Source organism: Tenrec ecaudatus (genome assembly GCF_050624435.1).
Source record: "Tenrec ecaudatus isolate mTenEca1 chromosome 1 unlocalized genomic scaffold, mTenEca1.hap1 SUPER_1_unloc_15, whole genome shotgun sequence".
Lineage (NCBI taxonomy): Eukaryota > Metazoa > Chordata > Mammalia > Afrosoricida > Tenrecidae > Tenrec > Tenrec ecaudatus.
Genome location: NW_027457555.1, coordinates 1,456,715 through 1,528,252, shown reverse-complemented (window position 1 = coordinate 1,528,252; position 71,538 = coordinate 1,456,715). Strand labels below are relative to the sequence as shown.

Genomic DNA, 71,538 nt, shown 5'->3' with positions numbered 1-71,538 from the left:
CCCAGGAACCTGCATCAGGGCCCTTGCCAACCCTGGGTCCAGTCCAGGCCGGGCACACACCTGGGATCCCTGTTTCAGGTCCCTGCCCACCTGGGTCTGGGCCTGCCACAAAGACCCTGCCCGAGGCCCTCTGCCTACCCAGGAGACACCCCCTGCCCAGCTAGCCCCTGGCTCATCTGGGCACTGCCCCAGGCCCCCTGCCTGCCCAAGACCTTATGTTAGCCTGACTGGCCATGGAGGATGGAGAGGAAGAGGGACCCTGCCCAGGCCCTTGCACCCCATCCCACTTGGGTTGCCCTGGGTTGGCCCAGCCCCAAAGGTGGCTCCCTTCCCCCAGGCCCACATGCCCAGAACTCCATTGGGCCCACTGCTTACCTTAGGCCTCCCCATCAAGGGCTTGGGATATGTAACCCCAGCCTGGGATGGGCTCCTAGCTTGCTAGAGCCCCATGCCATTCTCCTTAAGCCCCAACTACTTAAGATCCCTAGAAAGTGCCTGTGGGGGCCTTGTTGAGTCACACTCTGGCTGTAAGGGGCTAGGCTGTAGCTCTTGAAACTTGTCTTCTCCATTCTGAACTTTTAGGACATTGGTCCTTCCACAGGGCAGTTCTACAGAAGTGGCAGGGAACTCTATTCCTGAGTGCAGTTGGCCAGGTTTGAGTGGGGGGTGCCCTGGCAGGGACCCCAACTTGGGAGAACAGCCCATCTCCTCTTTCTCATTCCCAACTGCAAAAAAAGAAAAAAAGAAAGAGATCTCAAAGAGCAGATTTACCCAATACAATACATCCCTTGAGTTCTTGACCGGGGCTCACATGATAATTTATTGTGGACTCCAGAAAGAAGATAGCCCTGATCACTTCAGTCTTTTCTCCATTTATCATGATCATGTTGTAGATGACAGGGTCATAATTACATATAAATATGTCCCTGGAACCCAGCTCCTGGGGAGTCCCAAACTTCTTGATGTAAAGAAAATAAGAGAGAGAAAACAAGCACTCTGGGCTCTTGGTTGGAAGGACAGTCCTTTGTGAATAGAGAGCTGCAAGGATATTGGAGTTCCTGAAGGGGGGCAAACAGTTCCAAACATAACTATTTAACAAATCATTTGCCGTTGGAACCCACCCAGGGACACCATGGAGGAAAGGCCTGGCAACCTCCTTAAAGCCTATAGTCTTGAAAGTCCTATGCAATGTACACATGGGGGCACCATGAGTCAGAATCAACTCTCTCATGCCTGTTTTGGTTTGGGGCGAGGAGCTATTAGAAGCAGTGGGGTTTAATGTTGAATCCCAAAAAAGGAAGGATTTGGTCACCATTAAAGTGACTTCTGACCAAATTACTAACAATCATAGGGACTTTTTGTGGGAGAAAGATGAGGATTTCTACCGCTGTAAATATTTCGTGTCAAAAACCCACAGACAGTTCTCCCCTGTCCTATACAGTCGCTGACTTGCTGTCAACTGGATGGCATTAAGATAGCACCTATCTGCTGAAAGGTTGCCATGCGGCAGGACTTGTGCCAAGTCCATTATGGTAATGCCTATGATCTTTGTGGGAGACAAAGCCTTGCTTATGTTTAATGTCTCTGTTGTCAGATCGCTCCATTGTCCAGTCCTGGCTCTATGTCCTTCTAGCTCCATGACCTGGGACAAATCATTGAACCCCCTTTGCGCTGCTGTGTGTAGAAGGGAAGTGAAAAATAGTGCTTAGGTTGTGTGTTCGAGGTTGAGATTGAATGCATCAATAGATAGAAAGACCTTGTTGTTGTTGTTAGTCTCCAGTAAGTCAAATTTGATTCCTTTTGACTGTAGGTCTGATAAGACAAATCACTGCCAGATCCTATGCCATCTTCCTGCCCATCTGCAGGTTTGAGGTCATTGTTGCGGTTATGGAGCCAGTCCGTGTCATGAAGAGTTTCCCCAGACCCACATGATGTCCTCTTCTTGCAACTGGTCTTTCCTAACGACATGACCAAAATCAGCATGACAAAAATTTGCCATTCTCTCTTCTGGGAACATTCTGTGAAGAGTGTCCTGGCTCAATTTCCTCCAGGACAGATTTGCTCATTCTCCTGGCCACACACAGTATACCCCAAACACGGTCTTTGCCATCACTGCCATTCAAATGCCTCAATCCTTCTGAGAATCCTGGTCCTCACTGTTGTCCCCAGGAGAAACTCCATTTCTCGCAGCTTGCTTCAGCACTGCTGAAGTGGAATCTGAGTTTCTGTTAGGCCCCAAGGGCATTTTATTTGTGTGCCTACTAGAAGCACGGCTGGGGAACAACGTTTGGCCCATAGTAAGTGCTTTATAATTATTGGTTGTGATCAGTGTCATTATTTATTACTCCATCTAATCTTTCCAGCACACTCACAGATCAGGAAACCAAGATTCTCAGCCTGTCAGTGCCTTTGCTGAGGCTACCCCTCAGGAGATGGCAGGGGCTCCATGCAAACCGAATATAGGATCAGGCCAACATTTGGATCACTCTGAATGGAGACACAGTCAATGCTCATTAACCAGTCACTCCCCATTGCCTTCGTCACCCAACCCTTATCAACCGTGAGTCTGCTTGCTGTCTATGGATTTCCCTATGGATTCTGCATATTTTATATCAATCTCATTATGGTCTGACTTGTTTCACTCAGCAGAAGGTGTTCAAGGTCCCTGCATGGTGTAGAGTTTTCCCAAACATCAATTCCTTTTTAAAGGCTGAATAATATTCCATTGTATGACTTAGTTATTGTTTGGTTTATCCATTCTTCGGGCCCCGGGCACTTTGGTAATAGTCACCTTTCAGCTATTGTGGGTAGTGCTGCAGTGAACTTGTATACCACTATCTCTTTGAGTCTCTGTTTGTTATTCTTTGAGGTATATGCTTAGATGTAGAATTGTGAGGTGGTCAAGGATTTCCTCTTCCTTGGATCCATGATCAACGCTCATGCAAGCAGCACTCAAGAGATTAAAAAATGCATTGCATTGTATTGGCTAAATATTCACAAGACCTCTTTAAAGCATTGAAAAGCAGGGATGTTATTATGAGAACTAAGGTGCATCTGACACAAGCCATAGTATGTTCAAACATTTCCTATGCATGTAAAATGTGTAGATTAAATAAGGCAGGCCAAAGAAGAATCGATGCATTTGAATTAAGGTGCTAGGAAAAAAGAACCATAGAAAGTACTATGGACTACCAGAAGCACCAATAAACTTGTCTTGGAAGAAGCACAGGCCAAATGCTCCTTAGAAGTAAGGATGGCCAGATTTTGTCACCCTTTGGTCATGTACTTTCAACATGTTGTCAAGAGAGACCAGGCCCAGGAATAGGACATCATGCTTGGTAAAGTGGAAGTGCAATGGAAAAGAGGGAGGCTCTCATAAGATGGATGGACATGGGGGCTGCAGTAATGGGCTCAAACATAAGAACAATTGTGATGAGGGTACCGGGTGGCGTTGTCTTCTGTTTGACATAGGGTTGTTATGAGTGGGAACCAACAGGACCGACCCTAACAACAATAGTAAATCTCTGACTTGTTAAGAAGAAACAAGCATTTTTCATTTCCTCTATGAGCCAGGCACTGCGAAGTCCCTGAAGGTCCAGATAGAAACAGCACTTGGCCCCTACCCATGATGGGTTCCCAGGCTAGGGGTGAGGCAGCAGATCTCCACTTTTGGATGAGACCTATGCAGCCCCCTTGGGGTTCCAGTGTGTGCTGGAGAGACTCCAGTTAACGTTGCCTTTCTCTATATCCGCCTTAGGAAAGTGGAAGAACTTTAGAATAAACATCCTCCGAGATTTCTGTTGCACAGTTAGACAAAAGGAAACCAATGGTGGCTAAAGAGAGCGAACAGAGAATCCAGAGCTGTGTCTGGGTCCTTGGCCATGCAGCTATCAATCAACACAGTTGAGCTCAGGAATCAGGAAGCGAAGATCCTCAATATCTGGATCCAGTAGATATAGAAGGCATAGCTTCAAAGATAAAGAAGGATAAGCCCTCTTTCGCTTTCGGGAGGAACTCACCCAGGGAGAACTCATTCAGGTGGGACTGCACTAAAGCCTTAGAACTGGGAGGGTCCATAGGAGCATGTTTACTGCCAGAATGGTGCCTTCCCATTCAAGAGCTTCTATAATATTCCAGCTCATGAATGGTCTTTGCTAAGTGCCTTGGTTCTTTTGCTGTGACTTCTGTGGCATCACTTGAACTCTCCATCCCCTCCAGCCAGGAGCAGTGGCAGGAAAAATCTATTAGAGAGAAGTGAGAGAGTAAGCAAGGAGATATTCCATACACAGCTTGCCATCTCCTTCAGCAAAGGCCCTGTGGGGTGGGGACTTAACTTTTCTGATTATCTCCTATTAGAAGTCAACACGGAGCTAAAGAAGCATGAATGGAAGAAAGCAGGATAATGAGCTGACAGCTTTTCCATAAGGAAATAATAGCCAGAAGGGCTCCAAGTTGGGATGAGGCATGGTGGGGAGGGGAACACACGTGCTGCTACCAAGAGGAGAGTGAGGAGCAAGAGACCAGCAGAGGCTAGTCTCAAAGCCATCTCCAATAACATTTCCCCAACAGGCTGTTTTCCTCTCTCCACTCTAAACATGTCAGCCTTCACCTCCACCAAGCACCGAAAACCCCCATTCCTCCCACCAAATGATCCAGGTTGCTATGGGAACTATGGGAGTAGTAAGTGGTTCCCGCTATTACTACCTACCTCCCTGATTTCAGCAGCAAAAAGTTTTATGACTGGGGGTCCACCACTACATTGGGAACTGTATGAAAGGGTCATGAAATTAGGAAGGTTGAGAACCACTGTCTGAGAGGAACACACAAATGTTGGTATAGTAGAGGAGCAGCAAAGGAGAGGCAGCCCCCACAAGTTGGAATAGCACAGTGGCTGCAACACAAAGCACAAGCAAGGAAGCACGGTGAGGATGGCACAGGGCAGTGTTTCATTATATTTGCATAGAGTTACTGTGAGCTGAATCCCACTCTATGGCACCTAAATACAATAACAAAAGACTTGTGCTTCTAACAATGTGTTTAAATATATCTAAAGAAAAATTCTTCATAGTTTAGAGCAGCGGTTCTCAACCTGTGGGCCTGGACACAATTTAGGTGATAAATGACCCTTTCACAGGGGTGTCCCAGTACATAACGGTAGCAAAATTACAGTTATGAAGTAGTAATGAAAATAAATTTATGATTGGGGGGTATGCACTACATCAGGAATGGTATGAAAGGGTTGTGGAATTAGGGAGGTTGAGAACCACTGGCCTAATGGAAGACAAAAATCTTGGTAGAGTAGAAAGCCAGCAAATGAGAGCAGACCCCCAAATGATGGAAGAGCACAGTGACTACAACAATGAGCGCAAGCAAAGAGCCACTGTGAGGATTGCATAAGTGGCGGCAGCATTTCATTATATTGTGCGTAGAGTTGCTGTGAGACGAAACTACTGGACAGCACCTAACAACAATAACTACAGGACTTGTGCTTCTCACAATATGGTGACGTAGATCCTAAGAGAAACTACTGTTAGTTTAGAGCAGCGATTCTCAACCTGTGGGTCGCGACCCCTTGGGGGGGGGTTCAAATGACCCTTTCACAGTGGAGGCCCAATTCATAACTACAGCAAAATTAAAGTTGCGAAGTAGCAATGAAAATAATTTTACGATTGGGGGTTCATCACTACATGAGGAAATGTATGCAAGGGTCATGACATTAGCATATTTGAGAAGCACTGCCCTAGAGGAAGACACAAATCTTGGTATATTAGAGGGGCAGCAAAAGAGAGGCAGCACTCCAAAAGTTGGATTAGTACAATGGCTGAAACAATGAGCACAAGCAAAATCACCACTGTGAAGATCGCACAAGATGGGGCCGGGTATCATTATATTGTGCATACAGTTGCTATGAGCCAACACACACTAAAAGGCACCTAACAATAAAAAACAGGACTTGTGGTTCGAAGAATATTCTGAAGTGGACCTTTAGAGAAACTCCTATTAATTTAGAACATTGGTTCTCAAACTGTGTGTCCTGACACCTTTGAGGAGACTAATGAACCTTTCCCATGTGTGGCCTGATTCATAACAGAAGCAAAATTACAGTTATGATGTAGCAATGAATATATTTTATGGTTGGGATGTCACCACAACATGAGGAACGGTGTGAAATGGTAGAGGCATTCAGAAAATTAAGAACTACTGCTCTAGAGGAAGACACAAATCTGTGTATAGAAGGGCAGGAAAAGAGGCAGTGACCAACAAGATGGATTGGCACAGTGGCTGCAACAATGAGCATGAGCAAAAGAACCACTGTGAGGAAGGCACAGGACGGGAAAGCATTTCATTACACGGTGCATAGAGTTGGTATGAGCCAAAACCCACTCGAAGGCAGCCAAAAACAAAAGGACTTGTGCCTCTAATAATATGCTGAAGTAGACCTTAAAAGAAACTCCTCTTAGTGTAGAGTAGCAGCTCTCAAACTGTGGATCACAACGTTTTAAGGGGGAGGAATGACCATTTCACATGTGTGGCCTGATTCATAACAGTAGTAAAATTATAGTTATGAAATAACAAGGAAAATAATTTGATGATTGGGGGGTGTCACCAGTACAAGAGAAATGGTGTGAAAGAGTCGTGGCATTAGGAAAGTAGAGAACCACTGCCCTAGAGAAAGACATAAATCTGGGTAAAGTAGAAGGGGAGCAAAAAAGAGGCAACCCACAGCAAGATGGAATACGACTGTGGCTGTAACAATCCGAGCAAGCAAAAGAACCACTGTGAGTATGGCACAGGACAGGACACCTTTCCACCATATTGTTCTTAGAGTAGCTGTACGTCGAAAGCTATGCGACAGAATCTAACAACAATAACTACGGGATTTGTGCTTCTAACAATAGGGTGAAATAGATATTAAGAGAAACTCCTCTTAGTTTAGACCAGCAGTTTTCAATCTGTGGGTCGCGACCGCTTTTGGCGGCCAAATGACCCTTTCAAAAGTATGACCCGATTCATAACTGTAGGAAAATTACAGTTACAATGTAACAATGAAATTAATTTTATGATGTGAGTCACCACTACATGAGGAACTATATGAAAGGGTCATGGCATTAGGAAATTTGACAACCACTGCCCTAGAGGAAGACACAATTCTTGGTACAGTAGAAAGGCCACAAAAAAGAGGCAGCTACCCAAAAGTTGGTTTAGCACAGTGGCTGCTACAATGAGCGCAAGTGTAAGAACCACTGTGGCATAGGACGGGAAAGTGTTTCTTTGCATTGTGCATAGAGTTGTTATGAGCCAAAACCCACTCAATGGTACCTAACAACAGAACTTCTGCATCTACAAATATGCTGAATTCTATCTTAAGAGAATCTCCTCTTAGTTAAGAGCAGAGGATTTTCACCTGCGTGTCACAACCCCTTTGTAGTGTGGAATGAAAATTACACAAGGGTGTCATGATTCATAACAGTAACAAAATTACAGTTATGAATGTGCAATGAAAATAATTTTATGGTTGGGGGTCACCACTAAATGAGAATCAGTATGAAAAGAAAATGGCATTAGGAAAGTTGAGAGCCACTGCTCTAAAGGAAGACCCAAATCTTGGTACAGAAGGGCAGGAAAAGAGAGGCAGTCCCCAACAAGATACATTAGCACAGTGGCTGAACATAATCAAAGAACCACTATGAGGAGGGCACAGGACAGGGCGGCGTTCCATTATAATGTGCATAGAGTTGCTATGAGACACACCCACTCTACGGCACCTAACAACAACAACAAATGGACTTGAGCTTCTAACAGTATGGTGAAGCAGACCTTAAGAGAAACTCCTCTGAATTTAGAGCAGCAGTTCTCAACATGTGGGTCGTGACCAATTTGGGGCTTAGACGAACATTTTACAGGGTGGCACTATTCATAACAGTGCCAAAACTAGAGCTATGAAGTAGCAAAGAATATAATTTTATGATTGAAGGTCTACCACTACATTGGAAAGTGTTGTGGAATTAGGAAGGTTGAAATCACTGTCCTAGAGGATGACACAAATATTGATACAGTAGAAGGGCAGCAAAAGAGAGGCAGCCCCTACAATTTGGAATAGCTCAGTGGCTGCAACATAGAACCCAAGCAAAGAACCACTGTGAGGAATGCACAGGATGGGTCAGCATTTCAGTACATTGTACATAGAGTTGCTGTGAGCCAAAACCCACTCGATTGCACCTAACAACAGCAACAACAGGACTTGGGCGTCTAACAATATACTGAACTACATCTTAAAGAAACACTTCTTAGTTTAGAGCAGCAGTTTACAACCTGTGGATCAGGACCTCTTTGGGGCTTGAGCTTCCCATTCACAGGGGTTGGCCTCTTCTTATTCGTAGCAAAATTACAGGTATAAAGTAGCAACAAAAATAATTTTATGAATGGATGTTCACCACAACATCAGGGACTTCACTATAGTGCCAAGGAATTACGAAGTTTGAGAACCACTGGTTTAGAGCATAGTAAATCTGATTAAATACTACATATTTTAACACGAATGAAGTTGGAAAGTAATGGAAATTGGGAGAGGACAGTAGTATAAAATTCCTATGAGGCAGAATTGCTCTACATCATAGAGTAGCTAAGACAATGAGATGATATGAAGTCAAAGAGCTGTAGAGGAAATTCCATAGGACACGTGGCAACAGCTTTATGCTCTTGTTAACCCCTTGGGGCCACCCTATCTTTTGTTGGTTCCCTTAACCCCATCCGCACCACTGTGAACATGTCTTCATTAAACTCTCTTTAATTAAAACTTCTGAATGGTTTGTTTTCTGCTGGACCCCTAACAGATATCATTTAATTTTCTTGATTGCAATTCATCTCTAGCATACAGAAATCTTTCAAGAGTTTGTTTTATGTTTTGTTTTCATCCACAAAAGCATTTACTTCCAGATTTGTTTGTCCTTGAAACAAGATCAATAGTTCTTTCCTCTCCAGTGAAACCCAAGTGCTACACTGCCTGAATGCCTATGAAGTTCATGTTTTCCTACATTGAGATCCCAACCATTCCCTACACCAGTGTTTCTCAGCCTTCCTAATGCCGTGACTTTTTCATATATTTCCTCAGTTTGTGGTGACACCTGACCACAAAATTATTTCATTTCTAATTCATCACTGTAATTTTGTTACTGTGATGAATCAGGCCACCCCCGTGAAAGTCTCATTCGACCCCCAAAGGAGTCATGACCCACCAGTTGAGATCCACTACCCTAGACCAACGTTTGGCCCGAGGGCTGTATATGGCCCCCCAAATCATCAATACCTGCCAGCATCACACATCTCACCAAAGAGAAACATTTGTAGCCATCACCTTAGGGTTGAGTTCATTAAATATTTGACCTGTATGGCCCCATGAATGACATTATAAATCACATGATCCTTGGCAGAAAAACAAGTATCCAGCGCCTGCTCTAGACCAAAAGTTCCGAAACTTATTCTGCCTACTGCCCTCTTTTCAGAAAAAGAAATTACTCAGGGACCCCTGTTAATGAAAGAATTTTGTACTATAGCACACCATCCAGGATAAAATGTAGATATCTGCTTTGTACATCCCTGGATTTTTCCATGCCAAGCAGATGGTGGTGTTGCCCACTGTGGGAAATGAGACTCTAGGTAAATCAGGTTTGTTTTCACTCTCTGTGCAAGAATTTCAGTTGAGGAGCAAGATCTGTCTTGAAAGAAGTGTATACAGAATGCTCCTTAGAGGCAAGAATGGCTAGAATTCGTCTCACATACTTGAACATCAGGAGCTATGAGGAGCAACATCATAGAGAAGGCCATCATGCTTGGTATAGGGGCACCAAAAAGAGGAAGGCCCTCACCAAGATGGATGGACAGTTTCTGCAGCAATAGTCTAAAACATAACAATTGTTGAGAATGGCACAGGAACAGGAAGTGTTTCTTTCGGTTGTACAAAGAGTCGCTGTGAGTTGAAACCAACTTGACAGCATCCAACAAAACTAGATGTGGAGAAAGCATGGACTGGTCTGTGTACAGTGACCCCAGCGAGGTTCCTCGTCCATTTTTGTGTTTAAATGGGCCAGGTGCTGTCACAAACCACCTCTTCAATAGACAACTTAGATTTTTTCTTTCATCCCAGGAACCATTCTGAAATTTAAAATGACCATTTGACACTGAGTTGATTGTGATTCATGGCAATTCATAGGATTTCCAATGGGCATATCCTTTCAGAAACAGATGGCCAGACTTTCTTCCAAGGTATTCTGGGTGCGCTTGAGCCTCCTACGTTTCTGTTAATGGCCAAGTGTTTTCACCATTTGTACTATCCAGGATTGACTTCCAGCTCTATATATCCTTAAAATTGACATCTCTCCTCTCTTTGTAAAGTCATGACCATTGCTGTGTTTCAGTCGATTTACCGTATTCAAATATAGAAATGACAAATAATTCTACCACCTCACAGAAAATGTCAGAAACTCGTTGCTCTCATTTAATAGTGGCGTGGGTGATTACATATTGGACTGCTAATCCCAAAGTCAACAGTTCAAAACGACCAGCCACTCTCAGGGAAAAAGATGAGGCTTTCCACTCCTACCAATTACAGTCTCAAATAACCACAGGAGCAGTTGGACCCTGTCCTATAGGGTAGAACTCAGGTCATGGTGAGTCTGAGTGGACTGGATGGCAGTGAGTTGGTTTGGTTTTTGGACTCCCCTCCTACCACAATATCACACAATTACTAAGTTCATGTTATGTACCAGTGTTCTAAGCATTGCATGTACATTCACTCATTTCATCCCACTGGTGGTGGTGTGGGTGAAGCATTAGAACTGCTAACCAGAAGGCCGGTGGTTCAAATACACCAGCTGTTCTTCGGGATCAAGATTGGGCTGTCAGCTTTCATAAAGGTGTTCAGGGTTGGACATCTGCCGGGACAGTTATTACTTTATCCTGCCGAGTTGCTATGGGTCTGAATGAACTCAAGAGCAGTGGGGTTTTGGTGGCTTTTGCAACCCTTTTAAGAGGAGCGCTGGTGGGGCAATAGAGAAGCCCTTGACTATTTACCACAAGCTCAGAAAAACCCTCAGCAGCTTCCCCTGAGAATGATGCATCAATTTTCTCCAGGACAAGTCACAGCTTATAGGAACACCTCTAGAATGGTTCCACTCTGTCCTGCAGGCTCACTATGAATTGGAATTGACTGACCCATTGGTAGTGAGTGCATCAGCTACCGTCTATTGGTGAGAACATGAATGCACAGAAAAGTGAAACAATCTAGCCCAGAGGTGACCAGGTTATCAAAGGGGGAGCTAGATTTCATATCCCAGCAGACCAACCTCAGAGACTACAGGCTTAGCTCCACACTCTGCTGATGTCTTGACTACAAGTGGTTGGATTTTGCATCCCTTCCCCTACACATCATCTCCACTGTCCAATATCGATCAATGTTAGCATGAGAACTGAAGAGTCACACTCTAGCCCTGCCCCATCCCACACGTACAGGTGAGAAAAAAATGGTGAGACCACTGGGCAGTTTTAGCTGCCACCTCTACTTCCACCGCCTCAATGCACACAAAAAGAAGTCAGAGAAAGCATTTTTGGCCTTGCCACCACTCCTTAGCCCTGACACCTTGGGGCCTGTCCCCTGGACACCCACAAGACGGCTACCTGGGAACTTCCCCTGGGGCACTTGGGGACAAAGGAAAGGGCACACGCCTGCAATGAAATTCACACTGTAACAACTTGTTTCCCCCTTGGAAAATGACACCATTAGCTGCTTCAATTGTGCATGAAATATAAATTACATGACTCAGAGGTATCATGTCGGAGCAGCCATGATGCTAAGTGATGAGGCTCTCCATCGAGCAGCCCCTCTCCAACCAGCAGGTCCAAAGAAACCCAAGACCCGAGGCTGACAGCTGAGAACGAGGTTCTGTGGTCTTTGAGTGTGCCTGCTTTATAGAGCCCACAAGGGAGAATCTTTCCGGGTGACCCAGGATGCCAGGCTGGAATGTTCCAGCCATCTGCTGTCATCACCCTGGACCTCCCATTTTCTTTAAAGGGAGTCGAATACTGAACAGTACTCTTTCCTTCCATAACCCCCAGAAAAGTAGGGAAAAGTGGTGGTGATTGTGGTAATATCCTTCTTGCTAAGGAGATTTGGTGATGCTGTGGGTTAAGCATCTCACTACTAATCACAAGGCCAGCAGTTCAAACCCACTAGCTGTTCTGAGAGGGAGAAAGATGAGGCCGTCTGACAATGGACAAATTTATGGTGTCAGAAACCCACACAGGAAGTTCTACTATTTCCTCTAGGATTGCTATGCATCTGAATTGGCTGGATTCACCAGAAGTAGGTTTTGCTTCTTCGGAGTGTATTTGTACATGTGTGTGTACATGTGCGTGTGCGTGCCTGTGAGTGCGTGTGTCTGCATTGTCGCTTCTGTGGTTTGGAAGCCCAGAGCAGGCAGACCGAGGCTGCATAGGAAGCAGTTGAGAAGAGAGAAGGGTGAGATCCTTCAAGAGGTAGATAGATCCAAACTCATTTCCCAGATCCCTTCTATATTCATTCTGCCTCCCATTCATAACTCTTTCTGGCTCAAATTATTCCGTATTCTCTCCCTGGCTAGCGCCCCACAGCTTTCTACCCCATTTCACCACTAGATCTCTGGACACTACTCTAAATCAGCTTGAGATACTCAATGATTGATGAGCTGCTGAAGGATTGGATCAGCCACCCTTCTTTGTGTCCATGAAAGAACTTTCCAAAACCTCATGTCACAAGCAAGTACCCTTGCTTTTAGAGAAGAGGCATAGGCTAATTTGTATGTTTCCACCTTGAGAGGGCCAAGCACCACCATGTACAATTAGTAGATAACCATAAGTGTGTCACTTTTGTGGTCACTACACATCTCCTTTGGAGGACCCATTTGCCCCTCTCCTAGCACCGTGATCCCTGGTGCCATGGCTAGACTGGGATGGGACATCCATGTGCTCAACCAGGAACTGCCAGGTGGAATCAGAGCCAGTGTCCCCTCTGCAGAGCCTCTGTGAGGACAGGGAGTTTGGAAACACAGCCTAAAGCTGCGGGAGGAGAAATTTAGGAAATTATCACGCATTTATGCTAATGACAACTGTACAAAACCCACAACCACCCTTCAAATGCCCTGCCACTGAGCAGAGCCAAAAGAAGGAAAAGCCAAAATCCACATATGGGTACAGGAAGACCTCTGGATGGTGTCTTTGTGGGGGGCTGGGAAGCGGGAGTGTGGACTTGAGGAGGCTCAAGGGCTCAGGCTGGGAAAGAGCCAAGATGCCTGTCGACAAAACCCTTCAGACCAGACACAACCAGAGGAAGTTCAACTCTCTCTCTTTGTCTATCTGCCTAACCACCAACCTCTTACCCAGTGCAGGAGCTTCTTTGAACAGGGTCCACAAGGCCAGATGTGAGAGCTAGCAGCTCCTGTTACTACCCTGGCTTGGGAAACCTCCCACTTTCTGGAAATGCAAATATTTTCTTGGACTTTGATCAAGACCAAGATCAACCCTACCCTCCTCCTTTTCTCACAGAGGCACTTGGTCAGAATGGCAAATAGCGCTCAACTGCCATGTGCTCCGCCTCTTTATTCCTTGTTCCATTTGAACCAACTGCTGCAAAAAATCACAAAACTGCCAGATGGAGGGCAGGGCAGTGCTTTCTTTTCAGGCTTCCCTCTCATTCTTTCTCTGGTCGCATCATCATTCCAGGTACAGCAAACTCATTGCAGTCCAGTCAATTCCTTATGTAAGTTTTCCAAGGTTGTACAGCATTACTGGAACAGACAGCCCCATCATTTTACCATGAAGCAGCTGGTGGGTTTCAACTGTCAACCTTTCAGCTAGCCATTCAACATTTACATGACAGTGCCTTCAGAGTGGTGAGTCATAGTCTGCAGACACCGTGGGAAAGAATCATTCTTCTGCCTTATTTTCATAAGGTGGGTTACTAGGTAGGCAGGTGTGAGGCAGGTGTAAGTAGAAATCAACTTGATGGCAACAAACAACAACACCGATGTTATTGTTTTGGGGCTGGGGAAATGAGACCTATGAGGCATGGAGCTAAGTAACAGCTACTTCAGGTTTGTTAGGCACTTCGTCGTTGAGCTCTGTTCTAGATACTGGTTATACAGCTAGAAGGAAGGTAGCATCTCTGTTCCTGGGATTGAGAGATGCGAGGGGTTGGGAAACTTCCTGTCCCGTTAGTAGTGTGTGTAGATTTTGTTTCTGTTGTTAGATGCCATTGAGTCAATTCCAACTCCTAGCCACCCTATGGACAATAGAACGAAACACCACCCAGTCCTGCACCATCCTCTCAATAGTTGTTATGGTTCAGCCCCTTGTTGCAGCCACTGTGTCAATCCATTTACTGAAGGTCTTCCTCATTTTCGCTTATCTCTCTTCACCTGGCAGAATGTCCTTACTCCTCCAGGGACTGATCTCTCACTAACAGTATGTCTAAGGTACATGAGGGGAAGTCTCACCATTCTTGCTTCTAAGGAGTATTCTGGCTGCACATCTAACCCACATTTGTTTGTTCTTTTCGCAGTTCATAGTACTTCCAATATTATTCACCAGCATCCCAATATAAATGCATTGATTCTTCTTTGATCTTCCTTTTCAATGTCCAACTTTCACGTGCATACAAGGCCATTGAATATAATACTCAGATGGCTTTATTCAGGTACACCTTCAGCTTCAAGGTAACATCCTTGCTCTTAAACACTTTGGAGAACACTTTTGAAAGAGGTCTCTGGCTGCAACGCGTGGCGCCTTTAAGGATGAAGAGGCGGGGGGCACAGGTGGAAGCCCATGGCCCCTTAAGCCTTGGCCTTTTTGGCAGCAGCTGGAGCCACTATTGAGGACAAGGCAAGAGGCCAGCCAGCACTTCCTGTGGAGGCCAAGGGCTCAGGACCTGAGCAGGTTAAGCTCTGAGTGCTGAGTGAGCCAGCCTCAGAGCCGCACCACCTCCATGGGCCAAAATGACCTGATGGGCAAGGCCTAGGGTTTCACAGACCAGGTGTGGTTCCTGCGGCCTCCCCGCCCTATCCCAGACTCCTGCCCACCCGGGCCTTGCCACCATAACCCCTGATGTGGGTCTGCAGCCCACCTGGTGCCTCCCTAGGCCCCAGAACTCCTGCCCTGCCTGGTCCACGCACCTGAGACCTCACTCCAGGCCCCGTGTCCCAACCCTGGTCCTGCTCCAGGCCCCCTCCCTGCCCAAGACTTTGTTAGTCTGGTTGGTCATGAGGGATGGAAAGGAGGAGGGATCCTGCCCAGGCCCCTGCACCCCATCCAACTTGGGATGCTATGGGTTGGTCCAGCCCCCAAGGTGGCTTCCCTCCCACAGGCCCATATACCCAGAACTCCATTGGACCCACTGGGTACGTGAGGCCTCCCCATCAAGGGCTCGGGATATGTGCCCACATCCTGGAATGGGATCCTAGCTTGCTAGAGCCCCACTCCCCTCCCCTTAAGCCCCAACAACTTAAGATCCCTAGAAAGTGTCTGTTTGTGGGGGCCCTTGTGGGGTCACACTCTGGCTGTGAAGGGCTAGGCTATGGATTTTGGCACTTGTCTTCTCCATTCTGAATCTTTAGACCATTGGTCCTTCCACGGGGCAGTTCTACAGGAGTATCAGGGAACTCTATTCGGGAGTGAAGTTGGCCAGATTTGAGTAGGGGTGCCCTGGCAGGGATGCCAACTTGGGAGAAGAGCCCATCTCCCCTTTCTCTTTCCCAGCTGCAAAAAAAAATTAAAAAAGGAAGAGGTCTCATAGAGCAGATTTACCCAATGCAATACATCCTTTGTGTTCTTGACTGGGGCTCGCGTGATAATTTATTGTGGATCGCAGCAAGGAGATAGCACTGATCACTTCAGTATTTTATCCATTTATAATGATCATGTTGTAGATGACAGGGACATAATTACATATAAATATGTCCCTGGGACCCAACTCCTGGGGAGTCCCAAACAACTTGATGAAAAGGAAAATGGGAGAGAGAAGACAAGCACTCTGAGCCTAGGTTGGAAGGACAGTCCTTTGTGAATAGAGAGCTTCAAGGGTATTGGAGTTCCTGGAGGAGGGCAAAGAGTTCCACACTCAACTATTCAGCAAATCATTGGCAGTTGGAACACACACAGGGGCACCATGGAGGAAAGGCCTGGAAACCTGCTTAAAGCCTATAGTCTTGAAAGTCCTATGGAATCCACACATAAGGCACCATGAGTCAGAATCAACTCTCTCATGCCTGTTTTGGTTTGGGTAGAGGAGCTATTAGAAGCAGTGGGGTATAATGTTGAATCCAAGAAGAGGAAGGATTTGGTCACCATTAAAGTGACTTCTGACCCAATTAATAACAATCATACAGACTTTTGTGGGAGAAAGATGAGGATTTCTATGGCTGTAAATATTTAGTGTCAAAAACCCACATAGACAGTTCTACCCTGCCCTATACAGTCGCTGATTTGGTGTCAACTGGATGGCACTAAGATATCAACTATTTGCTGAAAGGTTGCCATGTGGAAGAGCTTGTGCCAAGTCCGTTATGGATATGCCTATGATCTTTGTGGGAGACAAAGGTCCTGCTTAAGATTAATGTCTCTGGTGTCAAATCGCTCCATTGTCCAGTCTTGACTCTATGTCCTTCTAGCTCTATAACCTCGGAAAAATCATTGAACCCCCTTTGTTCTGCTGTGTGTACAAGGGAAGTGAAAAATAGTTCTTAGGTTGTGTGTTCGAGGTTGAGATTGAATGATAGAAAGACCTTGTTGTTGTTAGTCGCCAGCAAAGCAAATTTGATTCCTTGTGACCTTATGCCGGATAGGACTAATTACTGCTAGATCCTATGCAATCTTCCTGCCAATTGGCAGGTTTGAGGTCATTGTTGCGGTTATTGTGCCAGTCCGTGTCATGAAGAGTTTCCCCAGATCCACTATTTTACCAAACATGATGTTCTCGTCTCGCAATTGGTCTTTCCTAACGACATGTCCAAAATCAGCATGACAAAATTTTGCCATTCTATCTTCTAGGAACATTCTTCGAAGAATGTCCTGGTTCGATTTCCTCCAGGACTGATTTGCTCATTCTTTTGGCCACCCACAGTATACTCAATACATGGTCTTTTCCATCACGGTCATTTGAATGCCTCAATCCTTCTTAGAATCCTGGTCCTCACTGTTGTAGAAACTCCATTTCTCACAGCTTGCTTCAGATCTGCTGAAGTGGAATCTGAGTTCTTGTAGGCCCCAAGGACATGGCATTTGTGTGCCTGCTAGAAGCACTGAGGAACAACGTCTGGCCCATAGTAAGTTCTTATAATTGTTCATTGCGATCCGTGTTATTATTTATCATCCCATGTAAACTTTCCAGCACACGCACAAGTCAGGAAACCAAGATTCTGAGCCTGTCAGTGCCTTCACTGAGTCTACCCCTCAGGAGAGGGGAGGGGCTGCATGCAAATCGAATACATGATCAAACCAGTTGGCCTGGGTGGAGGGACTTTCAATGCTAAAATAGGGGGACGGGTTGTTGGGTATGTGGGAGGAAAGACATCTAAAGAAAATCAGCAGAGTGCTCCGAGGCTCTGGAGTTCTGACTACAAAGACACATAACCCAGGCCTATATATCTTTGGGGGATGTGCAAGACCAGTAATTACAGGTAAAGACATACATCACAGGAAGGGGTTGCACTATAGGGTATACAGCAATGAGAGAGGGACAATATAGGGATATACACAATAGGAAGAGGAGGGATTGGGGGCACAAATGTGACAAGGGCAGATCCTAGATTCAGGATGGCAGCCTAACTTGGAATGTCACTGAGCTGGTTTGACCTGTTTTCTGGGTCTCCATAGAAACAATTATCAGTAGGGTGTAAACTCTTCCTATGGGAACCAAGCTAATGGTCACAAGCATTTAGGGAGAACTAGCCCATTGTCCTTAACAGCAGGGAGGCGGGGACCTCTACCTGCCCTGGGAGCAGACAGTTGTCTGGCCAATGACTGCCTTCAGGGAGGATGTCTCCAAGCATCTGGCCTCCCACGATATGCTAGCAAATAGGCTCTAGTGTTTGACATGTCTTTTGGGAGACAAATCTGGGGAGAAGTCTCTTTATAATTCCACATACATGATGTAAGGTATCGGTCCATGTGCCTTCATTCCTTTGCATGTGGCGACTCAGTGGTCATAGCACTGTGTATTGAATAAGTGGGTCTTCCCCCATTCACATAATTGTCAAATCACAAGTTACCATAGGTGTACGGGTGTATTTCTTGATTCTCATTTCTACTCCTTGGACTGCCCTCTTAGGAGTACCACACTCTTTTGATGATTGTGGCTTTGTTAGATCTCTCGGGAGATCGAGTTGTACCTCGTTAGAAAGAATTCACGCCGGAGCCTGGTTCGTGATCCAAGTGAGTTTGATGAGAGGTAGAAGAAGTTTCAGGTTTTACACAGCACCCATAGGACTCCTCCAGACCATGTAGCTTGGCTGAAGCTGCTCAGCGTCACGCAAAGATCTCCCCTTCCCTGCGACTCTCTGCTCTCTGTTAGATCTCTCTCTCTCTCTCTCTCTCTCTCTCTCTCTCTCTCTCTCTCTCTCTCTCTCTCTCTCTATCTCCCTTCTCCCCCTCCCCCTCCCCCACCCCTCCCTTTTCATGGATTCCAGGGGGAGGCATGGTGGACGACCCCAGATGGACCCCATTGGCTGAACGGAATTCACCTGGCTCAGGTGGGCTGATCCAGGTTTAGCACCCACCCAATCCCACTGGTGGGAAACCTGAGCCTCTGAGCATGTGCAGTGTGCCGCTCTTTGTTCCCTTGCCTGGCTCTCTGGGCATGGCTTAAGGGACATCCCATCCCTGCGCTAGTCTGCCTAACAATGTTACAGTACATTTTTAAATTGGAAAGGATGAAACTTCCTATTTTTAAAAATTTATTTTTTATTTTATTTTGAAACCTCCTATTTTGTTCTTCTTTTTTTCAAGATCATTTTTACGATTTGAGGCCCTTTGCAATCATGTGAATTTGAGAATTGACTTTCCGTTCCCCTAAAAGGAACATAAAAGCTGTTGGAATTTTTATAGGGATTGCAGATCACTTTGGTCATATTGTCATCTTAACAATATTAAGCCTTCTAATTTATTTATGTCTTCTTTAAATTCCCTCAGAAGTATTTTTAGTATTTGTCTCCCTCATTAAATTATTCCCCAGTCCCATCTACATTTAACCTCCTTTCTGGGAAATGGGCAATGCGACGGTGGGTGAGGGGAGACGCGGGGCAGTGTAAGATAAGATAAAATAATAATTTATAAACTATTAAGGGTTCATGGGGGAGGGGGAGGGGGAGCGGAGAGGGAGGGGAGGGGAAAAAAGGAAAAAGCTGATTCCAGGAACCCAAGTGGAAGACGAATTTTGAGAATGATGAGGACAACGAATGTATAAGGGTGCTTTACTCAATTGATGTATGTATGGATTCTGATAAGAGTTGTATGAGCCCCAATAAAACGATTTATTAAAAAAAATATTCCTCAGTCCTTTAGTTGTTTAGATGGTATTAGAAATGGAATTGTTCTCTTTCTTTCCTTTTCCGATTGTTTGCTGCTGGTGTATGGAAGCACAACATATTTTTAAAGAATCTTTTTATTAGGGACTCATACAACTCCCATCACAATCCATATACACATCAATTATGTAAAGCACATCCGTACATTCATTGCCCTCATCGTTCTCAAAACATTTGCTCTCCACCTAAGCCCCTAGCATCAGGTCCTCATTTTTTCCCTCCCTCCCTGTTCCCCCCTCCCTCATGAACCCTTGATAATTTATAAATTATTATTTTGCCATATCTTTTCCTGTCCGATATCTCCCTTCACCCACCCCTCTGTTGTCTGTCCCCCAGAGAGGAGGTCACATGTAGATCCTTGTAATTGGTTCCCCGTTTCCAACCCATCCTCCCTCTACCCTCCCAGCATCACCACTCACACCACTGGTCCTGAAGGGATCATCTGCCCTTGATTCCCTGTGTTTCCAGTTCCCATCTGTACCAGTGTACATCCTCTGGTCTAGGCAGACTTGCAAGGTAGAATTGGGATCATGATAGTGGGGGAGGAGGAAGCATTTAGGAACTTAAGGAAAGTTGTATTTTTCATCATTGCTACATCGCACCCTGACTGGCTTGTCTCCTCCCCGAGACGCTTCTGTAAGGGGGTGTTGTCCAGTGGCCCACAAATGGACTTTGGGTCTCCACTCTGCACTCCACCCCTCATTCACTATGATATAATTTTTTGTTCTGATGATGCCTGATACTTGATCCCTTCAACACCTCGTGATCGCACAGGCTGGTGTGCTTTGTCCATGTGGGCTTTTTTTGCTTCTGAGCTAGATGGCTGCTTGTTTACCTTCAAACCTTTAAGACCCCGACTCTATAGCCGGGCACCATCAGCTTTCTTCACCACATTTGCTTATGCACCCATTTGTCTTCAGCGATCAAATCAGGGAGGTGAGCACACAATGATATGAATTTTTGTTCTTTGATGCCTGATAAGTGATGGCTTCGGCACCTCTTGATCACACAGGCTGGTGTGCTTCTTCCATGTGGGCTTTGTTGCTTCTGAGTTAGATGGCCGCTCGTTTACCTTCAAGCCTTTAAGACCTCAGATGCTATTATCTTTTGATAGCCGGGCACCATCAGCTTTCTTCACCACATTTGCTTATTCACCCGCTTTGTCTTCAGCAGTTGTATCAGGAAGGTGAGCCTCATAGAGTGTCAATTTAAAAGAAGAAAGTATTCTTGCATTGAGGGAGTACTTGAGTGGAGGCCCAAAGTCCTTCTGCTACCTTAATACTAAACCTATAAATATATGCACATAGATCTGTAAGGTCTCTCTCTCCGGGACTAGATTTCAGCCTTGGTCCTTGGCTCCGCGCGAGAAAGATTTTATGCTGAAGCCGGGCTCGTGATCCAAGTTAATTTAATGAAAGTTCAAAGAAGCATCAGGTTTTATGCGGCACCCATAGGATTCCTTTGACCATGCGGCCTGGCAGAGACTGCTCCGGGACACGCAAGGATCTCTCCCCTCCCACGGAGATGACCAGACCCTCTCCCTCTCGGTTCCTGCCTTCTTAAGGGTTCCTGGGGGAGGCGTGGTGAACGACCCCAGGTCGATCCCATTGGCTGAATTGTAGTAAACTGGCCCAGGTGGGCTGCTCCAGGTGTAACGCCCATCTCCACCCACTGGCGGGAAAATCCAGCTTTGTCCTTTGCTGGTTCTCCTGGGCATGCGTAAATGGACTTCCCAATTACCTAGGCTAAGCTACCTAACAGATCTATTTCCCCATCCTCATATATAAACATATTTGCCTATGTACATATCTTTATCTAGAACTCTATAAATGCCCTTTGCCTCCCAGCTCTTTCCTCTATTTCCTTTTTTGACTTTCCTCCTTTCCCTCTATCATGCTCAGTCCCCACCAGGGTTTCAGCAATTCCTCTTGGTTACATTACCCTTGATCATGCCCTACCAAGCCTCCCACACCCTCCTCACCACCGATTTGGGTCACTTGTTCCTTTGTCCCTGGGTTTGTTAACACCACTACCTTTCCCCCCACTTCCCCCTCTCCCATGTCCCCTCAGAATTGTTGGTTCCATTGTTTTCTCCTCCAGATTGTTCATCCACCCTATCTTATTTAGACAGACCTGAGGAGGTAATAACATGCACAAAAACAAGACAGAGCAAAACCAAGAAACAATATACAGCAAAACAACAACAAACCAATGACAAAAACCAAAACAAAACACAATAAGAAAAAAAAGCTTGTAGTTAGTTCAAGGATTGTTTGTTGGCCTTTAGGAGTGTTTTCCAGTCCAGTCTGTTGGGGCACCATGCTGGCTCCAAAGTCCACCTTCAGCATTCCCTGGGGACCTCGCCACTCCAATCCCTTGCTGTTGCACCCCTTTAGTGTTTTGCCTCAGTGTGGCAGGATCATATTGGGTGCAATTCCCACACTGTGTCTCCATTGTTGTCCCCTGTAGGGCTATGAGTCAGTGAGGGGCGCCATGTCTCCTAGTTTGGCTGGCCATGTGGTCCTCTCTGTGAACTGGCTGTTCTAATTGGAAATATCGTCCCCATGGCCTGGTGGTCCAGGATGTGCTCCACTCTCCTCGTTCCCCTTCCTCTGCTCCCGTGTGCTCTAATCAGATATGTCCCTCTCCTGGAGCTTCAGATTCAATGCCGCCCTTTGAAATAAATTCTTCTGGGGGGAGGGGCAGGTGTCCATTTAGTAGTTGGGATTGGGACCGGCCCCTCAAACCTCTCCACTGGTTCCCTACTGCATGCTGGCATGCTGCATTCACATCTTGGAGCATTGGGTTGAAGTCTGGTCTCTCTTTCCCTGTGGAGATAAAAACAATACCCGCTCCCCTTGGGTGGGTTAGTGAGGCTGAAATTCTTTAAGTGAGCAGACAGCGTCTATTTTCTCCTGAGGAGTGGCCAATGGGTTTGAACCACTGACCTTGCTGTTAGCAGCTACTGGGGTTCCTTACAGTTAGCCGTAGGCACACTAAATGAAGAGACAGTAGGTTAGAAGATAAATGTGGGGAAATCAGTTAAGTGGAATGAGGGGCTCCGGGATGGAGGTTCAATAGGGTGAGTAGAGCGGGCCTCAATGAGGAGGTGGCTCTTGGGCACAGACTCAAGGGCGGGGAGGGAGGGAGTGTGCAGACACATGCGGGGGCAGTTCACGGAAGGCAAACACCCTGAGTCGGAGAGAGGTTGGTGCGCTCGGGAGAGGGAAGCGTTTTTCCCATGTGTTTTTGGTTGGTTAAATTCCTAGCAGAGGAATTATGGGGTCAAAGGAATTGTCTAGATCTCCTTTGAAATTCTCTCGTTTCAAAGCCCTGGGATAGAAGAGTGACCGTACTCCAAAAGAAATCTATACAAATGCAAGAAAATCAAAATGGAAGAAGAGTAGAAAACATAAAGGGGCTAAAAATAGCAGTTAGCACCTCTGTTAAGAATTTCTGTGAGAATCTCAGGGGTTTACTGAGTCATCTTCTGCGGTGCCTGTTACAGTGGGCTGGCACAGCTTGGCCACGTGTCACCCCTCCGCGTTCCTGTATCTACTAGGTAGGATCCTTCTTGCCTCTTTGCCAGTGACTTTCAAGTACCAATCAGCTCTTCCCTTTCCACCTTCCCAGGTCCCCTGGGACCTTCCTATTCAGCTCCAATTTCTGATCTAGCTAAAGACATCCCCACTTTCCCACTGACCGTGAGACTAATCGGGTGACTTCACTGGAGGCACGCGACCTTGTGGTTCAGGGGTAGGTCAGTGGTCTTGAAGCACAGGGGGGACCTTCCTCTCTACCCAAGGGAAAGAATGGAGGGAGCTGCAGGGCCAGGGAGCAGGGAGGGTGTGTGGTAAGGGGCCGGCTCCAGGCAGAGGCTAATCAGAGGAGAAGAATGGGTTGGGCCCCGTTACCAAGGCCAGGCAGACTTTATTCTCCAAGTGGTAAGTCATCAAAGGAGGTTTGCTCAGAGTGACAACATGAGGCTGCCTTTCAAGAAGATGTCTGGAGCTGGGGTGATAAATGCTTTTGGAAGGAGGGGAGTTAAGCCAGGGGAACCAGTTAGTTCACTGTGGCAGGAGATATTGTAAGCCTTTCATCCAGTCATTAAGCCAGTGTGTACTGGGGATCCTTTGCGTGCTGGGCACTGTGCTCCATCCTGGGAAGGCATAACCCACACCCCCACCCTCATGGAGATCACATTCTAGCCGGGGACAGAGACAGCTATCCAGTGGAAATCAATTGAGTAGATAGTATATTAACCTGTTTGCAAACCTGTCACTGGAGTCGTAGAACTGCCCCGTATTGTGTCTGAGGAAACAGATTGGCCACCACGTCTCTCTCCCGAGGGGCACCTGGTGGACTGAGATCATACCCTCCTGGTTAGCAGCCACGTGCTTAAGCACCGTGCCACCACCAGGGCCCGTAGATAGTGTGCTTGACGGTGCAGGTGGTCAAGTGGACATGCACGCAGGAAGGGAACGAGGAGTTTTTCAGAGCCCCGGGGTGGTGTCCATGGTTAAGCATTTGTCTTACTAATGGGAAGGTTGGTGCACTTTGCCTACTCCTAAAGGACCCCATGAAATGCAATCCTTTTCAGAAAAGTCAGGGCCACAAACTGTGGAGCAAAGGTCCACTCTGACATCCCGGGTCACCAGGAACCAGAATCGACTCGAGGGCAACTGTTGTTTGTTTACTAGAAATGGTTGTGGGCTGGGGGCCGGGAGGGGGTGGGCGGTGGGTGGTGTGGTTCACAAGTTCCTAAAGAAGAAGGATAGCCAGCTGGGGGAAGGAAGGCTCTTGGGGTGACTTGTGAGTGGAGGGGCCCCAAAGGAGGTGGCATGGGAGAGGGAGAAGGTGAGGGCAAGGGAGGTTGGGAGTGTTTGTAGGTAGACTCGGTGAGACGAGGAGCCAGCCAGGAGCACAACAGGGAGTCAGTGATGTTTATGAAGGGCAGCAAGAGAAAGCCACCCAGGCAGCACACAGCACGGTACCATCATGGAAGACCCAGGGCGTTCAGCTTATAGGCATGTCTCCCCGATGAGGCTGTCAGCATCTTGAAAGGACCCATTCACACTGGCCAAGCCAAGTGCTGAGCACATTCCAAAATATTCAGTGAATATTCGCAGTTGGAAGGCATTCTTCCTTCATCTTGCTGCCCCCAGCCACGGGGAGCTCCCTGCGTGGTGCCTGAGGCTGCTTTTCTATACTTCGCTAGAGGTCTGCCACCGCAGCTAGGGAAGCTAACCAAGGGTCTGGCCCCAGGGAGGACTGGGGTTTGGGCCAAGCAGGAGTCCCGCTGTGTTAGCCCCAGTAGACCAGAAAAACAAATTCATAGACACTTATATGTGTTTTAAAAGAGAACTTTATATCAAAGAAAAAATGTACATTAAGAAAACATCCCAGCCCAGTCCAGATCAAATCCTTAAGTCTGATATTAGCCCATATGTCCGACACCAGTCTATAAATCCCTCTTCCTACTCATGAAACACAAGCAATGATGCTGATGCAGGAAGATCACAGGCCAGTGGGTGGAAAGCCTTGTGGACCCAGTGGTGGTGGAGGCATCCCAGCGCTAGCAGGGGTCTCCAAGTGAGCCCTGCGGCTCCAGGGCTCTAGTGTAACTCTGTGTGTCTTGTCAGCAGGAATGTCTCACAGGAAGGGAGCTATTGATTACCGAGGGCACCTACAAATGAGGTCATCAAGCTGCAACCTGAATGACAGCTTAGACTCGACCCCTCCACAAGTTGACACCAGAGTATGTTGCTCACGTGCTCTTGGGCTGTGTGGCCCCTCCTGGAGTAGGCGTGCGGCAGCCTCATCCTTGAAAATCCCCTTCTATTTCTGGTGGTCCAGAGTCTCTTGGTCCCTCCCCAGTGAGCACTGCCCAGTGATACCCTGTGGCATGCCCAGAGAGGGCATCTCATCCGTAAGTGGCTGGGTGCTGTTTATGTCAACATCTACCTCCCACCCCACTTAAGAGCTTGGCGTGCCTCCAACCGTGCCCTACCTGGATGAGGCCCCGATGCCACTGCACTTCTACCGGGACTGGGTCTGCCCCAGCAGGCCCTGCATCGTGCGCAATGCCCTGCAGAAGTGGTCACTCCCCTATCTGAGGTGGGTGCAGCCTTGGGCTGGGCTAGGGTGATGGGCGAGTTGTCTTGTGGCATGTGGGCATGCTCTTAGAGTCCCTTCCCCTAGGGCCACGGTGGGCGCCACGGAGGTGAGCGTAGCGGTGACCCCAGATGACTATGCTGATTCCGTGCGCGGAGACCAGTTCGTGATGCCAGCCGAGCGCCTGCTGCCCCTGTGAGGTGTGTTGGATGTCTTGGAGGGCAGGGCCCGGCACCCTGGTGTGCTCTACGTGCATAAGCAGTGCTCTAACCTGCTTACTGAGCTGCCCCAGCTGCTGCCCGACTTGGAGCCCCACATGCCCTGGGCCTCCGAGGCTCTGGGTGAGAGGGGGCGACTGGGGCAGAGGGCAGTCGTTGAGAATACACAGCAGAAGCACACACCAAGCTTCTACACTGACAGCTCGGTGACATTGATTGTCTTGGCCCACACCCACCACCCCATGGCCAGGGTCAGGCCCTGCCGTCCTGGAAGCCTTGACTGTTGACCGACTGCAAAGGATTAGTGCTCTAACTTTTGCCTGTGGGGGGCTGGGCCCACTCCCCAAGCCCTCCAAACCATGGCCTCTTTGCCACTTTTCCCTGGGATGCCCCTCGCTCGCATGCAGCACCCCTGCCCACATCCTGTTGGGTGTTATCCCAGACCCAACCTGCAGGGGACAACCGCTCCTAACTCTCCTCCTCTGTCCTGCAGGGAAGATGTCAGACGCGGTGAACTTCTGGCTGGGGGAGGCGGCCGCAGTGACGTCCTGTAGGTGTCTCTGGGATGCAGGAACAGGGAGGAGCCAGGATGGGGCCAAGGGTGGGAGGCTGGCCTGGAGGGTCGCTCTACCATTCTACGAACAGAGGAGGAGCGGCGTGGCAGCGTGGTGGGTGGGATGACTTTGGTGTGGGGGCGCACTAGACATCTCTCAGAGGGCACGTTGGCCCCGGAGGTGAACTTGGGAGAACCCTATGCGTGGATATTTACCTCTTTGGAGAGATGACCCGCATGGGGCGTGTGGTGTGTGCCAAGTCCCTGGTGGCTGGGATCTGGAATGCCCTCCACCCCAGCCCCTCCTGGGCATCTCCTGGAGTCTGGTTTGACTATGTCGTTGAGAATACACAGAGCAAAAGCACACACCAAGCTTCTACGCTGACAGCTCAGTGACATTGATTCAGTCCCTCTAGTTGGTTCAAACGTTCTCACCCTCCCTTCCTGAGTTCTTCTCCCTGAGGGAAATGAGGGGGCTTCAGAAACTGTGTAGAAAATAATGGGATTCCCCCTCCCCCCTTATATATTCATTGTCCTCCAGGATCCTGGCTGTTCTTTGAAGAGGCTGTTTTCAGTCTGAGACCGGATGGAGTTTAAAAGAGCACCATGCTCATGGCAGAGGGATAGAGATCCTTTACTGGCTAAGTTGAACTAGTACTGGGCGTAAAGGAGACATCAGGGGACACATTGGATGGAAGGTTGAAATCTTTATTCGCAGGACTTTCTCGTTTTTACACCCCTGGCTGTCTTGAGGCGCAAGGCTCTGGGTGGGCAGGTTCTGCCTCTCATGTGCCCTGCTCCGCCAAATCTACCCAGGACCTTCTTTGTGTTGGCAGTGCACAAGGACCACTACGAAAACCTCTACTGTGTCCTCTCTGGAGAGAAACATTTCCTGTTACACCCGCCCAGCGACCGACCCTTCATCCCCTATGGTAGGGCTGAGGCCTGCCTTACGCATGGGCCCCAAACCAGAGGAAGGGTAGCGAGGATTCCCTGCCTGTGTCCCTGGGGCCAGGCAGCCAACAGGAGAGGCTGGGAGGAGGTGTGATGGGCTGGGAGCACTCTTTGCTGAGCTCCCCCTTTTTCTCTGGCATCAGAGCTGTACACCCCAGCAACCTACCGACTCACTGAGGCGGGCACCTTTGAGGTGGTGGATGAAGAGGCCATGGAGAAGGTGTCCATCTTGGCCCTGGGCCTCAGGGAGGGGCGAGCTCATCCATCTCCGAGGAGCAAGCGGGCCCCAAAGGTCTTGGGAAGGTGGCCCCTTCCTCCGTAAGGTCCCGCCTTCTGGGGCTGGCTTCCCAGGGCGGATGGAGTGGGACCTTTGGCCCTTACCGTTGGCAAGGCCAAAGGCCGAGTTCCCCGGTCCTGCTCCGTCCCCAGGTGCCCTGGCTTCCACTGGATCCCCTGACACCAGATCTGTCCCGGTACCCACAGTACCGTGGGGCCCAGGCCCTCCGGTGCACCATGCAGGCCGGCGAGATGCTCTACCTGCCGGCCTTGTGGTTCCACCATGTGAAGTTGTCCCAGGGCTGCATTGCTGGTGAGGAGCTGCTGGCCTCGGCCAGCTGGTTGGCAGGGGAGGCTCTGGGTCAGAGCTGGGCCACCCACTCCTGTGCTTGCTCTCCCCACAGTGAACTTCTGGTACGACATGGAGTATGACCTCAAGTACAGTTACTTCCAACTGCTCGACACCCTCACCAAGGCCTCAGGCCTGGACTAGTGGAGCCCCCAGGGAATGTGCCCCCCCACAGCTCAGGGGGCACTCTGGCTCCTCCCCAGATGGGCCCCCACAGAGACACCCTGCAATCTGTCTGACCCAGAACTCCGTTTGGGTTGGGACCGACCCTGGAGACTATCGTGGGTGATAGGAGGAGGACCAGGAAGTGCCAGGCAGGTGTCTAGGTCAGGGTTCCCAGAAAGCTGCCACGCAGGTGAAGCAGCCCCGTGGGTGGAGGCCAGCTGCAGCGTCCTCCCTCCTCTGTAAAGCTGTGAAGTGGATATAATGATGGTCCCTACCTTTCTGGCTGCCCTGGGGCCTGGAGAGGGTTTCTGTAAGGGCCCGCTCGCTTGCTCGAAGGACATGCTCAATAAAGCTGGGGAGGCTCCATGTGGTACCTGCTCCTTGTGGCTTTCTGTGTCTCCAGGAGGGCGGGGAGGGTTCAGATGGAAACGTCAGAGAGAGGAGCTAGCTCCCTGTCTGTCCAGGGACCACAGCATGTACTCCGGTCTGGCCGGCAGGCCAACCCTGTTTTAACTCTCTGCCAGGGCTCATTGACTGAGACTCTGGTTTACTTTGCAATGGGGTTGGTTGCCTGGGGACGTGCCTGTGTCTCCTAACCAGCACAGGGACCAGGGGACAGAAACTGCCCCACCCCCACCCCTGGGCTGCTCCTCTGCAGAAGTAACTGGCTTTCTCATGCTGCCCCCACAAAAGGGGAGATGAGCCCCCTTCCCCTGGGTGCCCACCTGGAGCTCCAGTCCTGGCCATCTCTGGGGACCCAGGTGGCCCAGGCCCTGGCTTTGAAGAGCTGTTTTTAGTAACAACCACTCCCCTGCTGTGATGATAGGCTCCGGATACACCCCTCCTCCGGGTCTGCTTCAGTGGAGACTGGGCATTCCTGTCCTACTGGTACCTGGATGTTTCTACAAGCCTTGTTGGTGGGGACTCTGCCCTTGCCCTACCTCTGGCGGCTGCCCAGACCTGTGGCCCCTCCAAGCCATGCCTTCCTGTCCTGCTCACACGGGTGGTTGGTGAGCTGTCCTGGAAGCAGGACCCAGCTGGGCAGGCCCAGGTGGTGTCTGCTGGGGGCAGTGGGTTTTCCAGGAACCCAGCAGGGGTGGGGGACCTTGAGCCCATGTGAGGGTGTCAGAAGCCCCAGTATAGGCTGAGGTGCCTCATTTCTTGGGCAGGGTGTGGGGCTTGGGCGGAGTGGAAGATGCAGGTGGGAGGGGCTAGGGAGGCCAGTTGGGACATACTTGGATTTTGGCTTAAAACCCCACAGTCCTCGGCCCAGTGGTTACTACTGCTTTTGCTCGGCCCGCCTGGGACCCCCAGCCTCATGGCTCTGGTAAGACTGGCATGGCACTGGAGCCCACTCTGACCCTTGCTCCCCACCTGAGTCCTGGCTAATGCTTTCTCTGGAGGGCTGTGGCCGCGGTGGTCTTCTGTTGTAGGGGGCGTGTTTGCCAGCTTTGGGTAGGGGCATGGCAGGGCTGGGGATCCACAGAGCTTCTAGGCAGGGAGAGGCTCCTGGCTGCTCCCCTGCTCCCTCTGAGTCAGTTGCCTGGGCTGTCGGGGCCTGAGACTGATGAGATGGGTGACTTTCCCGGGTTCTTCCTCTGCCAGGAACCCCTGGGCACAGGCAGCTGGGACTTCCAACGGCAGCTGGGAGGCCAGTGAAAGGGTGTGCTGACACACGCTCCCTGGCCCCAGCGCACCTGGAATGGCTTCAGCCCAGAGCCCGGGGTGGTTTGGGATGGAGTCCTGGGGTCCTTTGTTTCTCTGCCCTCGGAGAACCTGGAGGGCGCAGGGCTTGGCGCCCATGGGCTGCCTGGCCTGGTAACCTCCCACCTGCCCCAGCACAGAGGTGGCTTCCAGAACTGCCCCCTGACCAGGGGTGGGATGCACAGGGAGGAGCGAGTGAGCAAGCAGGAGCTTAGTCCTAGCAGGCCGCTCCCTCCATGCCCTTCTGTATGCCCACCCAGAGCTTTGTAAGCGAGGGTATGGGCTGGGGCAGACAGGTGGCAAGATGGGAGCCTGCTGGTTCCAGGAGAGGGAAGCGGAGAGCACAGCGATCCTGCCTCTGGGTCTCCGGCCTGTTGCTGGGTCACCTCTCCATGCCTCCGCCTCCCCGTGAGGCAGCGTAGTAGTCGGCTGAGTTAATGTATGGATAGCCCTTGGGACAGACCTGTCATGGGCATTGTGTAAGTTCCTATGAACGTGCCCTGTCTCTTCTAGACTCGGGGTTCTGGGTGGCCTTGGCCCTGTTGGTGCAGGGTGAGCCCTCACAGGTGCCCCAACCTCCCTTCCCTCGCCTGCGGCCTTTGGTCATGTCATCCCACAGCAAGCTTGTCCCCTCCCCACTGCTCTGCAGGCCAAGTTGCCCGGGACCTGCCTGCACACCATTCATGTGCTGCAGGCCCACAGCCTGCCTGCCAGGGATGTGGGTGAGTTGACCGAGAGAGGAGAAGGGAACTGAGGTTGCAATTGGAGCAGGGCAGGGACGTTGGGAGGTGGCAGGAGGGCTGGGCCTGCGAGGTCCTGGGAGGAGGGCCTGCAAAGAGTGACGGGCAAGGGCTGGTGATGGAGGGTGGGGCTTGGTGCGTCCCCAGGGATCCCTCTGGTGGTGAACTCTGCGTGGCTTGGGGGAGAATTGGCCCTCATTTCTTCTCCTCCAAGTGACCCACCCTGACTTCTGTGTGACCCTGTGGCTGCCCACGGCCTGCAACCACCGGCTCCAGACGTGCACTGTCAACAACTACAGAAACCCTGTCTGGAACCAGAGCTTCCACTTCCGGGTGCACAGCCAGATCAAGGTGGGCCTGCCTCAGCCCGGCCCTGCGTACCCCCAGTGTCACCCCCACCACACCCCCCACCCCATGGCCCTGTCCCGCTGCTCCCCTTCCAGAACATGGTTGAGCTGAAAGTCTTTGACCAGGACCTGCTGACCAGCGACGAAGCCATGCTGTCAGTGCTGTTTGACGTGGGCACTCTGCTGCCTGGGGAGTTCTGGCGCCAGAGCTTCTTGCTGAGCCTGCAGGCAAGACTCCACATGGGCGGCCACCCTCGGTACCACCAAAGGGATGCTGCTTAAATGCCCCACTTCAAAGAACTTGTTTACAGACAATGAGGTCAGGTTTCCCTGGTGCCCGAGGCCCTTGTCAACCAGGACCTGCTTCCCGAGGAGCGGCCCCCTCCTCGGGGCCACATTATGGACAGCAGCCCTCCCCGCATTGGCACCCCTGGCTGGCATCTGGGTTGGAATCTGCACATACCCACACTGACACACACACTCACACTCACATTCCAACCCACATGCAGCCTCACACACATACACAGGTACCCTCACACGCAAGCACACGCACTCAACCACTGCCACACTCACACATGCACAGCCATGTGGATACACATGCACACGCAATCACATATGCACACAACCACTCACATGCATGCCCACATACATGCACACGTCTTACCTATATAACTTGTTTTTCAGGGTGGGGAGCGGTTTGACGTTGAATTCCGCCTGCGGAGTGTGTGAGTTGGGGGTTGCGGGGGTCAGGGGAGTTGGGGGTTGCAAGGTAGGGAGAGGGACTCTGGGTCAAATCTGTCCCTTCTGGAAGGAGAGAGCCTCGTGCGCTCAGGGCTGGTGTCCTTCCCCGGGGACCCTCTGTGGTTGGAAGGACTGCCTAGGCTTCCTTGGGGGCAAGAACCTGACCCCCGCTCATGGTTTTTCCCAGGACAGACTGTGCAGAGCAGCTCACCAGCAACGGTGTCCTAGTGGTGAGTCAGATCATTGTAGTGATTGATTCAGGATCATAGTAGTGATTCGGGATCATAGTGGTGACTTGGGATGGTAATGGTGACTTAGGATCATGGTACTAATTCGGGATCATAGTAGTGATTCGGGATCATAGTAGTGCTGTGTGATCATAGTAGTGATTTGGGATCATAGTAGTGATTTGGGATCATAGTAGTGCTTTGGGGTCATAGTAGTGCTTTGTGATCATAGTAGTGCTTTGTGATCATAGTAGTGATTTGGGATCATAGTAGTGCTTTGTGATCATAGTAGTGCTTTGGGATCATAGTAGTGATTTGTGATCATAGTAGTGCTTTATGATCATAGTAGTGCTTTGGGATCATAGTAGTGCTTTGTGATCATAGTAGTGCTTTATGATCATAGTAGTGATTTGGGATCATAGTAGTGATTTGGGATCACAGTAGTGATTTGGGATCATAGTAGTGCTTTGTGATCATATTAGTGCTTTGGGATCATAGTAGTGCTTTATGATCATAGTAGTGATTTGGGATCATAGTAGTGATTTGGGATCACAGTAGTGATTTGGGATCATAGTAGTGCTTTGGGATTGTAGTGGTGAGTGACACACCCTCCCTCAGGCCATCTGCTCACCTGCCCTCCTGGCTGCAAGTCTGTCTGGACCAGGAAAGAGCAAAGTGGGAGGGGCTATGATTTCCAGAGGACATGGGACTGAGGAGCAGGAACCGCGGGCTGCAGGGGAATGGGGAGTGGTGAGGTATCCTTGCGTGGGAGGGGCGGCATATGAATCTTCTCTTCCCAACACAGGCCCGTGAGCTTTCCCGCTTGCATGTGCGGCTGGAGGAGGCCAGGGACCAGAAGGGTGAGTCTCCCAGGTCACCAGGACAGCCCTGGCCCTCAGCCTATGTCTTCCCCCTTCCTCAGCTGCCCATCCTGGAAGAAGCTGCCAGCCACCTTTAGCCTCCGAAGGCTAGGGGCTGGGGGTGAAACTGCCCGGGCTTACCAAGACCTGGTCTTTTCCCATGACCCTGCTCCGAGGGGGCTGGGCTGGGGGTAACTCCTCCCAGCCTCTGCCAGCCACAGGGGCGGGAGACACCTCACGGGCAGGGAACCCCCTCCCACCCCTACCTCGGTTCCTTTCTCCAGAGTCAAAGGGAAAAGTTCAGCTTGTGGTCCCCGGGTCCTACGAGGGATCTCAGGAGGCCACCGTAGGCAGCGACTCCTTCCGTTTCCACTTCCCCACCTGCTGGGAGCAGGAGCTGAGTATCCACCTGCAGGTAGGGTGCTCCCCCACTGACCCCCTGGAATTCAGGCCCACAGGGCCGGGTGGTACCCCTGCTCTGAGACTCGGGTAAGTGTACAGTTTTTGTCCCCTTGCAGAATGCCCCCCAGGAGCAACTGAAGGTGCCACTCAGAGCCCTGCCATCAGACCAGCTCGTGAGGCTGGTCTTCCCTACGTCCCAGGTACTCTTCACTCAGAGGAAGAGACCTTGATGTGGGTGTGGGACAGGGCCTCAGGCCAGTGCGGGGGTGGGGGCAGGGGGTGACTCCTTCTCTCCCTTTTCTTTTGGGCCAAGCCCCTGGTCTGGGCTGTGGGGGTGCATCCCTGTGGAGATGACTGGGGCATCCCAGGGCCGAAGTTGGGGTGGAGGTGCCAGCCTTTCTGAGTGGTGTTTTGCTGGTTTGCAGGAGCCTCTGATGAAGGTGGAGCTGAGAAAAGAAGACAGGTGAGAGGCTGGGCTGGGGGAGAGCAGCCGGGGGAGGGAGGGCGCTACGTGCAGCTGGGTGGCCTGGAGGACCGGGAGCAAGCGGGTGGCTGCAGCAGGGAGCTCCCAGTCTTGGGAAGGTGCTCAGAGCAGAGAGGGTCCTTCCTCAGCCTTGTAGTCTGCGTGTGGCCTCACTGGGTGGGAGAGAGTGGGGGCTGAGGAGAGTAACACGCCTGGTTTGAGGAGCACAAAGACCAGAAGGAAGCAACCTTTTGGGTAGAAGCAACGTGGCTGGGCCTTCAAGAACTTTTGCTGGCCCTCAGTGTCTAGGAGCATAAGCAGCCCCAACTTAAAGACCTTTGTTCCTTCTCAGCCCCTGTGCCCCCTTCCCAGTGTAGCCCTGGTCCAGCGTTGCAGGGGAGGGAGAAGCTGAGACTCAGGGCCACCTTTGGCCACAGGAACACCCTCATCTGCCAGCTGGCCTTGCTGTCATGCCGGGCGTGTTGGTGTGGCTCTGGGCCCACCATCCCCACCTCACTCTCCAAGCTTCAGCACGCAGGCTGAAGGGAGAGAAGAGATGGACGTGGATCTTGCAGGGAGATGGGGCCAGTGTCCTCTTTTCTGACGAGGATGAGCACTGCCTCACTGTCCGTCCATCCCCCCACCCCACCCCCAGACCATGGGAGCAGGCCGTGCGCCTGGACTTCGAGCTGTGTGCTAAGGAGCAGGCCTTCCTGAGCAGGAGGAAGCAGGTGGTGGCCAAGGCCCTGTAGCAGGCCCTGCAGCTGGAGGGAGACCTGGAGGAGGACGAGGTCTGTCAGGCTTCGCAGGAGTGTGGGGGTCTCAGGCCGAGTGTTGAGCTGAGTGGGCCTCCACACTTCCATTGCCCGACCAGGGTTGGTTGTAAGGCAGACTTGTGTTTGCCTCTCGTCTGCCCACCTACCCCCCTTGTACTTCCCGGAGCTTTCTTGATGTTATCTTGGGCCCGATGCGGCTGAGCAGTGTCAGAACCACGGGCACCACCAGGGGTAGCTACCCTTCTCTGGGCGTTGGCCCTTGGCCTGGAGCTGATTTTAAGACTGGGCCTCTCAAACAACTCGGTGGACATCTGGCCAGGCCTTTCTGCTGGTTGGGCTGGCTCCTAAAGAAATGAGCTCCTTGCAAGGGGAGAGGGACGCTGATTTGGGGGTTTTGAGGTGAGCCTGCGTCTTTTAAAAAGTGACCGCCGTACTCCCCAGGCTGGGGATGGGGAGATAAGGCCTGTGGCCTGTACGCTCCCTGGAGTTTTCAAAACCCGAAAGGACCCACCCTGCTGAAGGAGGTTATCCTGACATGACTCTCCTCAGCTGCTCTGACTCAGACCCGCTCCATGGGTCCCCACCAGACTCTGACATACGCTAACTTGGTGGTGGGGCCAGGGGCAGGGGACTGAGTGGCCACTTGACTTGCTGTGTTCTCCTCCTGTGGTTTTTACTGCCCGGCGCACCCTGACCTTCCCTCCACCAACTGGAAGTCCCCGTAGGGCCTCCCTTGAACCCAGCTGTACTCTGCCCTTCCAGGTCCCAGTGGTGGCAATCATGGCTACTGGTGGAGGGGTCCGGGCAATGACTTCCCTGTATGGGCAGCTGACCGGCCTCAGGGAGCTGGGCCTCTTGGACTGCGTCTTCTACATCACAGGGGCCTCGGGCTCCACTTGGTGAGCAGGCTGAGTGTGGGATCTGGGGGTGAGTGGGCAGAGGCAGGGGTGCCTGTGGTAAGGCTTCTCCAGTGCCCCCTTGGCCTCCATGACTAGATTGGAAGGTCTGCGAGGAGGCAGGTGGCAGGTGCGATATGCCCAAGGTGCCCCATGGGCTTCGGCTGTCTCCATGGAGCTGGAAGGGACCTGCGGGCTGCTGCCCTGGGAGAGAAGGTCCGAAGGGGTGTGAGGTCTCGGGGGACTCTTAGAGGAACCTGTCTGCCCCCGACCTCTGGCTTTGCCTAGGACCTTAGAAAACCTCTACAAGGATCCAGAGTGGTCGCGGAAGGACCTGGGGGGCGCCACAGTACTGCTGAAGACGCAGGTGACCAAGAATAAACTGGGCGTGTTGGCTCCCAGCCAGCTGCAATGGTACTACCAGGAGCTGGAGGAGCGCGCTCGCCTGGGACACCCGGCCTGCTTCACCAACCTCTGGGCCCTCATCAATGAGGCCATGCGACATGATGGGGTACAGAAGGGCGGCCCACGGGGACGGGCCTGGACCTGCAGGCAGCCCTGCTGGGTAGCAGGGCGAGGGGAGATCTCCAGAGACCAGGCAGCAATGGGTTTACACGGAGGTATCTCCCTACAGCCTGATGTCCACAAGCTCTCGGAGCAGCGACAGGCTCTGAGGCACGGCCAGAAACCTCTCCCCATGTACTATGCCCTCAACACTAAGGGGCACGGCCTGTCCACCTTTGAATTTGGAGGCAGGTCGAGGCAGCTGGTTGAGGCCCCGGGCAGCCAGGGGTGGGGGAAGGGGTGGTTGGGATGGTGTGGGGAGGCAGTTTTTCATGCCCTTCTCCTTACACTCTGGTCCGGGACCCGAGTGAATCCAGACACCCATGACCCCAGAGTCACTTGGACTGGAGGGGAGTCGCCCCGTCCTTTGTGGCTGCCCTGCGTGGGTTCAGGTGGGCAGGAGGGTGGTGGCCAACAGCGGTCCCTTCCCACCGCAGAGTGGTGTGATTTCTCCCCCTACGAGCTCGGTTTCTCCAAGTAAGGTGCCTTTATCCCCTCCGAGCTCTTCGGCTCCGAGTTCTTCATGGGGCGGCTGATGAAGAGGATGCCTGAGTCCCGCATCTGCTTCCTGGAAGGTGAGGGCGTCTTGGAGAGAGAATGGGGGAGGGGAGGATGTTTCTGGGGGAGCCCCATCACTGAGGCGGGCAGCAGGGAAGGGTCAGGCTGTGACAGTAATGGTGGCTCTCGTCCCCTTGTGTCTGCGCTCCCAGGCATCTGGACCAACCTATATGCAGCCAGCCTCCAAGACAGCTTATACTGGTCCTTGGAGCCCAGTCCGTTCTGGGATCGCTAGGCTCAGACCCTGACCAGCTTGGGTAGGTGCCCAGGCTCCGGGGCTGGTGCTGGGTGTGGGCATGTGACTCCCAACTCTGTGTGTGTGTGGTGGTGGGGGCACTGGTCTCAGCTCTTTCCCTCTCCGGGGTCACTGCACTCAGACTGGGCTAGCACCCACGCCCCACTCCCTGGCTGTGCAGACAAGGAGCAGGTCCCAGTGCTGAAGATGGAAGTGCCACCCAGACTGGCTGGGAGGATCAGGGAGTTGTTCTCTGGCCTTCTGACGTGGCGCCCGCTTGCCCAGGCCACCCACAACTTTCTGCGTGGTCTCCAGTTCCACAAAGACTATTTCCAGCACCCTCACTTCTCCTCCTGGAAAGGTAGCTTCTCCCACCGGGGTCCAGCCCCCTGATGTCTTCCCAGAGCTGTGGGCCTTGGCTCCAGGCCCCTCACCTCACCCCTTGGCTCCAGGCCTTCCATGTGTGGCCCACGGGATGTGGGGAGTAGAGTTTCCTGCCTTCTCCTTCAGCTGGGGCTGGAGGTTGCCTCAGGGCTGGGGCCAGGTGGGTGGGGCCTGAGGGCGGAGTCTTTTTCCAGGAGCAGCCAGTGACTGCCACTGACCAGGGGAGCAAGCGTGGTGTCCTCAGCACCCGTGCTCAAGGCTGCCCTCCCATCCCGCTCACCTCTCCAGACACCAAACTGGATGAACTCCCTAACCAGCTGACCCCTGGGGAGCCCCGCCTGTGCCTGCTGGACATGGGCTACTTTGTCAACACCAGCTGCCCGCCCCTCCTGCAGCCCACCCGGGACGTGGACCTCATCCTGTCGCTGGACTACAACTTAAATGCCGCCTTTCAGGTGGGGGAGCTGATGAGTGGCACCCGAGGATGCTAGGGTGGCTTCACAGTGTGTCCTTTGCTGGCTTCCTCCCAACCCTATGAGACAGGGACCCACATGCTATGGACTGAGCTGTCCAGAGAAACAAAAGCAGCAACACTCCTCTGTGTAGAAAGAAAGAGCTTTAGATCAAGAAGTCATTTTAGATCAGCAAGGCATCCCAGCCCAGTGTGATTCAAGACCATGCTAGTCAGAACCTTCCTCAGCCTCTGTGTAGCTGCAGGCAGATAATGCCCAGGCTGGCGTGAACACGGCCAAGTCGGCGGCTCTCCAGGCTGGTGGCCCCATGGGGCCGTCCCTGGAGACAGAATCCCAGCGAGGAGGAAGAGGCTCATAGGATCTCCCCTTCCTTCCAAGGAGGGATCACCAGGCTTCCACCTGAGTGACAGGTGGGACTCCACCCCTGCATTGTCACGCAGGTCCAAGTGGACATAATATCTAACCACCACACCATGTCAAAACAACCAAACCAGGATCCCCACCATGGAGTCCATGCTGACTCACCGGGTCCCCCTTGGTGTGTTTCCGAGATCAAACTGCTTACGGGAGTAAAAATGCCCACGGAGCAGTTTGTCACAGGAAATCAGCCTCTAACAACCAATGGGTCAGTAGGCACAATTGTACGGCGATAAAATAGTAAAGGTCTAGTAAAGTCATAGAGGCTAGGAGAGATAGGGGAGCGAGAGTACAATAAAGGAGTCAGGCACGTTTTATGATAGCATGCTCACCTCAGCTCCTCTTGATGGACCACGTGGAATTGGGGGAAGAGAGAGCATCTGTATTATCTTGGGGTAGTTACAGGTAGCCTTAAGACATGCATATTCAGTAGTTACATACGCCACAAGGTGGGTGGGATCGACAGTAACGCTGAGCTCACAAGTGAGGAAGCCTAACAGCTGCATTGGGGGAAGATGAGAGGGGGGCTGGGCGACAGCAGGAAGAGAGAGCCAGAGGATGTCTGCCTCTGTAGGGAGATCAGACCTGCCATGTGCTCACTTGAAGGCAGCATGGCTGTTAAGGGAGAGTCTGTGGCTACCAACGTGGAGGCAAAAGTTCAGGAACGTGGTGCTCGGCCCTCTCTCCATGGAGCAGCGGGTGGTTTCCCAGTGCTGACCCTGCAGAACCTCGCCCAGCACATAACTGCTTCACCACCAGCGCTCCCTGTGAAAAGAACTGGGGTTTCATTCACGCTCCATCAGGGGGCTTTCTCCGCAATGGGGAGAGGATGTGATGGTGAATCTGGTTGGCTGCACCTGCACCCCGGCTTGTTGCAGGCCGTCGACACCCCAGCGTTTAGTTTCTGTGTTAATTTAGTGAGAGGTGTGTGCCCTTCATGGCTGGCCTCAGCGATGGCTACAGTCCGTTTGGTGGAGCTCTGAGGGGCTGCGGCACGGCTGTCCACTCCGACTGATGCTTGGTCCTATGTGACGTCAGTTTCCAGGACCAATGGAGCCCAAGGCTAGCCCTCTCCTGCCCTCTGTTCCCCTGCAGTAGCTGCAGCTGGTGGGCCGCATGTGCCAAGAGCAGGGCATCCCATTCCTGCCCATCTCTCCCAGCCTTGATGAGGAGCGCCAGCCTCGGGAGTGCCACAAGTTCTCTGATCCCGGCCGGCCTGAGGCCCCAGTCATTCTGCACTTCCCCCTGGTCAACGACTCCTTCCGGGACCACTCAGCCCCTGGTGAGCCAGCTTGCCACCACCCCCTTCCTGGTGTCCCAGCCTCCCCGACCCAGCAGACCCGCCCTCCACCCCAGCACCCTGCCCCTCCATGCCCACGATGTGCTCTCTGCACAGGGGTCCCTAGGACACCCGAGGAGCAGGAGGCCGGCCGGGTGAACCTGTCTCCATCTGATTCCCCCTACCACTACTAGAAAGTGACCTATAGCCAAGAGGACTTGGACAAGCTTCTGGGCCTGGCCCACTACAACATCTGCAACAACCAGGAGCCGCTGCCGGCTGCCCTGCGTGAGGCCCTGCGGAAGAGGAGGCAGCGCTGACAGCCCGCCCCGAGTGACGCCATGCCTCAGCCTCAGAGAGCCATCCCCCAGTGTTCTGGGGCCTCGGAGGGCCTGGTTGGCCCCAGCAGCACCCTTCCTAGCCTTGGGTGTATGCCCTGGTACCCCAGATGGGGCAGGAGCTGCCAGCACCTCACAGAGGGCCATCTGCACTGTGAACTGAAGCTGTGACTACGGGCTTGCCACAGCTCAGCAGCTGCTCTGGTCCTGGGCCCTGGGCCCCTGGAGCAGGGCACAGTGGGCCTCTTCTCCAAGCACCGGGAGAGGTGGGGTGCAGAGGTGCTGTGGCAGCCGGGGTGCAAATGGGGTGGGGTTGGGGTTCGAGGTGGCTGGGCCCGGTGTAGAGTGCTGGCACTGGGGGGAGGGTCCCAGGCTCCCCCGCCCTGCTGCTCTGAATGCTGTATGCAGGGACTCGGGGGCTGCACACATTACAGGACTCGTCCCACCAACGGTCTGAGGATGTCATTGCTGCTACGAATGGGGAGACCTTTGGTACCACCATCAAAGACCAGTTTAGGAAACAAGACAAGAACACATCTCCCTGGCCCCGCAAAGAGTTGCTAGCCTCTTGGTGCTGTGCCACCCTTTCCCAGCCGGATGCCCCGTAGGAGGTGTCTGCTTCGGGCACCCATGCCCCACCCTCCCAGCCAGTAGCTGCCCTCTTTGCCGGGTGGGGGTCAGAGCACCTTGAGGAAGAGCCTAGGAAGGTGTGACCTCGGAAGGGCTGCCTCTTACCAGGAGCTGCCCGTTCCCAGGGTGCTGCGTGGTGGCCTGGCTAGACTGTGGCGAGCCTGCATGGGCAGTCTGTGGCTGGTTCCATGTGGTGACCTGGATGGAGCACATCCTCACCTACAGCCCCAGGGTCACTTCTGGGCCCACCCACTCACCTACAGCCCCAGGGTCACTTCTGGCCCCACCCACCCCTGTGGAGGAGCAGCGAGGCCCAGTGAATGAATGTTGGGTCCCTGGGTCACACCTGCCCCACCACCACCTCCCTGACAATACCCCACGTTCCTCTAGCATTGGTAACCACGTGGATTCTCATGACACTCCCCTTCCCCTTCCCCCCAATGCATGGCTGAGTGACTCCCAGGTTGGGCACAGAGTGAGAGTCAGGGCAGGAGTGACTGCTCAGTACCCCTGTGTCCAGGATGAGGCTTCACCCCAGCCATTCATCCCATTCATGAACTGGACCCCATGGGAGAGTGTGTGGAGGTGGGCAATTACAGCAGAGATGGTGCCCCAGGATATCTCCACTGGTGGAGGGTGGTGGGCTCAGGGGTGCTGCACATTCTGGGGGGTGGGAGTAGGGGGGAATATGGGCTCCTGCTTGAACATGTGAGAGAGAGAGAGAGAGAGAGAGAGAGAGAGAGAGAGAGAGAGAGAGAGAGAGAAAGAGAGAGAGAGCGAGCCTTGCCCTGCCCTGCCTTCTCTGCCTCCACCTTCTGACCCCTGACTAGATTCTCTTCTCCCCTTGGAGGGCGACAGGGCCTGTGCCTTGGGAGAGCTGCAGGGGACTGTGACAGCAAGGTACGGGGAGGTAGCAGGCTGCCCATGAGCCGAGGTTGTTTTGGAGAGGGAAGAGGAGAAGGCAGGCCAAAGGGCACAGTTGCAGGAGGCCAAGTCCAGGCAAGCTTGCTGGGACTATGCCAAGAGAGGCTGCCCTAACCCCGTGCTGCTCCAGTAGGCAAGGCGTTCCGAGAGGGCCTGCTCTTCTCCGCAGACCAGCCAGCAGAAGGAAGCTGAAGGATCGCACGGGTCTGCAGATGTGTGTGTGTGCCCATGGACGCACACCACACAGACACACACACATGGATGGACATACCACAGGCATGTATACCATAAACACACCTGGATTAACACACACACCACACCGATGGACACGCATCTACCAAAAACACGTGAACATCTATCACAGGTGCGCCCGCACACACACATGCACACATGGAAAGGCATGAGTACAGAGGGCTGAGCCCGTGGGTGGGGCAACCGTCAAGTCTGGGGAAGGGAGTGACATGGTCCAGAAGCTGCCCGGGGACCATGGGTTGCCCTGGCGGGTGGGGGTGAGGCTTTTCTTTGTCCCAGGGCAGTGAGTGTCTGGTGCGGGAGGTGCAGAACAGATGGGGACCCTGCTCCAGGAGCCCCGAGTGGGCAATGCGGGCGTGTCCACATCCAGTCACACCAACACTGTCCTGAGAGGTGAACTGGCTTTCTGTGTGCCCACATTGGGGGCCTGGGCCACGTGTTCCAGGGAACAACTTGTGCAGCCTGGAGCTTGGGACCGCTTACTTAAGCTGAGAGGCCCTGTTGGACGACCTTCAGCAAAGCTCAGCCTTTGAGTTCTGGGCTTCTGGCTTCAGGGCACGGTGAGGGCAGCTGCTGGTTCTGGCCCAGCTGCAAGCAGCCTCGCTGTACCTGGCCCTTCTGGGGACTCCAGATAGCACTGGGGAAACTGGGTGCACCGAGAGGCTGGGTTACTTTCTAGAGACCACAGCTAATTAGCAGTGGAGTTGAGACCCGATATGGCCCTCACCATAAAAAGGAAGTGTTTTCTGCCCTGGTGACCCTTGGCCTTCCCTGAGGTCAAGGGTGACCATAGCAGCCACATGAAGAGTGTCAGAAGCAGGGCACAGTGACTGCCTCAACCTCCCCACTCTCCCCCCGCCGGGGCTCTTCCAGTCTTGGCCTAGTGCCTCTATTGCTGGGGAGCAGGCTGGAGAGTCCCCCACCCCCGCAGGGCCCACAACCTTCCTAGCAGTGCCAGCGGATCTGAGAAGGCACAGCCTGGAAATGTGTGGCCAGGCTCCCTGGAAATTGTCCCATTGAAGATCTGGGGAGCAGACCGATTGTTTTCCTTTGATTGTGTTACAGACACCTTACAGGAGAGAAGGACATTTATAGATCACTGTCTACAGTTTCTGACCTTCAAAGCACTCAAATCATTGCCATCGAGTCGATTTCTATCATGGAGGCCCTGTAGGACAGCACACGACGGCCCCTGCGGCTCTCTGAGGCTGTCACTACGGGAGCAGACAGCCGAGCCGCGTCTTTCTGATGGGTTTCAGACCACTGACCTTGCCACGAGCAGAAGCCCGGGGCATGCCTTTTTCTGACCTTGGGTTTGACTAATATATATATATATATATATACATATAATGCACATATATATATATGAATTTTCATATAGAGGGTTTTTGTTTTAAGTGAAACATGCAGAGCAGTTTAACAATTTCTACACATTTTGTTTGCAGCCCTCATAATATAACACAGCACTCTTCTTGCCTCCTCCCTGGCCCCTCCCTCCCTCCTGAACTTTGAGGGCAAATGCTCCCCTTTGCTCTGGGAAGCAAGTGCCTCACAGGTGCCATGCGTTCACTTTATCAGCTCGACTGTTGCTTGGGCAGGGGTGATTCCCGGAGCTGGGCTCTGTTTTGGATTTGAAGGGCCCTGGTTCGGGGCTCCAGCAGTCCCTGTCAAACTTGTAATGCCCTCTCTTCATGAAGTCAACTTCCATTGGCTTTCAAGCTGTGCGCAAGTTGCCAGTTTGAGCTCAACCAGAGCAGTTTGAGGCGGTGGCTGTCCACCATCTAACTCTCCTGGTCTCCAGGACAAGTATGGAGGGCTGTGGTGTTGGTGGTCCGTTAGTCCTGTGGACTGCTTTGCTTCAGTTTTTGATTTTCTTCACTCGTCTGCTCCAGATGGGGAGAGAGGGGATCCTAGTTGCTAGAGGTGGCTTTGCAATGGAGACAAACATTTTATACTAAAGTGAGATTCTTAGGTGACATTTGTGTGACTGCAGAGCCCCTGCTCATCTTCCTCCGTGCTCACCCTAGCTGACCACCTTCCTGCCTCAGAGGATGGGGCACTTCCTCTGCCCATCCACCCTCAGGTCCTCACTTTCAGTCCCACAGGATCCTGTGGTATCAACCCCCCCCCATCAGCCCCGCCCCTAGCCTACACAAGGATTACAAACCCTCGCTCCACTCAGATTCTCTGTAGCTAGTGTCACCTCCCCTGTGTTCCTCAGAGTGTGCTCTGTACCCATGAGATTATTGATTGGTTTCCACCCATAGTGACCCTCTGTGTCCCACAGGGCTTGCTCTGGGGGCAGCTCTCAGAGGGGGAAACCAGTAGGAGGAGGGGAGGGAGCAGTTGGGCAGAAGAAGCTGTGATGGACCCCACAGAGCCAGACTGCCCACGGAGGACAGGACCCTGCGGCTGTTTCCTCGAAGGGGTGCCCCTCAGGGCGGATCAATGCTCTGGGGACTCCACCGCAGGTTGAGGCCCCTCGACCCCTCCTCAGTCCCACCCTCCACACCCTCACCTACATCTGGAGCTGGGTGAGCTTCTCCTCCTGGGCCGCCAGCTACCTTTCCAAGTCCTTGTGCCAGGCATGTGGCCCTATAAGGGGTGGATCCCTGCTCACCCCACAGTCAGGGTCTAGCAGGAGGTCCTCTCAGGAGGCCAGCCAGACCTCAGCCTGACCCAGCATTCCCTGAAGCTCCTCCTGGTCCTGGCTCACCAGGCAGTGCTCCTGGTGAAGGGCCCAGGTCGTCCGGAGCTCCTGCAGCTGCCTGTTCAGCTCCCGGAGACGCTGTGACCTGGGGGGCAGAGGGCTGTTGGGAGGGGCGCAGGGTGTCACCTGGGTGGGGCAGGACTGGGTTACCGTGGAGCAGGGAGAAGCAGGAAAGGGGGCTCTGGCCACGCACCACCCTGGCCCTAGCCCTCAGCTCGCACATCTCTGGGGCTATGACGTGGCTGGTGTCCAGCAGCTGCTACCCCGCCGGTCGCACTGCCTGGGCTCTCAGGCAAAGCTCCTGCCCCAGTGTCTCCTTGGCCCCAGCTGGCCCTTCTGAGGATATAGACTAGTGCCTGCTTCTCTTGAGCCCGAGTGCTGGGTGGGGGACAGGGCATGGGAACAGGTCTTAGGGCCAGGAGGGTAGAACAGGGAGGAGGCAGGGAAGAGCTGGGTGCCCCAACCCTCATGGGACAGAGCGAGCCCCCATCCAGGTGGGGTGGCACATACAGCAGTTCCTGGCAGTGCCTGAGGAAAGCATGGCCATGGGCTGCCCACTCCAGCTGCTGGCCCTGCTCCCAGGCCTTCATGTTCAGGTGGCCCAGGCCTCCTGCACCTCAGCCAGCTGCCCGGCCAGGCCCTCCTGGACCGCAGGGTGTACCTGAATGGCCTCCATCCCCATCTGAACCACCACCTCGTCCACAGCCACCAGCTCCCTCTGCAGCTGGCAAAGAGCAGGCTGAATGCTTCTCCACCCAGGACTCTGCAGGCCATCCTGGCTGTACCCCAGCCTAGGTCAAGCCCAGGATCGTCACCCCCCATCGCAGAGGGGGCAGGGGCAGGCTGCAGTACTGCCTGAGGTCAGCTGGGGGCGAGGGCTCCTCATCCATCCATTGCATACAAAGAGGGGTTCACGGGGAGGGGGGGGGAGGGACTGGGGCCCTCCCTGCAAGAGGCGGTGCTGGCGCTGCAGGACCTCCACAGACGCCAGGTCGTGGCCAAGGACAGCACCCTCCACCAGGACCACCTTCTGCATGTGGCCCCACAGCTCGAGCGCCGCCTTGTGGAAGTCGAGGGCACAGCGGGAAGGAGGGCCAGCAACTTTCTCCCTGAGAACAGGGCCACCTCCTTTTGAGCAAAGACTGTGGCTTGGGGATTTGTGGGGCGTTAACACGGAGGGAAATAGGACGAAGACTCTATTCCCTAACTTATAACAGTGAGAATCTGGAAAGCTGGTGTTCCACAGTAGGAAAGCCTCTACTTTGGTAAGTTAGAGGTAAAGTCCAAGTACATTAACCTACTTTAAAAATAATTCTCACAGATTCTCCGTTAACAGCTAGGCTGCCTTAACGTGAGCACATGGCTGATTGTATCTTTGTGTAGAAGCAGATATGATCCTTTTGCCCTCTCTTCCCACCGTGACACCCAGCCCCCTTTGTAGCTTCCCCCAATGCAGGTATTAGCTTTCCTCACCTTGGTGAGCTCAAGTACAGGGGCCTTACGATAGATATCACCCACCTTGTGACCCATGTCACTACTGAAGAGGTGTGTCTCCAGGCTCCCTATACACGTCCCAAGATAGCAAAGGTTCCACTTCTCCCAGTTCCACGCGGTCCATCAAGAGGAGCTGAAGTGAGAATGCCTAATAAAACATGTCTGACTCTGTATTGTATTCTCTCGCCCCTGTCTTTCCTGTCCTCTGTGACTTTACTGTGACCTTTACCTATTATCATCGCTGTACATTCGTGCCTTCTGGCCCTTTGGTGGTTAGAAGATGGTTTCCTCTGATCACAGCAGGTTCCTGATGAGGCCCGGGGGCCACAGGCAGGGCCCGAGGGAGGAAAGGGTCTGGACACGCATGTTTGGTGGAAGGCAAAAATATGGGGAGCCCTGAGCACATGAGGACGGCGGCTCAGGGAGCGAGTGGGCTGCCTGTCAGGGGGTCTGCCTGTAGCACCTCCAACAGTCAGTGTGGAGAGGGCTGGCCCCGGGGCCACCCAGCCCCAGGATTTCGGTTGCAGGACCTGTCAGGTGCTCAGTGCACTGAGACACCAGATCCCGAGAAAGGAGGGTGTGGGGAGGGGAGGCAGGGAGCTCTAAGAGTGGCGGTCAGCAAGAAGACCAGCAGGGCCTGTGCCCCCAACGAAACTGCGGCCCGTGCTCAGGGAGCATTGGGAGAGTCCACTTCGTGCTCCTGCCACAAGGGGTGACCTGCGCTGAAGGACTCCAAACTGGGGGCAGGAAGGAGCGTGGTTGGACGGGGAAGGCTGATTGATGCTGGGAGCTGGAGTCAGCCATGCCCCTTCATACACACATGCACACACGAGAATACACACAGAAGTACGCATGCACACACCCACATGCCCACCCCTACACATGAGCACACACACACACACGCACACACACGCACACACATCTGGGGTAGGCCCCTGCGTCCCGAGCCCCTTGGCTGTCGCTGGCCTGTCCCTCTAGGCACCCACCTCTGTGCGGGCTTTCATTGCCTTGTCCAGCCTCACCCATCTGGCCTCAACCCAGCTCCTGTGGACTTGACTCTGGGCCATGGAGCTGGGGGAGGCGAGTTCCAGGGCACCTGCCAGCTCCCTCAGAGCCTGCACCCTGGCAGCCCCACACTCTGCCCTTTCTCCCGGAAGACCTTGAACTTCTGTTCCAGCATCTGCAAAGGTGGGGCTGGAGAGGGTCAATGTGGATAGGGTTCAGGCAGCTCCTAAAACTCATGAAAGGGCCAGCTGGACCCAACAGCTCCCACATCCCTCAGCCCTGGTTCTAGAACTCCACAGGGCATCTCCTGCCCCCTCAGCCCACCCAGCATCTACCCTACCCTCTGTTCCTCCATCCACTTTCCCGGTACGACTCACTTCCACACCCTCAAGGTCCTGCCCACAGTCCTGGGAGTCGGCAGTGGCCACCTTGCTGTACAGCCAGGCGTGGAGGAGCAGGGCTTCTCCCTCCAGTTGGCACTACCCCTGGGCCTCCGCTTCCCATTGTCGTACTGCGTGGACCTCCCTCACCGCCCACAGCTGGACAGCACTGTGGGGCTGCATCAGGAAAGTCACAGGGGATTGCTGCCCTCTCCTCTCTGGCTGCCCACCCCCTGCTCTCTAGGTTTCCCACCCCCTGCCAACCTGTCTGAGTTCTGAAAATCCTCCAGGTGCCCGCAGAACCCTTTCAGCTCGCTCTGGGTGGCCTCCAACCATGGCATCAGGGTGCACGAGGCCCGTGTTCATGCCGTCCAGGGAACAGCCCTGCTCTGCCAGCCAGGATTCTGCCTCCAGGAGCTGGGGTGACAGCCGGGCGGGCCATGGCCTCCAACCTGGGTTTGCAGCTTTGAGAAGGAGTGCACCGGCCCACCTGGCTGCTCTTTAGAAGCCCGCCCCCTGTTTCTTTTTTATTTCCCACAGTTTACTCTGAAGGCAGTCTTGGTTCTCAGGAAGCAAGACAGCTCCTTCCCCGAGGTCCCCTGCAGCCCTGTGGCCTTTTCTTTTCCCTTTCCCACGAAGTTCTCCCGTGTCACAAGAACACGGTGGTTCCGGCCAGACGGTTGTCCAGAGTGGCTTATCTGTTTCCCCACTGGACCTGGGTGTGCTGCCTCCTCCCCGCGGGGTTGGCAGGAGAGCTTTAAAAGGTGCTTCTGCCTAGGCCCCACCCCTGTAGATCCAGATTTTGTCTGGATTGGAGGCTGCATGTCCATATCTTTTCAAAGTTCCAGGACATTCGAATGCAATAACCGACTGAGAAGAGCCACCGGCTTAGAAGACACCCCCACACCCACTGCCATTGGGTCCATTCTGCCTCAGTAGGAAAGCAAAGCTAAAGGACCCAGTGGGTCTCATCTCTGGACACGTGTGGAAGAGAGGCCTTGGAACAAGAGAGCGCTTAGAGGAGTTGCTATTCACATCGAGAGTCTGGGTCCCCCATAGGAGTCCCCTTGAGCCCTGGACACCGGGCAGACCCCCACTTTTCGTGCCCCTCACCTCTATCTATCTGCAGCTGCTGGGCCTCCTGAGCCTGCTGTAGCCTCAGCCTCCTTTGCTCTGCCTCTGCGCACAGGCAGCGCATAGCGCTCTCCAGCTGCTGCACCTCAGCTGCCACCTCTTGGGTGGCAAAGTGCCAGCCTGCAGCTTGTGCCCTGTGTCCTCCACCATCCTGGCCAGGACCGGCTGTGCAGCTCTTGCTCCAAGTTCTGTGGAGTACGCAAGGTCTCCAGGGCTTCTATGTGAACAGGCCATTACTTGGGAGACTCCCATGAAGCCTTATGGGGCCCCATAGACACGGACCCTGTCTCCATTGTCAGCAAAGAGCCCAGGATGTCCCAAAGCATGCTGGGGCAGAAGCTCCTCCTTGGGCCCCACATTGTGTCTTCTCATAGTCTCCAGTGGTCACTCAGGGCCCTGTGCTTGCTCCCTGCTGGGGCAGACACCCTCCCCTCTGATCCTGGAGTGGGCTGGCACCTGGTGCTGCTGCTGCAGGTGCTGCACCTCGCTCAGACTCTGGCCGTTGTCCTGGGCTGTGGCCAGGGCCAGTTTTTCCTGCACCCAAGCCAGTTCCTCATCAGTGTCCCTAAAGAACTGGGAAAGGAGGCTCCGGGCCTCAGGTCTCCCGCAGGCTCTCTAGCTTGCTGTCAGGGCGGGGGGTGGGGGTGAGGGATGGGGGTGGGGGGGTCAGGGTGTGGTGGTGGTGCAGGGTTGACAGTCTTAAGGTGAGCTCCTCATGCTGGTCACAGGAGCACTGGGAGTGGGTGTGCTGGGGACAGGAGTGGGATTCCTGCAGGGAAGGAGGAGGGGGCACAGGCAGATCTACTTCTGAAGCAGCAGCAGGGCAGGATCCTCCACGTTGAGGCTGAGCCCTTCAGGAATGAAGGCCCAGGCCCGGGCCAGCAGGCTCCGTGCCCTTTGAGCATGCTCAGCCACTGCTGCCTCCACGTCTGCCTGTGCCCCCAGGAGCTCATCCACCCCAGGACGGTCCTATCCACTGCCAGGGACTCACAGCTCCTCCTCCACAGGATGCAGCCAGCTCTCCATCTCCCAGATGCTCCCCCGTACGCAGGGCCTGGGGCAGGACGTGGGGTGAGCAGTGGGCACTGGGCAACCTGGGGTCCCATCCAACCTGGCCCAGGGCGTGCACAGTCCTACCTTGCAGGCCTCCTGGAGCGTGGCCTCTTTCCTCCTACAGTTGGCCCTCAGCTCGCCCCAGAGCTGCTGCAGTTCCTGTAGCCTCGCCTGGAAGGTCTCTGAGGCCCAGTGGCCCCCCTGCAGGCCGCTCTGTCCCTCCTGCAGCCACAGTGGGCACACAGACCTCCTCCAGCCACCAGCCTTGTGGCTGTAGGTCTGGGCACTAGCTTGTAAGCTTCGTGCCCCCCTCTATGTAATGGGCACAAAAAGGGATTATTTTGTTTCAAGGAGAGAAACCATATACAGTCCTGAGTGGGGTCCATCTTTTGTAGATGGGAATAGAGACACTTAAAAAAGAAGGGAAAAAAAAGGATTGACCCCCAGTCCCTTCACCGGCAGGGACAAATGCTCTGGTCTCCCTGTGTCCCCTAAAAACCTCATGTCAAAACGCTTTCTTTTAAATTATGGACATCACTGCATTATAGGTACGACAGCCAAAGGTGGAAGCCACCTTTGAGACCGTGGACAGATGGATGGACCAAGTCAGTGAGTTCGAGTTCTAGAATGGAGTGGTGTCCTTTCATTAAAATAGGGGGATAAATGTCAGGTCACAAATGAACCTTGGAAAGACATGCTGGGAATGAAATAAATAAAATTCCCAACTCACTGCCATCCAGTCAATTCTGTCTCATGGTGACCCTAAAGGGCAGAGTGGAACTGCACCCATGGGGTCCGGGGATGGTAACTCTTTTACAGACATAGAAAGCTTCATCTTTCTCACAAGTCGCAGCTGGTGGACTTGAACTGCCGGTCTTGCAGATCACAGTCCAATTTGTAACCACTACGCCAGCAGGGCTGCTGGTAATGACATCAGCCAGACACAAAAGAACAGGTGTCAGACCGAGTCAAGTAGAGAAAGGGTGAGCACAGGCAAAGGCACAGAGGCAGGCAGATCGGAGATATACGTGTTCACTGTGGCACCCTTGGGCGGGTTAGTGCCCTGTGACCCCGCGACCCATTTATTTATTATTATTATTACTTTTTCTTTCCTCGCCTCTTTTTATCTATCTACCATGTGTATCCCTGAATTTGGTCTGGTCCCTGCCATATTACCTGGTCCTCACCCCAGGAATGTTCATACAGTAGCTTTTCCCCTATGTCCCTTTTGCATTTTTTTTAAAGCTTACCTCCGTGGACTCAATGTGTACTTGTCCTTTTGTGCTTGGTTTACTTCACTTAGCATGCTTTCCTGCAGTTCTTCCCATGCAGTGATGTGCTTCAAACTTTCATCACTACTTTTTAGCGATGCGTAGTACTCCATTGTATGTATGTACCACAGTTTTTCCCCCCCACTGAAAAAGAAGTCTTTATTCTGATCCCACCAGCTGTACCATCTGATATGCGCCTCCCCCTTGGCAATCCGGTCTTTCTTGAGTGGTCCCATGAAAGCTTTTTTCTCTTCCACGGTCTGGAAACGGCCATGGCCCAACTTGGAGGTGGTGTCGATGAACTTGAGGTCGATCTTCTCCAGGGCACGGCGCTTGGTCTGCACCAGCAGGGACTTGTGCAGAGTCAGCACTCGCTTCTTGGTGCCCACCATGCAGCCCTTGAGCATGACAAAGTCATTGATCACTTCCCCGTAGTGGACAAAGTCGCCCAGGGGGTGGATGCTCTTGTCAGAGAGATCGTAGTCGGTGGAGGCGTTGTTTGATAAGCATGCCATCCTTGACGAGGTAGCCCTGGCCAATCTTATAGATCTTCTTTTTGATCTCTGTGCAGTGGTGGTAGCCTTTCTGCACAGTGCGGGCCATCGAGAAGGCCACACGGGCGGTATGCCAGGCCCCGATACAAGCCACCTTGTGCAACCCTCGGTGGGTTTTCGGGGCATCTTCTTGGTGTGCCAACGACTGGTGACCCCTTTGTAGCATTTGCCCTTGGTCACCCCCATGCCGTCGATCATTTCATCCTGCCTGAACACCTGGTTCACTGGCACCAGCTTCTCTCGGCCAAGTCCAGCTTCTCAGCCATGGAGCGAGCCCCCGTTCACCTGCATCTCCGTCAGGTGGAGCAGGCGCGTCTGGGTGTGGGCGATGGCGCGCATGACCGGGCAGGACTTCTTCATGCTGCTAAAGTCTTTCTCAAGCTGCTTCTTACCCTCGTCATCCTGCCACTTCTTGCAGTACTTGGTGAAAGCCTTCTTCTTCGACTTGTGCCAGTTCTTGTAGAACCGTCGCTTGCACTCGTCGTCACTGATGTGTTCCGCAAAGACCGTCTTGAAGGTCCGGAGGCCGCGAGGTGTCTCCACATAGCCCACGATGCCCACCACCACCATGGGAGGGGTCTCCATGATGGTCACGGCCTCCACCACTTCCTTCTTGTTTACCTTGGAGCCTGGCCTGTCGACCTCGCGCACAATGTGGGTCATGCCGGCCTTGTAGCCCAGGAAGGCCGTCAGGTGGACCGGCTTGGAGGCGTCATCCTTGGGGAAGCTCTTCACCTTCCCGCCGTGCCTGCTGCTGCGCTTCCGAGGCAGGAAGCCCAGAGACCCATGCTGGGGCGCCGAGAACTTCCGGTGTGACATTACATCGTTGATCCCCACTGGTAGATGTACCCCAGCTTTTTAATCCAATTGTCAGGTGATTTTAATTTGGGTTGTTTCCAATTCCTTGCAATTGTGAACTGTGCCACAATGAACATTGGAGCACAGATGTCTGATCTTGGTTTGTTTCTTGCCCAGTAAGTGTGCGGGGGTTGTTGGGTCATATGGTAACTCTATTTCCATCTGTTTTGGATATCGCCAGTAGACCTCTTTCTTACACACATATGAGTCTCCCTGGATTTATTTCACGGATGATGTGTCTGGGTCATTGTGTGGTCGTGGTCTCTTTTAAGACTTGATCGATGTTTTCTTTACATTGTTTGTCCTGAAGGTCTCTTTTGTACCCTAAAACTAGGAGTCAAGGAGATGCATGGGACTTGACTGCTGAAGGGGGGCAGGAGTGAAGAAATGGACCCAAAGGGTGTCCATACCACTTCTGGGCTCTGCTCTGGAGCTGTTGCCAGCTGTCCATAAACTGTTGGCACCTGTGGCCGAGGCTGCGGGCTGACCCCAGGCTTCTCTGGCAGAGGAGGGCTGTCTTCTGCTCCGGGATATGGGCGATGTACGGAGGCTGAGGAAGGGGATCAGGTTGTGCTCAAGAGGCCCCTGGCATGGGAGTATACTGGCTCAGCTCTTCCTCTGCAGGGTCCCACAGAAGAGGTCCCCTGGCCTGGCTTCGATGCTATACCCAGTGGCATACTGCCCCTGAACTTGGAGGAGGCCCATCTCCTGTTGCAAGGCCTCGTGTCTGTCCAGCAGCCTCTCCATGCTCTCCAGAGCCTTCCCAAGGTCCAGGACTCTAGCAAGGGCACCCTGTGGAGGACGGGCACATTACAGGCTTGGCCTCTGCCCTTCTGCCCAGGGTTCTCTTCGATCCTTTCTTCCTGGCTGATTAGTGTCTACACAGTGACACTGCGGGTGTTGGGGACAAGGCTGCTGGATGGAAAACCAGTACCTAGCAGGGGTCCCAGGTCTTCCTGTCAATTCCTTTCCTGCCTCCCTTCCATGGGGTCTCTGTCTCATAGGCCAGGTGTTTCTGAAACCGCATCAGCTTCTCTTTGTGGTCCCCAAGAGGGACAGGCTATTCCAGCTGCTGGTCCCACCCCTGGATCCAGTCGCCGTCCTGTGTGATGGTGGGGACATGAGTGCCCTGATGTTCATACTGTCTTGGCCCCAAGCGGTGACCCCGTCTACCCTTCGGGCTGTCCAAGGAGTGAAATGCTGACCAGGTTCAGGGACAGCACAATAATTTTACTTTCACCCAAGATGACAGGGCCCAGGCCCATCAGTCTTCAGATCTAGGAAGTGGCTGGGCAGGAGCCATGGGTGGGTTCTCATGTGGAGGGTGCCCCTCACCCACCCCTGGGGCCCTGTCTACTCTACCCATCAGAATGACGGGTCTGAGAATCAAGGGCCCTGGACTCCAGTCCTAGTTTTCCCCTGGAAAAGCCATTAAACTCTCCACATCCCGTTCCACCGCAGGCCGCTCCTTGGCCCCTAGTGGGGCTGAAGGTCACTTGTAAAGGTAAAATGGGGTTCAGGTGGGGTGCCCTCTGACTTGGCTAGCAGCCCTGAGAAAGCCGGCAGTAATCAGAGAGCTGTGAAGCTTGTGTCGCTGACCTTCTCCCAGGGCTTCCACTCAAGCCGGCCGCTCTCATATCGTGCCCAGCAGGCCCTGAACCCAGGGGCCTGGCAGCACCCTGGCCTGCTCTCTCAGCGCAGCCTCCTGCGTAGTGGGAGGTGGGAAGTGGGAGGTGGACCCAGCCCTGAGTACCGAGTGTACCCCTGCTGGGGCTGGCTCACAGCCCATAGCCCTCACAATAAGTCTCTAACCCTCACTAACAGCTCTGCAGTAGAGGGTTGGCCAGGCTCCTGGGCAGAAGCAAGCAGGGGCCATGTGATATGGGCAGATCCAAATGCCCTCTGTGGTCCCCAGAGTGTGGCCTAACCCATCCCCATGCGCTTCTGGGTGCATGGGCACCTCGGCTTGGTCACCAGCCCTGGATTGGAGCCTATGGCACCTTGGTAATCCCTCACCAACCAGCACAGGTTCGGTGTGCATACTCACCTCACCCGTGTGCCCCCAATAATCTGGATACTCCGACCTTATCTGGGTCACGCCCATGACCGTCCCGGCCGTCACCTCCCTGTCCTGTGTGCTTAGCAAATCTGGAAGGTGCCATGCTTCTGGATCAGCCGCTCCACCTCTTCCACAGAGCCCTCCAGGGCACTGGCTTCCTGGGAGACCTGGGGCAGCCATGGAGGTGACACAGAGGTGGGGGGGGGGGAATCGGGGGCACAGATGGTGGTTCAAAGGGAACCCTAGACAGCAACATCTGCCAGAACCTTGGTTTACAGCCTGGGCTCTCTGGGGGTGCATCAAGGGGCCTGCGGCTGGGGGTGGGGAGGTAGGTGCTGAGGAGGAGGGGAAGGAACCTGAGGAAGAATAGCTCTCCAACCAGGGGGCCGTTAGGAACATCCCAACTTCTGACGAGGTGGGGAGGAGCCCCATCAATTTCCAACCAAACCGCGTAGGGCTTGGCTGGCCGGGGCCAGGTGTGGGGAGGAGATGGCCCTGAGTGACCTGAGGCTCAGGTGTCCCCTTGACCACTTGGGAAGACACACTATCTAGCTCCGTATCAGAATAGCAGCCAGTGATCCAGGAAGCAAGGGAGATTGGGGTGGTACTACAGGAGGACTGGAGGTCCTGGGGTCAGTGTGTCTGTGTGTGGTGAGGGGAGCTGCCTCCTGGGCTTGCAGATCTTGTCCAGATGCCACACTGTCTGAGGAAGAGCTGCTTGTGGTGCATGGCCTGCCGTCTCCCTTGCATCCGTTCCCAGGCCTGAAAGACCTGCTCCCAAGCATCCTGCATGGCGCATAGCCTTTCCTGGACCTGGGCATGGGCATGGAAACAACCGAAGGTGGTGCTGAGGGAAGCTCCAGAGAAAAGGTGCCTGACTGTCCCACCCAAGGGGAGGGTATTGTTTTTGTTTCCACAGGGAAAGAGGGAGCAGATATAAAGCCAGTGCCAGATGAATGCAGTGTGCCCGCACAGAGTGGGGAGCCAGTGGAGGGGCCTGAGTGCTGGGCTCCCATACCAGCTATGTGGACAACTGCCCCTGCCCCCAGAAGAATTTACTTCAGAGGACAGCACTGAAGCAGCATCTAGGAGAGAGGGGCATGTTTGATGAGAGCAAATGGGAGCAAAGAAGGGGGAGGAAGAGAGAGTGGAGCACACACTGGCCCATCAGGCCTGGAGGACGATATCCCGGCTCTGAACAGCCAATGGACAGAGTGGACAATGTGGCTGATCCCACCACGAGACACACCGTCCATTGATGACCCAGGGCCCTAAGGGGGACAACACTGGAGACTCAGGGTTAGAACTGGCCCAGAATGATCCTATGACACTGAGGCAAACCACTAAAATTGTGTGGCAGAGCAACCGTGGGAGCAGAGCAGGGAGCCCCTGAGGTAGTACAAAGGACAGACTCTGGGGCCAAAGCATGGTACCCCATTGGACCTGACTGAAGGACACGCCTAGAGATTAAAAATCAGACCTTCATCTATGTATAGGTTTTTCTTTCTTTAAATTTTTTTTCTTTTATTTTATTCTTAAAAAAGCATTTTATGAGGGACTCATACAACTCTTATCACAATCCATACTTACATCAGTTGTATAAAGCACATCTGTACATTCTTTGCCCTCATCATTTTCAAAGCATTTGCCTTCCAAAATTAATTTATTCTTCTATGGGTAATTGGTTTCCCTTTTGTTGTCATTGCTGTGTTCTCACTCATTGCCTAACTTGCAATGACTTGATTTTTGGTGCATATTATTATCACTACAGACCTATCTAGATACGATAGACTGCATGAATAGTTTGGAGGAGAAAACAAGGGGACCAATAGTTCCGCGGGAATAGGGGAGTGGGAGAGAAGGGGGCAAAGGGGTAGTGCTGAACAACTCAGGGACAGGGGAGCAATAAGTTATCCAAAATCAGTAGCAAGGAGGGTGTGAGTGGTCTGGTAGGGATTCAGCAAGGGCAAGGTAACCGAGAGAAATTACTGAAACCCAAATGAAGGCTGAGCATGATAGTGGGACAAGAGGAAAGTAAAAGGAAATAGAGGAGAGAACTAGGTGACAAAGGGTATTTATAGAGGTCCAAAGACTAATGTACATATGTAAATATATTTATATGAGTGTAGGGAAACAGATCTGTGTGCATATATTTATAGGTTTAATACTAAGGCAGCAGATGGACATTAGGCCTCCACTCAAGCACTTACTCAATGCAAGAGCACGTTGTTCTATTAAATTGGCATTCCAGGATTCACACCTTCCCGACACGATTGCTGAAGAAAAATGTGTGCATAAGCAAATGTGGTGAAGGAAGTTGACGGTGCCCGGCTATCAAAAGATATAGCATCTGGGGTGTTAAAGGCTTGAAGATAAATAAGCGGCCATCTAGCTGAGAAGTATCAAAGCCCACATGGAGGAAGAACACCAGCCTGGCTGACCACGAGGTGTAGAAGGGTCCAGTTATCAGACATCAAAGAACTAAAAATCGTATCAGTGGGTGCCCACCTTCCTGATACGATCAGTGAAGACAAACGTGTGCATAAGCAAATGTGGTGAAGAAAGCTGATGGTGCCTGGCTGTCAAAAGATATAGCATCTGGGATCTTTAAGGCTCAAAGATAAACAAGTGGCCACCTAGTTCAGAAGCAACAAAGCCCACATGGAAGAAACACACCAGCCTGTGTGACCACGAGCTGTCGAAGGGATCATGAGGTATCAAGAATCAAGGAACAAAAAATCATATCATTGAAAATGTGGGTGAGTGCAGAGTGGAGACTCAAAGCCCATTGGTAGCCAACCAGACACCCTTTACTGAAGGGTTGTGGGGAGGAGATGAGCCAGTCAGGGTGCAGGGTAGCAACGATGAAACATATAACATTCCTCTAGTTCTAAAATGCTTCCTCCCCCCACTCTCATGATCCTAATTCTACCTTACAAATCTGGCTAGATAAGAGGGTGTACATAGGTACAAATAGGAACTGGAAACACAGGGAACGCAGGACAGATGACTCCTTCAGGACCAGTGGTGAGAGTGGCGATGCCTGGAGGGTGGAGAGAATGTGGGGTGGAAAGGGGAAATTGATTACAAGAATCTACAAATAGCCTCCTCCCTGGGGGAAGGACAGCACAGAAGAAGGAAGGGGGATACTTTGGACACTGCAACATATAAAATAATATTAATTTATGAATAATGAAGGTTTCGTGAGGTAGGGGGGAGTGGGGAGGGAGGGGGAAAATGAACAGCAGATATTAAGGGCTCAAGTAGAAGGCAAATTTCTTGAGAATGATGATGGCAACAAATGTACATATGTTCTTTTTAAAAAAAAAAACCTTTTATTATTTAAGCTTAATTTATTCCCAAGCCATGAGTTTTTGCTTCTTCAGTTTCTTCTGGGAAATCTTTTTCTTCAGTGCAACCTCCTCTTCTGGCTTGGGAACGATTTATTCCTTCTCAGTCAGGATCATTTCAATGTGGCATGGGGAGCTCCTGTGTGGATTAATCTAGCCAAGAAATCTGTAAGTCCGGTGGTGCATCTTGGGGGCTTTGTTCACCTGGATGTGCTCGATGACCTGAGAATCCACATCTAAACCCTTAAGTTCACCATGACTTTCTGCATTTTTAAGCATGTGAACCAAAAATTCATCACTCTTTTTGGGCTACCAACTCTGGGTCCCACCCCACTGTTTGGCCTGGGCACATCTACCAACACCATCATTGTCCCGTCGGAAAGGCACACACTGCTTCTGCAGAGTGACGTCTTTCAAGTATTTGGTGGCTTTCCAGATGTGCATGCCTTTGATGGCCTGGGCAGTTTCACGGGTGTTTTTGAAGTGGACCTGGAGATTCGACCCTCTGTATTTGCAGGATTTTGTAGGGTTTTCTGGGTCAAATGAGTAGCGAAACATTTTAGCAGGTCACCTCAGGCCGCTACAGTTAGAGGAAGAGCCTGTACATATGTTCTTGACACAATGCATGTATGTATGAATTGTGATAAGAATTGCAAGAGCCCCCAATAAAATGATTAAAAATATAGAAAAGAAAGGTGCTTGGCCCTGTGGGGCCAGCGTGTGGGGGTCCCGTGGGCTGGGGAAGGGCCAGAAAGGGGAGCCGACCTCCACGGCGGACGGCCCTGTAGCCTGGAGCACCTGCTGTCCCCGCTGGGTGGCACACTGGTGCAGCTCCTTCTGGGCCTCCAGCTTGGCCTGCAGCTCTTGGTGGACACTGAAGTTTTGGGCTCCACTCCCGGGGTCTTGTAGCTCCTCCACCACCTGCAAATCTCACTGCACACTGGCTGCCCAGGAGGCATAGTCTTGCACCTGGAGCCTGAGAGAGCACGGGAGAGCACGGGGTGAGGGGACCTGGTACCTAGGCAGCGTCACAGCCGGCCTGAGTCCACCACCACTCATGTCCAAACCTCCATGTCTCTGCCGCTCAATCCCACAGCCTTACCAAGTGTCTACTAGGCCTCAGCTCTGCCCGCCACCCCTCCTTCCCACCCAGTTCTCCAGGGCCAATGAAGTCCCTCATGGGCCGCTTGATAGCTTTGCACACCCATCCACAACTTTGCCAGACCCCCACTTAGAGGTAGCCTTTGGTGGCCTTGTGTGAGAGCCGAGGGACTCGGGACTCTTGTCCCTTCACTGCCTCACTGTGCAGATGGAGGTTTTTGGTGGTTTTTTTTTTTTTCTCTTTTCTTCTTTTACATTTTATTAGGGACTCATACAACTCTTACCACAATCCATACATGTACATACATCAATTGTATAAAGCACATCCATACATTCCCTGCCCCAATCATTCTCAAGGCATTTGCTCTACACTTAAGCCCCTTGCATCAGGTCCCCCTTTTTTTTCCCCTCCCTCCCCATTCTCCCCTCCCTCATATGCCCTTGGTAATTTATACATCGTTATTTTGTCATATCTTGCCCTATCCGGAGTCTCCCTTCCCCCCGTCTCTGCTGTCCCTCTCCCAGGGAAGAGGTCAAATGTGGATCCTTGTAATCAGTTCCCCCTTTCCAACCCACTCACCCTCCACTCTCCCAGCATCGTCCCTCACACCCTTGGGCCTGAAGGTGTCATCCACCCTGGATTCCCTGTACCTCCAACCCTCATATGCACCAGTGTACAGCCTCTGTCCTATCCAGCCCTGCAAGGTAGAATTCGGATCATGGTAGTTGGGGGGAGGAAGCGTCCAGGATCTGTGGGAAAGCTGTGTTCTTCAACGATACTACCTCACACCCTAATTAACCCATCTCCTCTCCTAAACCCCTCTATGAGGGGATCTCCATTGGTTGACACTTGGGCCTTGGGTCTCCACTCTGCACTTCCCCCTTCATTTAATATGATATATATATACATATATACACATACATATATACATATACACATATATACACATACATACACACACTTATATCTTTTTTTTTTTGCATGATGCCTTATACCAGGTCCCTTGGGCACCTCGTGATCGCACTGGCCGGTGTGCTTCTTCCATGTGGGCTTATTTGCTTCTGAGCTAGATGGCTGCTTGTTCACCTTCAAGCCTTTAAGTCCCCAGACACTATCTCTTTTGTTAGCCGGACACCATCAGCTTTCTTCACCACATTTGCTTATGCACCCATTTGTCTTCAGTGATCCTGACATGGAGGTGTGCAGTCAATGATATGATTTTTTGTTCTTTGATGCCTGGTAACTTATCCATTTGGGACCACTCGATCACACAGGCTGGTGTGTTCTTCCATGTGGACTTTGTTGCTTCTGAGCTAGATGGCCGCTGGTTTATCTTCAAGCCTTTAAGACCCCAGTCACTATCTCTTTTGATAGCCGGTCACCATCAGCTTTCTTCACCACATTTACTTGTTCACCCATTTTGGCTCCAGCCGCCATGTCGGGAGAGTGAGCATCATAGAGTTCCAATTTAATAAAAGAAGGTATTCATGCATTGAGGGAGTGTTTGAGTAGAGGCCCAAGGTCCTTCCGCCACCTTAATACTTGACCTATAAATATAGACACATAGATCTATTTCCCCATCCTCCTATATATATTTGCATGTACATGTCTTTGTCTAGACCTCCATGAATGCCCTTTGACTCCGAGCTCTTTCCTCCATCTCCCTTGACTTTCCTCCTGCCCTACTACCATGCTTCATCGCCACCTGGGCTAGAGTATACCTCTTCTCTAAGCAACCTTACCCTTGATCATTTCCCACCAGGCCTGCCACTCCCCCTTCTCTACCATTTGGGGTCCCATGTTTTTCCCTTGTCCCTGGGTTTGTTAACACCACTTCCTTACCCCCCCTAACCCCCCACCACAAGTCCCCCCAGAACTGTCGGTCCCGTTGTTTTTCCTCCAGATAGTTCATCCAGCCTGTCCTATTCAGACAGACCTGTGGAGTCACTAACATGCACGAAAACTAGACAGAGGAACACAAAGCAACAGTATACAACCAGACAACAAAACAACAAAAACAAACCACTGACAAAGAACAGAACAAAACAGTTCACAAGAGAAAAGCTTGTAGTTAGTTCAGGGATCGTTTGCTGGCCCTTAGGAGCGTTTTCCAGTCCAGTCTGTTGGGTCACCACGCCCTGGCCCCAAAGTCCACTTTCAGCATTCCCTGGGGACCTTCCCACTCCATTCCCTTGCTGTTCCACTGCACTCCCCCAGTGATTTGCCTCGGTGTGGTGGGATCAGGTCTGGTGCAATTCCCACAGTGTGTCTCCGGTGCTGGCCCCTGTATCGCCCTTAGTCACTGAGGGGCATCATGTCTCATAGTGGGGCCAGCCATGTTGTTCTCTCTGTGGACTGGCTGCTCTACTCAGGAACATCATCATCACGGCCTGGTGGGCCAGGCTGTGCTCCACTCTGGAGAGGTCTGGGAGGCTGGCCCCAGCACCATAAATTAAGTGGATTCCTGCCCCTCCCCCGAAAAGAATTTGTTCCAAAGGACGACATTGACTCTGCAGCTCTGGGAGATGGACATATTTGATCAGAGCACACGGGAGCAGATGAAGGGGCAGGAGGAGAGAGTGGTGGTTTTTTTAAAATTTAAATTTATTTATTTTATTGGGGGCTCTTACAACTCTTGTTACAATCCATACACCAATTGTATCTGACATAGTCATACGTATATTGCCATCATTCTTTTCTTTTTTTAAAAATTTATTTATTTATTTTTTTACATTTTATTAGGGGCTCATACAACTCTTATCACAATCCATACATATACATATACATACATCAATTGTATAAAGCACATCCGTACATTCTTTGCCCTAATCATTTTCTTTTTTTTAAATCTGTTTATTGGGGCTCATAAGGCTCTTATCACAATCTGTACATACATCAAATGAGCAAAGCACCCTTATACATTCGTTGCACTCGTCACTCTCATAATTCACCTTCCACTTGGGTTCCTGGAATTAGCTCGGTTTCCTTTTTTCCCCCCCCATCCCCCTCCCTCCCCGATCCCACCCCTGGTCCCTTGATAGTTTATAAATAATTATTATATCTTATCTTACACTCCCCGGCGTCTCCCCTCACCCGCCTCCCCCTTGACAATCTCCCAGAGAGGAGGTTACACATAGATCTCCGAGATCGGTTCTCCCTTTCTACATGCCCTTCCCTCCTGGTGTCGCCACTCCCACCGCTGGTGTTGAAGTGTTCGTCTGTCCTAGATTCCCTGTGCCTCCAGATCCCCACTGCACCGCTGTACATCCTCTGGTACTAACCCACCCAGGGGAGAGTATCGGTTGTGTCCCCACAGATCTGGAACATGCCATCATTCTTTTCTAGACATTTACTTTCTATTGAGCCCTTGGGATCAGCTCCTCTTTTTTTCCACCTCCCCCACTCATGGTTCCTTGATAGATTATAGATTGTTATTATTTTCATATCTCACATTGACCATTGTCTCTTTTTTCCTCAGGTTTCTGTTGCTCCTCTCCCTGCGAGGGGTGTGTGGTTATATGTCATTCATTGCTATCGGTTCCCCTTCCTCCCATCCTCTACCTCCCTTCCCTCTACCCTTTTGGTATCTCTATTCCCATACCTGTTCCTGGGTTCCATGTGTCGTGAGTTTTATCTCTTGCTAATACCTATGCACTCTAGTCCAGAGTGGGAAGCGGCACTGGGGTGATGATAGTGGGGGGTGAGGAGGCCTCAAGGTGTCAGAGGCAGATTTTGTGATTTATTGGTGCGATCCATGTCTCCTCAGGGGGGCCTCCACCCAGTGGGACACAGCATCTGGGAGGCTTGTGGCTTTCTCCTGAGACAGCATGGTGGCCAAGGGCCCGGGCATTGAGTCTGGGACTCTGGGCCTTGGGTGGCAGCACTTGTAGAAGCCACCCCCCCCCCAGGCACACACCTGGATACGGACGAGCACATGAGACAGTTGGCTGTGAACTTTGAGGGTGGCCTCAGCGTCTCAGAGCAGGTGGGGTCTGGCCTGAGTCAGCTCCCACAGCTCCAACCAGGCAGCCCTGCCCCCAGGCGGGGGTCAGCAGTTATCTCAGCATGCTCATTCCTCCCCCTCAGCTTCTGTCTGTTCAGCCCTTCAGCTTCCTGGCTGGGTGTAGAACTTGTCCTAAGCTCCCAGAGGGCCACCGTCCTGAGATCTTGCTCGGTGCTTCAGGCCTTTCTGCAAACTCTCCTCCCAGGAGCCCATTATCACTAGCAGTTTACCCCTTGCTCTAACGATGCTCCAGGAGGCCTGTTTGGGAAGTGTTGGGCTGTTGCATGGTTCAGTGCCACTAACTGCTCCTCAGGAGAAATAAGAGGTTCCCTGATCCTGGAAAGATTTACTGACTTGCAAACCCTCTGGAGGATCCCCATGAGTCAGCAGGTGGGTATATTTTAAAGCCCGGCACACGGTAGGTAGCCACGTTGTGTGCCACCCAGGCATGCTGTGTGTTTGGAGGAGACTGCACACCATCAAAGGTAGAAGCTGCACCCCTCCATGGTTCTTGCATGCAGCAAATGCCGGCCCCCTGAGATTCCGGGCAAGCCTCTGGGCTAGGATCATGGGCAAATCGGGATCTCGCCTAAGCTCCATCTGGGCTGGAAACGCAGTAGTTTGTACTGTGACCTGGGTCAGCCTGGGGCTGTGCAGGGCATCCTCAGCCCAGCTCAACTCTTCCCAGAACGCCCCTGCAGGTGCAGGGAGCCCGTGGCTTGGGAAAGTGACCATGCTAAGTGGGCTTTGTGACCAGGCTCCCTGATCCACCGACCCAGCTTTGCCTCCTCCACAGGCCACAGACAGCAGGGGCTGCCCTGGGTTCCCTGAACTCGGACCCTCTCCAGAGCCAGTGGTTTGGCAGAGCCGCGGCACAGCAAGGGTCTCCCTGGAAGCTTCTTCATCCTATGCCCAGCACCTCCTCCCAAACTCACCCCTGCTGCAGGCTGCTGGTACTCACTGTAGGTCCTGTCACCACTGCTGGGCCCTGGAGGCAGTGCTGGGCCACCACTCCATCAGGCTCTCCGCTAGTGGGGCAGGCTGCCCCCTGGTGGCCACCCATCTTCACTTGGTGCTGAAACATTGCAAACTTGGTTAAGAGGAGCTGAGAAGAGAGGAGAGGGGTCACAGGGGGCCCTGGCTGGTGGGCTGTGACTCAGTGAGTGACAGGGCAGGGCAGGACTGAACAGCCACAGAACTTGCCCCTCTACGCAGAGAGGGGAATAGGAAGCCACAGCTGTCCTCAGTCCACACTGAAGTTCCCCATCAGCCCCTTGTGCATGCAGCCCCCCTCCACTACCCGTCTTCATTCGGCTCCAGGGCACCTTCCTTGCCCCTAGCCCCTTCCTCACTAGGGTGTGCTCATAGTCCTCTCTCCTCTGGCCACCTGCTGCTGGCTGCTCAGCCAGCTCTGCAAGTCCTCGGCTTCCCTCAGGAAGCCCTGCAGTGCCAGCATCCTCTTCAGATCCTGGCCCCTGTGGTGATAGCCTGAGTCGCCCAACAGTTAGTGTGCATGTGTCCACACTCTGGAGGTCAAGGGACCCAATCAAAGGGGCTGCCTGAAGGACAAGGTTCTTCATGGTCTTTGCCCAGGCTGCTCCTCTGGATTCAGGAAGCAAACCCAGGGCATGGGGAGTTGGGGCTGGCGAGGGTGTGGCTGTGGGGAAGGGCAGGTGCCTGGAGCCAGGGAGCTGAGCCCCTGCCCTGCAGGCACTCTTCAAAAGTTTGTGGGAAGAGGAAACAGTGAAGGACTCATCTTTTCCTGACACAAGTCTACAGGCCTCTGTCATGGTTCTCTTCAAGGCAGGGGTAGCATCTAGGGGAATAAGCAACCCCAGCCAGTTTTCTGGTACCCACGGATGCAGTGACCCTCACTGTTGGGCTGACAACTCCCGCAGTGTCTGCAGCTGCTTCCAGAGCTTCCCCTGCATCACACCCAGCTGCTCTGAGACCCCAGTTACAAGGATCTATGTATAACTTCCTCCCTGGGGGATGGACAATGGAAAAGTCGGTGAAGGGAGACAAAATATGTAAGATCTGACAAATTATCAAGTTTTCATGAGTGACGGGGGAACAGGGAGGGCGGAGAAAAATGAGGACATGATGCCAAGTCTTTAAGTGGAGAGCAAATGTTTTGAGAATGATGAGGGCAATGAATGTACGGATGTGCTTTACACAACTGATGCATGTATGGATTGTGATAAGAGTTATATGTGCCCCTAATAAAATGATTTTTAAAAATTAAATTATTATAATTTCTTAGGACAATGCCATTTGTATTTCAAAGCAACATTCACGAAAACTATTTTTTCACCTTCACTATCTTCTATTTAGTTTTAGATAGAGCAAAAACAATTCTTATGCCTTTTTATGAGATGTAATGCAAGTAGACATAAATTTATGCATAATTAAAAATTTGAATGAACAAAATATTTTGTTAAAGAATTTGACCTTTTGTGAAAATCTTCCAAAGCATATAGCATTTTATTGAAGGGTTGGGAATGTTTTCCTCTATTTTATTCTAGTATTTGGTCTGAGGTTCTTATGGCATAATCTGATTGTTGTCATGTAAGAGAATGTACATTCCATATAAGAAAAAACATTCCTGATAATATTTTCCTATCCATTGCTTCCTGCTGAATTTCTCATTTGTTCTTTTATCATTATTTTTTCCTATAAAAAACCCAGGCTGCTTAATTTTATTCTTATTAGTCATTTATATTAGTTAGGAAAATATATATTATATATACAATTTTATTAAAAATCTTTTATTGGAGACTCTTACAACTTTTGTTGCAATCCATATTGATTGCATCAGGCATTTTGTACATATGTTGCCTTCATTCATTTATAGACATTTCTTTCTTTTTCTTTTTTAAAATCATTTTATTGGGGCTCATGCAACTCATCACAATCCATACACTGCGCGGCGTCTCCCTTCACCCAATTTTCTGTTGCCCATCTCCCAGGGGGGAAGTTATATGAAGATCCTTGTGATCGGTTTCCCATTTCTACACCCACTTCCCTCCCAGTATCGCCACTCTCACCGCTGGTCCTGGGGGGTTCATCTGTCCTGGATTCCCTGTGTTTCTAGTTCCCATCTGTAGCCCTGTGTATCTTTTGGTCTAACCAGGTTTGCAAGGTAGAATTGGGATCATGAGAGGTGGGGGGAGGAAGTGTTTAATAACTAGAGGAAGGTTGTGGGTTTCATTATTGCTACACTGAACCATGAGTGACTCATCTCCTTCCCACTACCCCTCCGCAAGGGATGTGCAGTTGTCTACAGGTGGGCATAGGTCCCCCGTCATGCACTCCCCTCATTCACGATGATATAATCCCTCCTCCAGCCTTTGTTGCTTGAAAACTGGTCCCCTCAGCACTTCATGATCACACATGTTGGTGTGATTCTTCCATGTGGGCTTTGTTGTTTCAGGGCCTGCTTGTTTACTTTCAAGCCTTTAAGACCCGGGACGCTATATCACTTGATAGCCGGGCACCATCAGCCTTTTTCACCACACTTACTTATGCACACATTCATCTTCAGCGTTTATGTGGGGAAGGTGATCACACAGTATTGGTTTTTGTTGTTTGGTGTCTGCTACCTGATCCCTTCAAAACTTCGTGTTCACTTAGGCTTGTGTGCTTCTTCTCTGTGGGCTTTTTTGCTTCTGAGCTAGATTTCAGCCTGTTTGCCTTCAAGTCTTTAAGACCCCCAGAATTTCATATTATATAACAACAGGACCTGTGCTTCTAACAATATTCTGAATAAGGCCTTAAGAGAATCTCCCCTTTGTTTAGAGCAGCGGCTCTAGACCTGTGGGTCGTGTCTGCTTAGAGGGTCAAACAGCCCTTTCATGGGGTGGCCTGAATTATAGCAGTAGCAAAATTACACCTACGATGTAGCAACAAAAATAATTTTATGGTTGGTTGGTCACGACTACATGAGGAACTATAGGAAAGGGTCATGAGTAAGAATGTTGAAAACCACTGTCCAAGAGGAAGACTCAATTCTTGATACAGTTGAAGGGCAACAAAATAGAGTCAGCCCCAATATAGATGGGATAGCACAGTGGCTGCAACAATAAACACAAGCCAAAAAACACGGCAAGGATGGCACAAGACGGGACAGTGTTTCATTATATTGACATAGAGTTGCTATGAGTCAAAACCCACAAGAAAAAAAAAGGACTTGTTTTTCTAACAATGTACCTAAGTAGACCTGAAGAGAACCTCCTATTAGTTTAGCGCAGCGGTCCTCAAACTGAGGGTTGTGACCCCTTTTGGGGGACGAATGACCCTTTCATGGCAGTGGGCCGTTCATTAAAGTGGAAAAATTAGAGTTATGATCTAGCAATGAAAATAATTTCATGATTTGGCAGTCACCACTACATGAGGAATGGTATGAAAGAGTCATGGCATTAGGAAGGTTGAGAACCACTTCCCTAGAGGAAGACATAATTCTTGGTAGAGTAGAAGGGCAGCAAAGGAGAGGCAGCCCCTACAAGATTGATTAGCCCAGTGGCTGCAACAATGAGCACAAGCAAATGAACAACTCTGAGCATGGCATTGGACTGGGCAGCATTTCATTATATTGTGCATAGAGTTCTTGTGACCAGAAACCCACTCAACAGCACTCAACAAAAATAACTACAGGACTTGTGCTTCTAACAATATGGTGAAGTAGGATTTAAGAGAAAGTCCTTTAACTTTAGAGCAGCAGTTCTCAACCTCTGGGTCCCGCCCCTTGGGAGGGTAGAATGACCCTTTCACAGGGGTGGCCCAAATCATAACTGTAGTACAATTACAGTGACAAAGTACCAATGAAAATAATTTTATGGTTGTGGGTCCCCACTAAATGAGAATTGATATGAAAGGGCAGTGGCATTAGGAAGGTTAAGAACCACTTCACTAGGCAAGACACAAATTTGGTACAGATGGGAAGGAAGAGAGCGGCAGTCTCCAACAAGTTGCATTAGCACAGTGGCTGCAACACTGAGGCCAAGCACACAAGCACGGTGAGGGTGGCACAGGACAAGGCAACGTTTCATTATATTGTGCATAGAGTTGCTAAGAGTCAAAACCCACTCGACGGAACTTAACGACAATAACTACAGGACGTGTACTTCTAACAATATGCTGAACTAGATCTTAAGAGAAACTCCTCTAAATTTAGAGTAGTGGTTCTTACCTTGTGGGTCGCGACCCCTATGGGGTTTCAGATGAGCCTCTCACAGGTGTTTCCCAATTCATAACAGTAGAAAAATCACAGTAATGGAGTAACAATGAAAAAAAATTACTGTTGGAGGATCACCACAACATTAAGAATTGTATAAAGGAGCCATGCCATTAAGAAGGTTCAGAAACACTGCCCAAGAGGAATACACAAAACGTGGTACTGCAGAAGGGCAGCAAGTGAGAGGCAGACCCTACAAGATGGAATAGCTCAGTGGCTGCAACAATGAGTGCCATCAACAAACCACTGTGAGGACGGCACAGGACGGGGCAGCGTTTCATTATATTGTGCGTAGAGTTGCTGAGAGTCAAAACCCACTCGACGACAACTAACAGCAACACAAAAAGGACTTGAGCTTCTAACAATATGTTGATGTAGATCTTAAGAGAAACTCCTCTTACTTTAGAGCAGGGTTCTCAACCTATGAATCTCGAACCCTTTTGGGGAGTGAGTGGTTTGAATGACCCTTTCACAAGGGTTGCCTGATTCATAAGATTAGCAAAATTACAGTAATGAAATATCAGCGAAAATTTTGTATGACTGGTGGTCCACCACTCTATTGGGAACTGCATGAAAGGGTCGTGGAATTAGGAAGATTGAGAACCACTGTCCGAGAGGAAGACACAAATGTTGGTAGAGTAGAAGGGCAGCAAAGGAGAGGCAGCCCCTCCAAGTTGGAATACCTCAGTGGCTGAAACAACCAGGACAAGCAAAGAACCATTGTGAGGAATGCACAGGATGGGGGAGCGTTTCGTTACATTTTGCCTAGAGTTGCTATGAGCTAAAACCCTCTTGAAGGCACCTAAATACAATAACAACAGGACTTTTGCTTCTAACAATGTGCTGAAATATATCTTAAGAGACATTCTTCATAGTTTGGAGCGGAGATTCTCAACCTGTGGGTCACGACTCCATTAGGGTGATGAACTACCCTTGCACAGGGGTGGCCCAATTCATAGCAGTAGCTTCATTACAGTTATGAAGTAGCAATGAAGATAAATTTATGACTGGGATTGTACCCACTACATGAGGAGTGGTATATAAGGCCTGTGGCATTATAGGAAGGTTGAGAGCCACTATCCTCGAGCAAGACAGAAATCTTGGCAGAGCAGAAAGGCAGCAAATGAGAGGCAGACCCCCAGATGATAGATTAGCGCAGTGGCTGCAACAATGAGTGCAGACAAGAAACCACTGTGAGGATGGCACAGGACGGGGCAGCGTTTCATTATCTTGTGCGTAGAGTTGCTGAGAGTCGAAACCCACTGGGCAACACCTGACAACAATCACTGTAGGACTCATGCTTTTCACAATATGGTGCTGTAGATCCTAAGAGAAACTCCTCTTAGTATAGAGCAGTGGTTCTCAACCTGTGGGTCGCTATCCCTTTGGGGGGGGTCAAATGACCCTTTCACAGTGGAGGCCTGATTCATAACTGTAGCAAAATTAAAGTTATGAAGTAGCAATGAAAATAATTTTATGATTGGGGGTTCATCACTACCTGAGGAAATGAATGAAAGGGCAGTAGAGGGGCAGCAAAAGAGAGGGAGCCCCTCATAAGTTGGATTAGCCCATGGCTGCAACAATTACAACAAGCAAAATAACCACTGTGAGGGTGGCACGAGACGGGGTCACGTTTCATTATATTGTGTATAGAGTTGCTATGACCCAGCACACACTCAAAGGCACCAAACAAAAACAACAGGACTGTGCTTCTATGAATATGCTGAAGTAGACCTTAAGAGAAACTCCCCTTAGTTTAGACCAGTGGTTCTCAAACTGTGTCACAGTGCTTTAGAAGACTAATGAACCTTTCACATGGGTGGCCTGATCCATAACAGAAGCGAAATTACAGTTATGATGTAGCAATGAAAATATTTTATGGTTGGGGTGTCACCACTACATGAGGACTGGTATGAAATAGTAGTGGCATTCAGAAAGTTGAGAACCATTATTCTTGAGGAAGACATAAATCTTGGTACTGAAGGGCAGGAAAAGAGAGGTAGTCCCTAACAAGATGGATTACCACAGTGGCCGCAACAATGAGCGCAAACAGAAGAACCACTGTGAGGATCCAACGGGCATGACAACGTTTCATTACATTGTGCATAGAGTTGGTATGAGCCAAAACCCACTCGAAGGCAGCCAAAAACAAGAACAGGTTTTGTGCTTCTAACAATATGCTGAAACATACCTTAAAAAGAAACTCCTCTTAGTGTAGAATAGCAGTTCTCAAACTGTGGGTCGTGATGTCTTTTGGGGGGTGGGGGGGAGAATGACTATATCACATGGTGGCCTGATTCATAACAGTAGCATAATTTTAGTTATAAAGTAACAAGGAAAGTAATTTTATGATTGGGGGGCGGTCACCAATATATGAGGAATGGTGTGAGAGAGTCGTGCATTAGGAAATTTGAGAACCACTGCCCTAGAGGAAGACACAAATCTGGGTACAGAGGAAGGTCAGCAAATGAGAGGCAGTCCCCCAAAAGAAGGAGTAGCACAGAGACTGCAACAATGAGCGAAAACCAAAGAAAAGTGTGAGGGTGTTAGAGGATGGAACAGTGTTTCATGATACTGTGCATAGAGTTGTTATGAACCCAACTATGAGCCAAACCCACTCAACAGCCCCTAACAACAATAAGAACAGGACTCGTGCGTGTAATAATATACTGAGCTAGACCACAGGAGAAACTCCTCTTAATTTAGAACAGCGGTTCTCAACCTGTGATTTGTGACCACTTTGGTTGGTTGAACAACCCTTTCACAGGGTGACTAGATTCATAAGACTTGCAAAATTACAGCTATGGAAAAACAGTAGAAAAAAACCTTTATGCTTTGGGGACCACCACTACACATTGGGAATGTATGGAAAAGTCGTAGAAATAGGAAGGGTGAGAAACACTGTCCTAGAGGAAGACGCAAGTACAATAGAAGGGCAGCAGAAGAGAGGAAGTCCCTACAAGACGGATTTGCACGGGAGCTGCAACAATGAGCGCAAGCAAAGAACCACTGTGAGGATGATGCAAGTCTGAGCAGGCCTGTATTATATTGTGCACAGGGTTGCTATGAGCCCAAACCCTCTCCACGGCCTGAACATCAATAACAGGAGGAATCATACATGTAACAATATGCCCAACTAAACCTTGAGTGAAACTGCTCTTAGTTTAGAGCAGCCGTTCTCAACTTGTGAGTGGTAAATCCTTTGGGGGTGTTCGAATGACCCTCCCACAGGCGTGGGCCGATACGTAACAGTAGCAAAATTACAGTTATGAAGTAGCAGCAGTATAATTTTTGGGTTGGGGGGGTCATTAATACATGAGGCACTGTATGAAAGGGTCGAGGCATTAGGATTGCTGAAAACCACAGTTCTACAGGAAGACACAAGTCTTGATACAGTTGAAGGGCCGCAATATAGAGTCTGCCCCCAAATAGATGGAATAGCACAGTGGCGGCAGCAATGAGCTCAAGCTAAGGAAACACTGTGAGGATCGCACAAGATGGACCAGCGTTACATTATATGGAGCATAGAGTTGCTATGAGTGAAAACCCACTCGACTGCACCTGACAAGAAAACAACAGGACTTGTGTTTCTTATAACGTGCTGAAGTAGACCTTAAGAGAAACTCCTATTAGTTTAGTGCAGCGGTTCTCAACTTTTGGGTCACGAGCCCTGTTGGGGGATGAATGAACCTTTCATAGTGGTCGCCCAGTCATAACAGTAGAAAAATTAGATTTTCAAAGTTGCAATAAAATAATTTTATGATTTCGCAGTCAGCACTATATGAGGAACGGTATGAAAATGCTGTGGCATTAGGAAGGTTGAGAACCACTGCCCTAAAGGAAGACACAAATCTTGGTAGAGTAGAAGGGCAACAAAAAATAGCCA

The 71,538-nt window shown here is 51.5% G+C and overlaps 2 pseudogenes; both read left to right on the top strand.

The window, feature by feature from the left end:
• Positions 1–14,711: 14,711 nt before the first annotated feature.
• Positions 14,712–28,215, top strand: LOC142435795 (bifunctional peptidase and (3S)-lysyl hydroxylase JMJD7-like; annotated as a pseudogene).
• A 1,339-nt stretch (positions 28,216–29,554) lies between these two features.
• Positions 29,555–39,622, top strand: LOC142435790 (cytosolic phospholipase A2 beta-like; annotated as a pseudogene).
• The last annotated feature ends 31,916 nt before the right edge of the window (positions 39,623–71,538 follow it).